General features: G+C 46.6%; 1 protein-coding gene across 2 annotated transcripts; it reads right to left on the bottom strand.

The window, feature by feature from the left end:
• Positions 1-54,224: 54,224 nt before the first annotated feature.
• On the bottom strand, positions 54,225-57,105 carry LOC109755937 (uncharacterized). Of its 2 annotated transcripts, none has more exons than XM_040399665.2 (13): positions 56,836-57,105; positions 56,548-56,723; positions 56,308-56,421; positions 56,150-56,218; positions 56,012-56,068; positions 55,878-55,931; positions 55,733-55,795; positions 55,567-55,629; positions 55,335-55,487; positions 55,084-55,227; positions 54,890-54,983; positions 54,730-54,791; positions 54,225-54,636 (listed from the first exon to the last, which is right to left on the bottom strand). In XM_040399665.2, the coding sequence occupies exons 1-13, from the start codon at positions 56,978-56,980 to the stop codon at positions 54,481-54,483; spliced, it is 1,350 nt and encodes a 449-aa protein (XP_040255599.1). In that variant the 5' UTR covers positions 56,981-57,105; the 3' UTR covers positions 54,225-54,480. The 2 variants fall into 2 exon arrangements, with proteins under 2 accessions (XP_040255599.1, XP_040255600.1); XM_040399666.2 differs by having other exon boundaries at positions 54,903-54,983.
• Positions 57,106-72,089: the final 14,984 nt, after the last annotated feature.

Raw genomic sequence — 72,089 nt, 5'->3', positions numbered from 1 at the left:
AACTTTTTCAAGACGCTGCGCTTGGGAAAAGGCCATGCTTGTTGGTCTTCCATGCGTCCTCGAGGAGAAGGTTCTTCTATGGGACAATCCTTTGAATAGTCCACCGCTCCCTGGCCATGGTTGCACGTTGACTCCGCTAGAGTTGCCGACGTTGAGAGGTAGTCGGATTTTGTCCGATGAGCAGGTCAGTAATGGAGTTTGATCATGTAGTACTTAGTTATTCCATTTCCATCCCGTAATTTCTCCGCTGCCCACCTTCTTATATATAGGTCTGGGTCGGTGCCAACGAAGATTGGCTTGCATACCTCCGGCCGGATACCAACATAATTTTGCACAACATCCACAGCAGTGCGGCCGTTCCGGTAGACCCCTTCTCCACCATTGGGATCAGCCTTCCGGACTGGCTGGGTTTGAATACGTATGATGATGCCTACATGAGATTGAAGAAGATAGCAGTTGCGGACCCGCCGACAAAGCGACGCGGCTACGATGATTACTATCTCATCGCGGTGTTCCACATAAGGATTGCCATCAATGCAAGAGGCAGTAACGGCAGAGGCTGGCGCATGTTGGCGGCGGCAGATTTGTACCCCTACACGTTCGAAGACGCCGTGCGCCATCTAGGCCGCATCTTCGCGGTGACAAGCCAGGGGACTTGTTTCATCTGGTTGCCATCCTACGGTACGGGATATTACAAACGGAATGCAGAAACCATCATTTGCATCCCTAACGGTACTCCATTATTTTGCAGGGACCAGTCATCCCCCGATCAAAATAAGATCGCCGATCCTGGATGTGCATTTGCATCCACGATTGGGTCTAACCTGGAACCTTGTAGCTGACTTTGGCATATTGGGATCAACAATCTTAGCAGTCGTTACCCATGGTACCACTGATGTGCAACATGGTCACACAATCTACCACGATCGGGCCGTCACCATCTACCCAGGTATTCCATTTTTTAACCCTCTCGCCTTCTCTTTCATTGTTGTACTAGTAGTATACTTTGTAGTACTAGTAGGAGTACTTTTTACCTTGGAGGACACTATAGCTAGCTAGGCCCTTGAAGACTTGAACCCACTAGCTGCCACCATTTTTGTTTTTCCATGTCTTACTATCTCATCCATGTAGCCAAGAGTGGTTATATATAATAAGCCGGTTATTTTACTTCCTCTATACCGGAGTAGTACTATTTGCTGCACAGTATTACTGACCGCCATATTTGAGCACAACATTATTATGCATGGACCTTGACTATGTATGTCACCATGTGTCCAGATCTAGGATGCCGCGTGTACCAGATGAACGGCGCCGAGTTCGACCCCCGTGATGCTACGTGGGTGCCGAGGAACACTCTTGGAGAGTACTCGCTTTTCATCGGGGACAGCTACCCCATTGTGAAGCGGATGCCACCTTCCGTGCACGACACGGAAGGCCTGCCGTTCATGAAGCATGGTTGTGTCTTCAGTGCGCACCGCCGGATGAACGTCATGCTGGGACACGCTATCCTTGATTTATGCCGCTTCAGCTTGGATGAGTCTCCATCGTGTGGAATCGGACTAGAAAGCTGCGACAATGATTCCTGTTGCCCACCGCTATGGATCGTGCCATCCATGAAGAACACCTGGGACTGGAACCTGGAGGAGGACATGTAGCCCATCTATAACGTGTAAGTGGAGTACGGTAATTGTGAACGGTAGCGCTGTGAATATATGTAGACTAGTCATGCACAAATTTATCACATGAATTGGAGATGAACTTGTGTGGCATACTGGCATTTGTCCTTTAGAATTTATTACTAGTAAATGTGTTATGTGTACGTGCAACTTGTGTGGTTTTTGCATGGGCTCCAACACGCTCTTTGAGAAAAAAAGGTGGCACAGCTTTGGATATACGTGACGTGGCGGCATCATACAGTAGCATCGTTTGCTATAGTTGTAGTACACTCCTACTAGGACGACAACTCCTATAAAACCTTGCGCTTGGCTCTTTGCCTCTTCGGGAGGTTCAACAGTACGTACTCGGGTGAACCTTGCACTTGGCTCTTCGCCTCTTCGGAAGGTCCAACAATGATGATACTACAGTACAATATGCTTCTGGCAATCTGACACCGATTGAACTGCTGCACGTCCACCGCGAGGGCGAGGGCAAGGGAGAGGGAGAGGGCGCTGTAGTCAAAATCCTCTCCTCGTCCTGCGAACCACCGCGCGCGTGGGCGAGGGAGAGGCGTAGTAAGCAAGCTTCTCCTCGTTCGGCGAGTTGACGGGACACATCAAAGCAGTACTAGTACTAGTAGTAGTAGTCCATACTGCGTCCTTTCCGATTAATATGGCTTAATTTGAAACGAGAAAAATACACTGGCGGTCAACATATGTAACAATACGCTCTTTACGGTCACTACATATAGTTTTGCGGCGATTATACGATCACTAGCTCATCGTAGAGCACCGTATTGCACCCTACTGACCGGCCACATAGTCGACGTGGCACTTTGTTGACTGGTTAAATTTTCACCTGGTTTCTGGGTCCCACCTGTCAGTTGGCAGAGCAAAGAAATCAGTTAAACAAAACTTTACGCAGGCGCGACACGAGTCCAACCCTTGCGCGCGAACCGCCCTGGCTGTGTATGTGAGTGCATGCACGTGTCCTCCCTCGGTCTTCCAACAAAGAGTGTACATCGGCTATAAAACAAAGAGTGTAGTACATGATGTACATCTACACTTCCAATGCATTTAGCCTTTAATCTAAATCGATATTGATTGACTAATGCACCAACTTGTGCTGTCGGTATAGGCTACATGTCTATCCTTAATTACAGCATGCAACGGCCTTCATTTAATCTTCTTATCTCAATGGTCGCATGCACACATAAGTCTGCTACTTTTGGGCGTTAATTATGCCCTGGTCAATGTGTAAATCTCTAAATGTACAGTCTTTCACGGACGTAGGGAGTAGGTTGAGCACTTGAGCGTGAGCGTGTGTGTTCCGTCGTGTGTTGTGTGCCGCATGGGTGCGTGAGTGTTGCGTGCGTCCATGTGTACGTGTGAGTGTTGCATGTTGCATGCATGGGGCTTACTCCCTCCCATTAACATGTTCATATTTCAAGCTTCCTCTGTTCCCTCCATATGGTGATACTCCCTCTGTTCCCAAATAGTACGGAGTAAAAGCCTCCCTCTGTTCCCAAATACGGAGTATTTGTCTTTCTACAGATTTCAACAAGTGACTAGGTACGGAGCAAAATGAGTGAAGTAAGCGTAGAGGCATAGGGATACTGTAGAAAGGAAGTCCTCGCGATCCATTATTCCCCATCTCGGTCAGAGAGAACTATTCAACTACTCTTCGCAGTGAAGTGACAATACACGCAGCAGCAGATGGGACACGTAATTAATAAGCTGAACCAGCGTGTTGGTGTTACTAAATCAGCCTTACCCAGTACTGCCATCATGTTTGCCAGTAGAGCACGCTTCCGCAAATACGCCTACGCACCTCTGTCCTCCATTAACTGACATATGGGCCCTGTTGTGGTAGACCCACATGTCATCGGTGTAACTATTTACACTCCGAAGGACAGTATATCCTGGTAGTAGTACTAGTAGAATTGAGATTGAATGCACTTTCTTCCCCGTCTTCCACTCTTCTTCCTCCTCTCTTCTTCTTCCTCCTCTCTTCCCCATCGTCGGCCGCACACCATTTACCCCCGCTCACTGCTCGCCCGCCCGCGCCATCTTCCTTGGTAGCTCGCGCGTACCATATCCCCCTGCGTACTGCTCAGCCACACGAGGAGAAGCTTCTTCGCTCGCCCGCCCGAATCCACTTCCCCGCTGGCTCGCAGGCACCGAAAACCCCAATGGCAGAACCGACTGACACGCAGAGCCGCGATTGGAATTCCCTCCCCGGTGTTCTCTTGGAGCAGATCTGTAGTCGTATGGACCTACTCAGCACCGTCCATCTGGCCGCATGCTCGGTGTCTTTGTACCGTCTACTCGTCTGCAACCGGCCGGCTCTTTTCAAGACACCCTGCTTGCTGATGCCTGATCCTCGCAGGTGGCCCAGACACCGACTTTACGATCCTATGGAGGTTTCCATGGTTCCCCTCGACATGCTACCACTACCCGTCCACCTGTCCTTCATGCGCGACCACTACTGGGCGGGCATGAAGGCCAACTGGATCGTCCTCATCCACCACACCGGTAGTCCGTGGTGTCTCGTGGATATCTACACCCAGCGAGAGATCACCCTTCCATCGTTGGATACCGCCGCCATCGAGCCTCGCGGCCCACCGGACACTCCTGCCTACTACGCACGAGACGCGTCAAGCTTTTGGCTCGACCTCTGTTTGCAGAAAGTTGTAATCTGCGAAGTGCCCACACCATCAGAAGACTACATGGATTACAAGCTCATTGCCTTGTTCAACATGGGATTAGTCTATCTGGAATCCGGTCGCCATACATGGTTATGGCTCATCATCAATCCTGTTGAGGCAACATTTCTGTCTGATGCTATAGTGCACGATGGCATCGTTTACGCGGTCGACGCACAGATTGGCTGCCTATACTGGTGGAATCTATCGTCGTGTAATTGTTCTATCTTATCTCATCTTTACCTTATGAATATGACTGCCTGTTCATTTGTTAGAAAATTTAGAATGCATAGCATGTCTATAACCACATCGTTGCTATATGTTCCTCTCATTTCCTAGATTTTTATGACCACAGATGTTATTGTTAGAGTTGATATGAGAACAATTGGCATCTAATGATTGTTAGAATACATATTATGAGCATAACATCATGATTGCTATATGTTACTCTCGTTTACAAGATTTTTATAACAACGCATGTTATTGCTTAGAGATGATATGAGAACAGTAGTAGTAAGTTCTATGGTAGAATATGAGTAGGCGCTGTCATAGCTGTTTTCCTCTCATTGTTACATGATGTTTGAACCATGACATATTGCTAGAATATGAAAGCCATTGGCTTATTTTTTTTAACTTGGGGTATGATTATGACCACGACATTGCAATTCTCTGTCTATGATATGTGTCACTGTTATAATAATCTTAATTCCACACATACTCTGAACATGATTGTTTATTTTTTTCCTTTTGGTCTCCAATTTGAATTGTTACAGCAGACGCAAATGCGCTGGCCTTCATGATTCCAGGACCTGGAATCATACCAGCCGATGGGTGGTGGTTTATCGCTCATTCAGCTGACGGCGGTCATTTGATGCTCATTCGCACGTACCAAATTGACCAAACCATTATATCAAACCACATGCAGTACAATGCGTGGGACGTTCGTGACATTGATGGCTATGGCTGCTTCGTGTTCGAGAAAGATCCCAGCTCCGTTGGGCCATGCGTATTCAACTGGAGGCGGGTTTACAGCCTCGGCAACCACTCTTTGTTCCTCGGGCTCAATTATCCGATCATCCAACCAATCATCGATCATATCACCGGCGATGATTACTGTGCTATGCAACTTCCATTCGCGAGGGGGGGCTGTGTTTACACACCATACCATGGGTTTCATGAATCACCATATCCAGAGATTCGTCGACACAGCTTGTTGCCAGATAATCTTCAGTGTGTGAAAGGCATCAAGCTTCCATGCGATGGATGGCTTTTGCAAACCCGACATGCGGCCATGTGGTTCATGCCAACAGCAAATATGCACAACTTGATTCGTGCTGATATCTAGACTGAGCCATGTATTCTGCTGTTGTAGCATGACCCTCTTTTGTTGGATATTATGTACTGTTGTTAGTTTGAAGCACTCCTCTGGTTTGAAGGATAGATACCTTCCTGGGATCAAGTGCATCCTAACTCACCTGCGTAGGATGTACTGATAATGATGATGGAGATGCTGTGCAGAAGCCATATATATATATATATATATATATATATATATATATATATATATATATATATATATATATATATATATATCAGTTTGGCTTCAAGTGCGTACTTGTTAGTTAAACCTATGTATAAATTGTGACACTAAATACAACTAGTAAGTAGTACAGTACCAGTACCAGTATACGTCGGTCAAATTATTCATCATGTCCACACATTGAATTGACGTGACAACACGCTGCGCGTGAGGTGACACAAGAATCCCGACGGCGTGTTCGGGTATTCTGGACATCAGATTTGGAGTACCACTTATCTGTCGAAATCTTTCATCATTCACTTAAAACAGTCGATTGATCATACATTGAGTACCATATAACTGGAATTACCGATGCAAGTCGAAGAAGGATTGGCCGGTGCTGCCGGCTGGCGTCAAGTTCGATCCCACGGATCAGGAGCTGATCGAGCACCTTGAGGCCAAAGTGAGTGCTGACAGCGCGAGATTTCAGTCTCTCATCGATTTGTTCATACCAACCATCGACAGCGAGCACGGCATATGCTACACCCAACCTGAGAAACTTCCAGGTAAGACACCGATCAGCCGTCTACTTGCACAAACATATTCCTTTGTTTATAGCTCTATTTTTCTTTTTAGACGCAGACCTGGTGAAGCAATTACAATTTGACAGTTAATAAAAATTGAAACAAGTGACTGCAACATGCCAAAGATGTTATGAAAATGCCAACTAGGTACACTAAAACCTGTATTCCACAATACTGCAGGTATCACACTGAGTGGCCTAAGGAAGTATTTCTTCCAGCGCAATTCCAGGGCGTTCAAAAGGGGCACGTGGACGCGTCGCAAGATACAGTCGGAGTGCGGCATGCATGCGATGTGGCACAAGACCGGCAATACCTTGCCGGTGATGGTCAACGGCCGGCAAGACGGGCAGCAAAAAAGGTTCTGGTGCTGCACACCAACAAGAACATCAACCAGCAGAGGACCAACTGGGTGATGCACCAGTACCACCTCGGGGACCTGGAGCAAGAGAAGGAGCGGGAGCTGGTCCTCTACAAGATTTTCTACCAGACGAACACTAGGGCCAGGAGTAAAAAGATTATAAGTTAGTTTGGTATTGGTAGTTGTACTACCTTGTCGTCCGCAAGTTGGTATTGTTGTTAACGATCTTTTGGTATGAACTTGCATTTTCTTCCAACCATCATGCCGAGGGTCGACGTGGATATAAAGCTGAATCATTTGTTTCAAAACGAATTTTCAGGCACCTGATTTTTATTTGATGGGTAGCATAAGCACTCGCCGTTCGAATTCCCAGTTCTCCAATTTTTTTGAAACAAGTGCATGCACTTATTATCACGATAAAAAAACAATATCCATGCTGCATCCCAGTTATCAGTCTGTACTTGCAGAATTGTCTCATTTATTGAGCACATATATTGTTTTTTCAGGTCGAGCAAGTTTCAACTGGGCTGTAGACTGCCCAGGGTTGGTTTTGTTTTTAACAGGCCCAGCCCATGACGACAACGGGGCACAAAGATCCAGCAGGTATCTACTGACCTCTGGCCCGCCAGCGTTAGTTATATTTTGTCTTACAACATCCGCAGGCCGTTTTTTTTACTGAATCAAACACACAGCCCAGTTCTATTTTCCTCTTGAAATGCATGTCCTACATCCGTTTTCTAATCTCTACCTATAGTTTTACTAGTTCATATACACGTATCATTATATTGAAAACACATAAAATTCCCTTTTCATATTTACATCCTTATTTTTGTTGTTTTTTCCCACCCAGCGCTGATTTTTTTACCACTGGTTTTCCCTTAAACCAACTCAATTGTCCCACGTCTTATTTGCTTACAAAAACAAAACGATTTTTTTGGCAAATCAATAAGTTCTTAAAAAAATGTTTATCATTTCGGGATTACAACAGTTCATATTCCACCAAAATATGCAAAATAAGGTTGAACTTTTTGACCGTGGTCCTGGGCAGAAAATGGGCTGTAATAAATTACTTAAGAATTAACAAATGGGCTTTATGTTGTCTGCCACAGATTTGGAGGCTGACTTGTGGGCCTACTAAGTGCATGCGTACACAAGGTTTCTCAAAAAAGAAACTTAGTCAACAATCGACTCTACCAGCGTCAGACCGTTAGATGTCAATCTAACGGCAATCGTGCTTCCTCAGTCTCTGATCTTCCTGCCCCAGCCGCCCAAACCGGCGCCGTCGGAACCGCCTGCTCCCGCCTCCCGTGGCCGGCAGTGCTGCCGGGCAGGCCTCACGGCCCCATCATACTCGCATCCCTGGCCTGTGTATCCCTCTACTCACCCACACCTCCTGTTATTTTCCGGCGACGGCAGCCGAACCAGTCAACCGTCGTACTCTCCACCGCGTGGGCAGCCACTGTCGTGTCTTCCCCGGCTCCGTGTCGTTCCCTTCGTAGTCCTCGCCATCGTCCACCGCCCTGGTGCTCTCGGCGCGGCGTGGTCAACGATGTCCATCCAACGGCCGTAGTGCTTCTTCAACCTCTGGTCTTCTTGCCCCAGCCGCCCAAAGCAGTGCCGGTCGTGCCGCATGCTCCTGCCTCCCGTGGCCGGCTGTGCTGCCGCGGAGGCCTCACCATCCCCATACTACTCCCACCGCTGGCCAGGCCATCCCTCCACTCACCCACTCCCCTTGTTATTCTGCGGCGATGGCAGCCTCACACCGCAGCCGAACCACTGAACCCTCGTACTCCTCTCCGCGTGGGCATCCACTGCCGCGTCTTCCCCGGCTCCGCGTCGTCCCCTTCCTAGGCCTCGCCGTCGTCCACCGTCGTGGTGCTCTCGGCGCGGCGTGGTCAATGTGGTCAACGACCGACTTCCATCGGAAGAGTATTGTACGTGGAGAGGCTGACAGCTGGGTCCACGGCAGCCGCAAGGAAGTGCCTCCTTATTACGCGCAAAATAATTATTCCTCCACCTGACAGCAGGGACCCACCGGACGGGCCACCAGTATTTCGCGGAAAAAAGGTTTCCCCCCTGACTGCTGGGACCCACCGGACGGGCCACCGTATTTCGCGAAAAAAACGTTTGCCCCTTACTGCTGGGACCCACCGGACGGACCACCGTATTTCACGAAAAAACGTTTCCCCCGCCGTCAGCTCGGACCCACCGGAAGTGCCTCCTTATTACGCACAGAAAAATGAATACTCCCCCTGCTAGCTGGGACCCACCATGGTGGGATGCTGACTTGTGGGCCTACTAAGTTGACGGGGACGGAGGGCTTTGTCAACTTAGTCAATATGAACGATTCTAGCTCCAGTGACCGTACGATGTCCATCCAACGGCCGTAGTGCTTCTTCAACCTCTGGTCTTCTTGCTCTAGCCGCCCAAAGTAGCGCCGGTCGTGCCGCATGCTCCTGCCTCCCGTGGCCGGCTGTGCTGCCCCGAAGGCCTCACCGCCCCCTACTATTCCCACCGCTGGCCGGGCCCTGCGGCGACGGCAGCCTCACACCGCAGCCGAACCAGTGAACCCTCGTACTCCTCTCCGCGCGGGCTTCCACTGCCGCGTCTTCCCCGGCTCCGCGTCGTCCCCTTCCTAGGCCTCGCCGTCGTCCATCGCCGTGGTGCTCTCCGCGCGGCGTGGTCAACGTGGTCAAGGAACGACTTCCATCAGAAGAGTACTGTACGTGGAGAGGCTGACAGCTGGGTCCACGGCCACAGCCCAGTTTTTTTGTGATTTGCCAAGTAAGTCGCTTTGTCAGGCCTGTTGGGCTGCAAATCTTTCAAGATGAGGAGAGCTTTCATTCGGCTGGCCGAGAAAATGGCCCATCAGTAATGAGAAATGGGCTGTACATTTTTAAAACACATCAAACCGGCAATTAGTTTCAAATATCTTTTTTTTTCATTTCGAGATTTTAAATTACATTAATTTTTATGCGTGGAGAATTTGTTGGATTTTATATTGATATACATTTATTTTTAAAATCAGTTTGAATGTGGGTCGAAATTTCGGGATTAAAAACAGTTCGGACCACACCGAAATATGCAAAATTTCGTTAACCGTGGCCACAATATGGGCTGTAATGCTAACAAAAAGAATATGGGCTCCAAAAAAAACCTTAATAATTAGCAAATGGGCTGTAAATTATTAGAAATAATGCAGATGGGTTGTATGCTGTTTTCCACAGATTTGAGGCTTTCCTAAAAAAAGTTGACGCACAAGCAATGACTATTGGATGGCCATCCAATGGCCGTCGTGCTTCTTCAATCTCTGCTCTTCCTGCTCCAGCTGCTTAAACAAGCGCCGGCGGGACTGCCTGCTCCCTCCTCCCCGCGGCCGGCTCTGCTGCCGCGCAGGCCTCACCGCCCCACCGTACTCCCATCGCTAGCCTAGCCATCCCTCTACTCACCCACACCTGCTGTTATTCTCCGGCGATGGCAGACGAACCAGTAAACCCTCGTACAGTCGTACTCCCCTCAGCATGGGAAACAACTGCCGAGTCTTCCCTGCCTCCGTGCCGTTCCCTTCCTAGGCCTCGCCGTCGTCCACCGCCCTGCTGCTCTCGGCGCGGCCTGGTCAACGTGGTCAACGACCGACATGCATCTGAAGTGGACTGTACGTGGAGAGGCCGACAGCTGGGTCCACGGCCGCATGCAAGGAAATGCCTCCTTATTACGCGCAAAATAATGATTCCTCCACCTGACATCAGGGACCCACCGAAAGGGCCTCTGTATTTCGCGAAAAAAACGTTACCGCCACTGACAGCTCGGACCCACCAGCTATATCTTCGCACGCAAGGAAGTGCCTCCTTATTACGCACAAAAAAATGAATACTCCCCCTGTTAGCTGGGACCCAGTATAGTGGCAGGCTGACTTGTGGGCCTACTAAGTTGACGGGGACGGAGGGCTTTGTCAACTTAGTCAATATGCACGATTCTAGCTCCAGTGACCGTACGATGTCCATCCAACGGCTGTAGTGCTTCTTCAACCTCTGGTCTTCTTGCTCCAGCCGCCCAAACCAACGCCGGTCGTGCCTCGTGCTCCTGCCTCCCGTGGCTGGCTGCGATGCGGCGGAGGCCTCACCGCCCCCTACTACTCCCACCGCTGGCCAGGCCATCCCTCTACTCACCCACACCCCCTGTTATTCTGCGGCGACGACAGCCTCACACCGCAGCGAACCAGTGAACCCTCGTACTCCTCTACGTGTGGGCATCCACTGCCGCGTCTTCCCCGGCTCCGCGTCGTCCCCTTCCTAGGCCTCGCCATCGTCCACCGCCCTGGTGCTCTCGGCGCGGCGTGGTCAACGTGGTCAAGGAACGGCTTCCATCGGACGTGGACTGTACGTGGAGAGGCTGACAACTGGGTCCACGGCCGCAGCAAGGAAGTGCCTCCTTATTACGTGCAAAATAATTATTCCTCCACCTGACAGCGGGGACCCACCGGACGGGCCACCGTATTTCGCGAAAAAAACGTTTCCCCCCTGACTGCTAGGACCCACCAGCTACACCTTTGCACGCAAGGAAGTGCGTCCGGGCAAAAAAAAACGATTCGCCCCCTGACTGCTGGGACCCACTAGCTACATCTTCGCACGCAAGGAAGTGCCTGACAGTCAGGACCCACCTGGTCAAAGCGTACGTAGCATTGTCATTCTGGTCGCGAACGTGTACGTACATATATACTGGTGGATGTAGAGGCGCGCACGTGTCGTAGTAGAGGCGCGTACGTGTCATAGTAGAGGCGCGCACGTAGCATGTACACGTACGTACAGCGGCCAGGGTGCAAGAAAGAAAATACGGCCACGTATGTGTACATACGGGCGGGGTCTCGAACGCCTACTCGCGCATACGTACGGCCAGGGCTCGTGTACATGGCTGGGTCGGAACGGAGAAATAGTGTCGTCGTCGTGTTCATGGGGAGGCAACGGAATGCGTCGTGTTCATGGGGAGGCAACAGAATGCGTCGTGTTCATGGGGAGGCAACGGAATGCGTCGTGTTCATCGGGAGGCAACGGAACGCGTGGGAGCCAACCGGCTGGGTCGGAACGGAATGCGTGGTCGTGTTCATCGGGAGGGCTTGGACGGAACAGGCGATGGAAACGAGGCCTGGCGTACCGCAGAACAGAGGAAACGGACCTCCTACGGTCGAAACGGGGGTCCTGTTGATCGAGAGGGGTGTGGCGTACCGCAAAACGGAGGAAACGGACCTCCTACGGTCGAAACAGGGGTCCTGTTGATCGGGAGGGGTGTGGCGTACCGCAAAACGGACGAAACGGACCTCCTACGGTCGAAACGGGGGTCCTGTTCATCGGGAGGGGTGTGGCGTACCGAAAACGGGACTCCACGGGATACTGTTCATCTCCACCGTCGACCTCCTCCAGCCTCCATGGGCTCCTGTTCATCCAACCTCCACCGCGCGCTACTCCACCGGCTACTGTTCAACCACCCCTCCACCGTCGACTGTTCACCCAGCCCTCCACACCATGGGGTCCTGTTCAACCACGCCTCCACGGGCACCCCTCCACCGTCTACTGTTCATCCAGCCCTCCACACCACTGGGTCCTGTTCAACCACCCCTCCACGGGCACCCCTCCACCGTCTACTGTTCATCCAGCCCTCCACCACACCACGGGGTCCTGTTCATCCAGAGGCAATGCCACCGCTCACTGTTCATCCAACCCCCCCCTCAACGCTCACTGTTCATCCCAGAGGCAGCATCAATCGGCTTCAGTTAGCAGCAGTAGCGAAGGAATCGCTCGATCGGGTTCAGTTAACAGCCATCGATCGATCACTCGGGTTCAGTAACGCGTAGCCTGCAGTGCGATCGCTCGGGTTCAGTTAGAGCCCAACGCCTCGCTCGGGTTCAGTTAGAGCCAACGCCTCGCACACACGCGCGTACGTGTATGAGAGAAACGCGCATCGCTCGGCCCCCGACCTCCCACCGTAACCGGGAACTCCCCGAAATTTTCCTCGCCCTTGCTTCTACCACGGTTTTTTCCGTCATGGACGGCCCAAAGAATGTCATGCAGTTGCGTCTCCGGCCCGCCCAGGACGAAAAGCCCATTTTCTGTCATGATTTTTTGTCATAGAAGTAGGAGCCCACCACATCTATGATGACACCAGGTTTTGTCACAATTATCATCATAGAAGTGTCATATGTATGACAGAAAAAATTCGTTCGGCCCAAAATGTCACGGATGTGTCTTTTTTTTGTAGTGTTTTCTCCCTCTTTTCCCCCTTTCCTTTCCTCTCGGTTGTCGCAACCAGATGCTGGAGCCTAGGAGCCAGACGCCACCGTCAACGACGACTCCTACTACACCGAGGGTGCCTACTACTGCGATCAGGCCGCCGACGACCATGAGTAGTTTAGGAGGATCCCAGGCAGGAGGCCTGCGCCTCTTTCGATCTGTTTCCCAGTTTGTGCTAGCCATCTTATGGCAACTTGTTTAACTTATGTTTGTACTCAGATATTGTTGCTTCCGCTGACTCGTCTATGATCGAGCACTTGTATTCGAGCCCTCGAGGCCCCTGGCTTGTATTATGATGCTTGTATGACTTACTTATGTTTTTAGAGTTGTGTTGTGATATCTTCCCGTGAGTCCCTGATCTTGATCGTACACGTTTGCATGCATGATTAGTGTATGATTGAATCGGGGGCGTCACAAGTTGGTATCAGAGCCGACTGCCTGTAGGAATCCCCCTTTCCAACTCCTTGGCCGAAGTCGAGTCTAGTCATTGCAAAACTTTTACTAACATGGCTGTGTGGCTTACGGGCCCACGTCGCCATTTGGGTGGTATTAGGATCTTTTATTCCTCGTCTATACTCTGGGACTCTGATCTCTCTTCTATTCGGGTTAAATGATTTTACTAACTCTGACTCTAGGTTCTTGTAATTACTTCCTCCCGGAGAGCCCCTCACTCCAGATGATTGCTTGGTGCACCAGAAGATTCCGAAGATACTCTTCGATGTTCTCTTGAGACTTTGTGCCCGTCGCTTTTGCAGTTCCCTACCACCGAAATATCCCTATGGATAAATACATACACCTGTCGTCCTTGCTCTTATTCCCAGTTGATCTTGTTATTACAAGATACCCCCAAAATTCTCTCTATTGTGCCGAGAATACTTTGTTCCTACTGCCCTGCAGTTCTTTGCCACCTGAATACCCCTACGGATAATTTCTCACACTTATCGAGTATCCGTTCATTCCCAGTTGATTCATGTTTTTCACAAAAGTCTTTGAAATACTATTCGATCCTTCGAAAATCCTTAGCAGCTTATTGCTCTGCAAATACTTGTCTGCTTGCATTATGGATGCTTCCCATATGTGTGGCAATATCCAATAGTCTCCTTTTGACACCGTCATTTTGAACCTATTGATTCAACATGAGTGCGAGTGCACGCAATCATCGGTTGATTCTTTTAAAATATCTTTCCGGCTCAGATGTCATTTTGAAAATGAGCTGGTTATCGACTCATCAAATTGCCATCGATTGTACCCCTAAGTCTATTCAACTTATCCATTCTTAATCAGACCGTTGGCTTCTAATCCCTTGATTTGAAAATAATAATTACTTTGCAGATGAGCTTCGAATTAGTCAGTTGTTTCTATAATCCAATGCCTTTGGATGCTCACATCAGCTCCATTATGGACCAGCAGATCCTTTGTTGGATTTTATCCAACATCGTCCTTCATATTCAATAACCTTGTGAGCCTTCCCTCGGATACATAATGCCTTTGGTAGATTGTATCCTCTGCTTTCTCAACCATGCTCTGCTTTCGAGCTGGTATAAATTACTCCTGAAGTTTGTGGTATATGTTCCTAAGAGGCCCTGATGGGTTGAACCTATGCCTTTTCTAATCTGTGTGAACCCGGAAACTTCTACGGGTCATACTCTACTAGTGTTATGCCAGTTAAATTTCTACACTACAACTTCGTCGAAGGCGAGGTGTGATTGAAAGGTTGTACATTGGAGAAGTGGGAGTCGACCTTGAACTTTGTGTTCATGCCCATGGATACGATGTACATCTTCTCATCGAAGCTTCTTTTAAAATTAATTATTCCCTTGGTATAAGTTCATCTTATATCTGGGATCTAGCCTTTTGCAATCGTGGTTCCGACCATTTGTTCTTTTCTGATCCCATTTCTTGGGCAAGTTTAAGCACTTGTCTTCTGTGGATCAATACACCTGTCCAACCTCTACTTTGATTTGTCGTCGAGTATTACCCCCCTGGTATCTCAAGATTATCACGGAACTGCATAACTTCTTATGAGTTCTTCATCAAGTGCTACATTCTCACTGATTCCATTTTTTCACGGGCTCTGAGTCATTAAACACTCAAGGACACCGATAACTGAATCGAGTCTGCATCGCGATTAAGCAACTATTGGTAATCTTCTTTACTTACGAGTTTGTACTCGATCACGTCATTTCTAGCCTGATTGGCTATATCATTATCGTGCTAAATTTTAACTGTGCTACATGGTCCTTCCCGGAGCACAATTTTTGACGATGAGCTAAGCTTACGTCGATCTTCCTTGTCTTATCGTTTCACCTCGAACAGCAAGCTTGATTCCGAGTTGGTGTAGTATCCGTGGTTCCAATAATCTTTCTCTGCATTAGTCATGTTGTTTGATGTAGCCGCTGTTCAATTGCTTCTTCGTGGAGCCTCTCGACAAAATTTGTCATGATCATCATCAGCATTCTAAGCTCTTCCAGGATATCAATTGAATTCATGGTGAGGAATACCATCCTTGCCCTCGATGATTTGTGTTATCATCGACCACTTTATTGCCTTCCGTTCAACACAAACTTGTTCATGTTTCGTGTTATACCTTGAGATCCTTGCTATCCAACATTTGTTCTTTACCTTGGAGTATTACCATCTTTTATGTCAAGGATGTTGTGAGAATTTCACCACCTCTTGAGAATTCTTGATACAGTGATGCTTCTTGCCATCACCATTCTTCTTGGTCCCCATGTTGCTTCCAACCGGAATACCAATAGGTGAACGGTTTGGATTCTGCCCTTCTAGCAACCCTATTGCTACGAAGTTAATGGTTGAACGTTCATTCTTAGGCTAATGGTTATCGAATCACCATTCTAACGTTGATCATGCTACCTAAGCCCATATTACGGGTGCACCTTTCAACCAATGGGTAATTGCGTATGTTTCCCTCGAGCATACCTCATTATATCATTTGGTCAGACAAATGATATCACCTTGTTCACATAATTGTGGAAATCCATCTTTTGGGATTCTTGATGAATTGTCGCTGAGTTCATCAGACATCCCCTCATCCTCTCCTTGCTTTAATGATGAACTCATGGTTCGGAACTTGCTTCCATAGTTCATTTCCCGAGGATCTTGCAACGCCATCTTGTCAAATTGTGTTGCACCCCTTCCTTGTCAGGCATCCTGAGTCTGAGGTATCCTGACACCAATCAGTTCTGAATCTCGGTCAGATATGATGGTTGGAACATATTTCCAAGAGTTATAACATTGGTCTTTATATGACCCCGGTAAGATGATGACATGCCTAGCACACCTGGCCGGAGGACCTGTTGTTGTAGTTTCCATTTTAGCAAGGTTAACTATTCTTCCATGAGGAAATTGTAAGACTTATTCTATAAGATGTTCCTGATGGATCCTCTGTGTATCCAAAGTCCAACCTTTGCTTGAAGACCATGTCAATGCTATCTCGAAGCATGTCTGTGGAACTCCGAATTTCGATAAAAACATTTGTAGCACAATGCTAAATTTTCTTTATCAATTATCCAAACACCGTTGTATGGGTAATGGCATGAAATTTCTCTCCCCTTTCCTAAAGGGTTTTCTACGTTATATCCCGTCATGGATATCATGCTCTGCTTGCCCTTGGGAAGGATATACCCTTGGGAAGGATATACCCTTGAAATTTGTGTTTAAACACATTTTCCTTTCCATTGTTCCGTTTAATCTGATGATCACCTTTTCCTTTCCATTATTTTGTTTAATCTTTCTTGTGATCTATATGATCTAACCAATAATAATTCACTGCTTATGTAAACACCTTGGTGTACTACTCCGTCACTAAGACCCTATTACTATTGTTGATGAGAACCTTGGTACCTACGTTGTTGCCAATTGGTCCGCCTCATTCAACGAGCAGGAAAATGGTTCTCTTCGTCCCTCGCCCTTGGTACCTACGTTGTTGCCAACATAACTGGCACACTACCCTCTGATTTGCCTTGCTATCATCACCGTGCAAGATGTCAGCCCCCTTTCTACTTTTAACCCACATGGTGGGCCCATAACCCACAGGTCCCAGGATCGAAACCAGACTCTCCTACACACCCCTGTTGCCAAAGTTATTCCTCGTGCTTGACTTCGTATGTAATTCACGGGGTCACTTTCCCAGTAATCTATTCTGGTATCAGACGCAATACTTATTCCCATTGCTCTGAACCCCTTTCACATTTCATATCAGGAAACGAACGATTGCCTATGCGCTTGAAACTTCTACTTTGCACGTTCTTACTTTGCTCTCGATAATTTCGTAAGTTTCAATTCGAGAGTTACTTTTTGCCACCTTCCCTAATGTTATCTACCGGATAAGCAATCGTGCATAGTTCCATTCTTTTGAGTTACCCCTTATCCTTTTATGTAAGTACGATGGAGTTCCCGAAGAAAGGACGACAACTTCATCATGATGCATTGGAATAGAGAATTGAAGACATCAACGAAAGGTATTAACTTCTTCGAGAACAGCAGCTAAGACAAGAAGACTCGTTAGAATTTCGTAACCAGAACTCTTCCCCTTAGCCCACCTCTTTAAATCTCGGGACGAGATTTCTTGTAGTGGAGGAGAATTGTGACGCCCGGATAATTAAGCTACAGTAAACCTCTGCTAATGATGCCACGTCACCTCGGTTAATGTTGATAACCTCGCATTAGTTCAAAACGATTCAAATTCAAATTTAAAGTATAGGCAAACAACAAAAGTTTTTAAACAATAGAACTAAAATTTTCAGGTCGTGCCAAATAATGCGTAGGTAATTATGGTGGAGAAACCACATTTTTATAAAGTATTTAATTGCACTGAGGTAAATAAAACAGTAACAAAAACAAATAAATAAATGCCTTTTTGAGTTAATAAAATATTAAGCTAATTTATTTATTTGCCCAAAACTATTGGGGCAGTGGCATATTTATTAAAACTAAATTAGGAACTAGTTTTGTATTTCATTTAAACTACAAAAGGGTGAAACTAAGAGAAAACAGAAACAATAAAATAAATAAAAGGAAATAAAAATAAAACAAACAAAGTTAACAGACAAACCCCCTCCTCTCGGTCCGTTTGGCCCATTTGGCCAACAGCCAGCTGGCCCAATTCCCCTGGCCTATATGGGCTGCCCCACCACCTAACCCTAATCCCCTCCCTCACAACCCCCCCGATCCAGTCCCCTCCCCACTCGCGCCCCCACTCTCCCTCTCCCCCGATCCAATCTGGATCGGGCTCAGACGCTGCCCCGCCGCCACTCCCCCAGAGGCCGCCGCCGGCGCCGAGCACCGCCACCACCGGCCTCCTCCGTGCCTCTCCTCTCCCTCGCGTGACGCCCGCCTGAAGCCGCGGCCTCGCCTCATCGCCGACCCGACTCCGTCACCGGCGCTCCCCGTCCCCGTCGCTCGTCTCCGACCTCCTCCCTGAGCACCGCTGCCCGAAACCCCTACAGCCCCAATGAGCGCCCCCTCGGTCCCGTCCCCCTCTCTCTCTCTGCACGCAATCGCCGACGCCGCTCGCTCATCGCCCCGTGCTCGCTGGCCACTGCACCTACTGCCGCTGCCCAGCAGCTCATGCCCGGCCGCCTCGCGCGCGCGCACGCGCCCCGCCTCGTCCCGGCTCGCCTGCACCCCTGTGCGTGCCCGTCGCTGAGCCCACGCTGGCCGCTCGCCGCGTCCGCCCCTGACCTCGTTGGTCGCGCCCGCATCCACTCACCGCGGCCGCCGCCCCACCTCTCCACCCGTGCCTTGCCCTTCGCGCTGCTGCACGCCCCCGCGCTGCTTCGTCCCGCTGTCGCTGCTGTGCTTCTCGTCGCCCGTGCCGCTGGCGCCTCGCCGCCGCGCCCGGCGCCGGCTGCCGCGCGCTGACCCCCCTGCCCCGCACGGTTTCACCAAACGGGCGACGCCCGGATCCCCGAAGCCCGTAACCGCGCGCCCGTTAAGTCCCTGGCCAATGACATGCGGGGTCCACCCGAAAATGAAAAATAAATAAATGAAAAGATATAATAATTAAAATAATTAGTTAATTAATTAACTAAATTAATTAATTAATCTAATTAGTCCATTTAATTAACATGTTAACTACCTAATTAGTTTAACTAAAACTATTAGTTAACTAGGCAGCCAATGACACGGGGCCCCACCCCTGTTGACCAGTCAAACTTTGACTGGTCAACTGGGTCCCCCTGGCCCACATGTCAGCCTCTATGTACATTCTGTGTACACAGGGCTGGGTACCCATAGCATTTTGTCTATTAATTTCAAATTAATAATAATTTCAGAAAATAAATAAAACTTTGAACAATCATATAAAATAAACCGTAACTCGGATGAAAATACTTTATACATGAAAGTTGCTCAGAACAACGAGACGAACCCGGATACGCAGCGCGTTCGTCCGCCACACATCCCTAGCATAGCAAACACGCAACTTTCCCCCTCCGGTTCATCTGTCCGAAAACGCGAAACACCGGGAATACTTTCCCAGATGTTTCTCCCCTTTGTCGGTATCACCTCCTACCGCGTTAGGGCACACCTAGCACCGCGCATTGTCATGTCATGCTTCGTCACGCATATGTTTGCATTATATTTATTTTTTCTTCCCCCTTCTCTCGCTAGACACCGAGACCGACGCCGCTGCTAGCCAGTACAACTACGGTGTTGACGACCCCTCCTTCTCGGCTGAGCTTCCAGGCAAGCCCCCCCTTGATCACCAGATATCGCCTATTCCTTCTCTCTACTGCTTGCATTAGAGTAGTGTAGCATGTTACTGCTTTCGGTTAATCCTATTCTGCTGCATAGCCTGTCCTTGCTACTACTGTTGTTACCTTTACCTGCACTCCTACATGCTTAGTATAGGATGCTAGTATTCCAACTGTGGCCCTACATTCTTGTCCGTTTGCCATGCTATATTATCGGGCCGTGATCACTAGGGAGGTGATCACGGGTATATACTACATACTTTATACATGATACATGTGGTGACTAAAGTCGGGTCGACTCGTTGAGTACCCGCGGTTGATTCACGGATTGGGGGCTGAAAGGACATACTTTCCCGACGGCCCTCCGTGTGGATCTTTGTGGCGAAGCGACAGGGCAGGTTGAGACCGCCTAGGAGAGAGGTCGGCCTGGCCCTGGTCGGCGTTCGCGGTTACTTTAATAACACGCTTAACAAGATCTTGGTATTTGATCTGAGTTGGGTCGTTGACCTTATACGCACTAACCGCCACGTGGGACAAGATATGGGCAACCGGCGTCGTGGTATCAGCCGAAGCTCTTTTTGACGTCAGCGACTGAGCGGCGCATGCCGGATTGGACTGGAACGCTTACTCTTGTATAAGGGAGGCTAGGTCTGCTTCCGGCCGCGTACACAACGTGCAGGTGTGCAATGGGTGATGCGCCCAGACCCCTGCGCGCATAGGATTTAGACCGGCGTGCTGACCTCTCTGTTGAGCCTAGGTGGGGCTGCGACATGTTGATCTCCCGAGGCCGGACATGACCCAGGAAAGTGTGCCCGACCAGAGGGATCGAGCGTGTCGGGTAATGTGGTGCACCCCTGCAGGGAAGTTTATATATTCGAATAGCCGTGATCTTCGGTAACAGGACGACTTGGAGTTGTACCTTGACCTTATGACAACTAGAACCGGATACTTAATAAAACATACCCTTCCAAGTGCCAGATACAACCCGGTGATCGCTCTCACACAGGGCGACGGGGGGAGGATCACCGGGTAGGATTATGATATGCGATGCTACTTGGTGAACTTACCATCTACTCTCTTCCACATGCTGCAAGATGGAGGCTGCCAGAAGCGTAATCTTCGACAGGACTAGCTATCCCCCTCTTATTCTGGCATTCTGCAGTTCAGTCCACCGATATTGCCCCTTTACACAGATACCCGTGCATATGTAGTGTAGATCCTTGCTTGCGAGTACTTCGGATGAGTACTCACGGTTGCTTTTCTCCCTCTTTTCCCCCTTTCCTTTCCTCTCGGTTGTCGCAACCAGATGCTGGAGCCCAGGAGCCAGACGCCACCGTCGACAACGACTCCTACTACACCGAGGGTGCCTACTACTGCGATCAGGCCGCCGCCGACCAGGAGTAGTTTAGGAGGATCCCAGGCAGGAGGCCTGCGCCTCTTTCGATCTGTTTCCTAGTTTGTGCTAGCCATCTTATGGAAACTTGTTTAACTTATGTCTGTACTCAGATATTGTTGCTTCCGCTGACTCGTCTATGATCGAGCACTTGTATTCGAGCCCTCGAGGCCCCTGGCTTGTATTATGATGCTTGTATGACTTACTTATGTTTTTAGAGTTGTGTTGTGATATCTTCCCGTGAGTCCCTGATCTTGATCGTACACGTTTGCGTGCATGATTAGTGTACGATTGAATCGGGGGCGTCACAGGTGCACTAAACTATCAAATAGTCATCATACCGAGCTTGTCAAACGTTCATAACGTCTACATCTGCTCCTGCAATAGGTCTGTCACCTAGCGGTGCATCAAGGACATAATTCTTCTGTGCAACAATCAGGATAATCCTCAGATCACGGACCAAGTCCGCATCATTGCTACTATCATCCTTCAACTTATTTTTCTGTAGGAACATATGAAAAATAAACGGGGAGCTACATCGCGAGCTATTGATCTACAACATAGTTATTCAAATACTATCAGGACTAAGTTCATGATAAATTAAAGTTCAATTAATCATATTAATTAAGAACTCCCACTTAGATAGACATCCCTCTAGTCATCTAAATGATCACGTGATCCATATCAACTAAACCATGTCCGATCATCACGTGAGATGGAGTAGTTTTCAATGGTGAACTTCACTATGTTGATCATATCTACTATATGATTCACGTTCGACCTTTCGGTCTCAGTGTTCCGGGGCCATATCTGCATATGCTAGGCTCGTCAAGTTTAACCCGAGTATTATGCGTGTGCAAAACTGGCTTGCACCCGTTGTATGTGAACGTAGAGCTTATCACACCCGATCATCACGTGGTGTCTCGGCACGACGAACTGTCGCAACGGCGCATACTCAGGGAGAACACTTATACCTTGGAATTTAGTGAGGGATCATCTTATAATGCTACCGCCATACTAAGCAAAATAAGATGCATAAAGGATAAACATCACATGCAATCAAAATATGTGACATGATATGGCCATCATCATCTTGTGCTTTTGATCTCCATCTCCAAAGCACCGTCATGATCTCCATCGTCACCGGCTTGACACCTTGATCTCCATCGTAGCATCGTTCTCGTCTCGCCAACTATTGCTTCTACGACTATCGCTACCGCTTAGTGATAAAGTAAAGTAATTACATGGTGATTGCATTTCATACAATAAAGCGACAACCATAAGGCTCCTGCCAGTTGCCGATAACTTTTACAAAACATGATCATCTCATACAACAATTTATATCTCATCACGTCTTGACCATATCACATCACAACATGCCCTGCAAAAACAAGTTAGACGTCTTCTACTTTGTTGTTGCAAGTTTTACGTGGCTGCTACGGGCTTCTAGAAAGAACCATTCTTACCTACGCATCAAAACCACAATGATTTTTCGTTAAGTGTGTTGTTTTAACCTTCAACAAGGACCGGCCGTAGTCAAACTCAATTCAAGTAAAGTTGGAGAAACTAACACCCGCTAGCCGCCTGTGTGCGAAGCACGTCGGTAGAACCTGCCTCATGAACGTGATCATGTAATGTCGGTCCGGGCCGCTTCATCCAACAATACCGCCAAATCAAAGTAAGACGTTGGTGGTAAGCAGTATGACTATTATTGCCCACAACTCTTTGTGTTCTACTCGTGCATATAACATCTACGCATAGACCTGGCTCGGATGCCACTGTTGTGGAACGTAGTATTTCAAAAATTTCCTACGATCACGCAAGATCTATCTAGGAGAAGCATAGCAACGAGCGGGGAGAGTGTGTCCACGTACCCTCGTAGACCGAAAGCGGAAGCGTTTAGTAACGCGGTCTATGGCATATTTCCTTCAACCCCGATGGCTCCGAACCACACAAAAGAGACACAAAGAGATCAGAAACTCCACCAAAACCAATAAACCTAGCCCGTGGAAGGGCTCCGGAGGGGAGGGGGGGAGGATAGAAGGGATCCGCTACGCCATCAACCCGGTCAAGAAGACTTCAACGTCAACCACTATCATCATCATTGCCCCCCTATTCACCCCTTTGTAATACCAAACCCTAGGTAGATCCCGACATGTATTACATTGATCTATCATCCATTATTACCATGATTACCCCTTCTATGCTTATTGTCTCTATGTCTGAGTAAAACTTGTAGTCCTCGGGGATAATGAGGGACGCTAGCATGTTTAGGTGTTGAACGCCGATAGGATTTGACATCATCTTTGTCTGTTTATCTTAATAATCTTTCTGGTGTTGGATGAAGTTGACCACTCAACAATTGCCCTGAACTATCGTTGCAATGGTGGGATGCAGCGGTGAAGGGATGACAATAATATCCTCCCTTCCTTCCCGAAGCAACTGATAGAGGAATAACGGAAAACCGATCATTGACCATAATCATCGTTAATGTAACCTGCATGTGGGGAGGAACGATGGTGGCGTGTGTCATACTGAGCTGCACATGCAACACGTATGTTGTACCAGGCTCCGTCCACTTATAGAAGCATACATGTGAGGACTCATTTTTTTCCTTTTTTGATTTGAAAAGGAAAATTTTACTCCCTCTTTTCTGGTTTAAAGGCCTACGTGTATCTCTAAATTGCTAACTTAATCAATCTAATAAAAGTTGTATATCACCAAAATTATAGCATTAGAAGTAGAACATTTGGAGTTTCTAATAATAGAACTTTTGTGATATAGAACTATCATTACGTTGGTTAAATCGAAATCGTCAACGTGAGATACACGTGAAACCTTCTAAACTGGAAAGGAGTAATATATAAAAGACATCCATTGTTACAAGTTTGAATAAGGATGAAAACAGAGCAGGCCAACGGCTAACATCCGCCGCCAATTCCATTTATCCGCACGACTTTTTATTCCCACACAAAGCCTTCCACGCACGCACATCGTTCAATCTTGATAAGTAGGCCATCAAGGAAACGTGTTACCTGCGAAATCAAAAAAGCTGGATTGAGCATCATATTGCCCACAGTTTCAGAACACTATTCAGCTCCAAGAAAGAAAAGGTAGGCATTATTTATAGCACACATATTACTCGTTGAGAAGTACGTATATACTACTAGCATACACCTACGCATCGTACGCAGTACTACGTACGTACCTCCGCAGTCGGCAATGCCACAGCGCTTGGGGATTGCGATTGCGACTTCAGGCTTCACTCCGGCGAGTTTGAAGACGTCGGACTGGAAGAAGGCGCACACGCAACCGGGGCTCCTCATACCGATGTTGCGCACCCCCACGCAGCAGCCGCTCGTCGGCGCGGACTGCGAGTTGCGCAACGCCGGGAGGCACAGAGCCAGTTGCTGGACCATGGCGGAGGTCCTCACGCACTCTCCAGCAGTCCAGCTCCCTCAGCGCCGCCCGTACCGGCGGCGAGTACGGCGGCCAGGGCAAGAAGGACGAGCGGCCTCATTGTCATCGACCTCTCTGTGTTGCTCTGATGGCCACACTGGCTTCCTCTGTACTAATACTGGTTAGTGCAGATCGCTTGTAGCTAGCTGCTTGCCGTGGGTCTTCTACACATGTGTGGTGGTTCTTATATAGCCGTACTGCCGTTGTGGCAAGTAGGAGGAAGCACTGCAGGCGCTCTCTGATTGCATGCTGACTGTGCTAATGGTTTCTCCGTTTTCCACGATGCAGAAGAACACGTTTGCAAGTTATGTATTATTTCGGCGCCCCCCTTACCCGTCAATGATCGACTGAAAGCATCGTTTCCTCATTTATTTTCGCTTTGTTTAGGTAAATCAATCATGCTCATGTAATCCCCATTGGGTCTGACCCTCTGATTTTATTCTTTCGTAATCTTTAGCGAACCCACATTTGATTTGATGATCTGTCGCATTGGACACATTGTCATTGCTCCACGGGTTTGTTCTGATCCGTGCTCTGCGGGGACATGGCAGGATTTTGAAGAACTTTGCAGAGGAGAAATTGCTCTGATATGTGCACTCAACTGGAATAAATGTGTATGGGAGTAAAATTACCTGAAGCAGGACTCTTGCTTCTGGTTAGCAGGAGCATCTACAGCCATGGTAGACAAATATGGCCCCTCAAATGCCCGCAGACGTGTCCGGGCACTTCGCAGACACTGACCGGACACTCCACAAATAACTCTCTCTGCATCCGAACATCTTATATATAAAATCTTGAAACCATATAAACCATGCAAAGGAAACATCTATATAGTACCTAGATCAACTAATCCTCACTGCGTTACTCATTGTCATCGGAGATGTTCACTATCTCCATGCCGTGCTCCGAGTAAATGGGCGGTGATACGTTCATTTTGCATCATGTTTTCCTACCATTATTTACATTGTTTTATTGCATAATAATGCTTTTGGAGTAATTCTAATGCCTTTTCTCTCTTAATATGCAAGGAACACACAAAGAGGGAGAATTCCGGCAGCTGAAAATCTGGACCTGAAAAAGCTACGCCAGACTACCTGTTCTGCACAACTCCAAATGAGCTGAAACTTCACGGAGAATCTTTATGGAATATATGATGAATATTGGAGCAAATAAGTACCAGAGGGGCCCACCAGGTGGGCACAACCCACCTGGGCGCGTCAGGGAGCCCAGACGCGCCCTGGTGGGATGTGCTCACCAAGCCCACCTCCGGTGCCCATCTTCTGGTATATAAGTCATTTTGACCTAGAAATAAATAAGGAGAGGACTTTCGGGACGGAGTGCTGCCGTCTCGAGGCGGAACTTGGGCAGGAGCACTTTTGCCCTCCGGCGGAGCGATTCCACCGAGGGAAGTTCCATCCCGGAGGGGGAAATCATCGTCATCGTCATCACCAACCACTCTCCCATCTTGGGGAGGGCAATCTCCATCAACATCTTCAACAGCACCAACTCCTCTCAAACCCTAGTTCATCTCTTGTGTTCAATCTTGTTACCGGAACTATAGATTGGTGCTTGTGGGTGAGTAGTAGTGTTGATACATCTTGTACTTGATTACTATATGGTTTATTTTTAGAAGATTATATGTTCAGATCCAATATGCTATTTAATACCCCTCTGATTTTGAGCATGTTTATCATTTATGAGTAGTTACTTTTGTTCTTGAGGTCTCGGGAGAAATCATGTTGCAAGTAATCATGTGAACTTGATATGTGTTCGATATTTTGATAGTATGTATGTTGTGATTCCCTTAGTGGTGTCATGTGAACGTCGACTACATGACTGAAAGGATCGATATAGTTGACTAGAGGGGGGGTGAATAGGCAGCTAACAATTTTTAGCTTTTCTTTACCAATTTAAACTTTGCATCAAAGTAGGTTGTCTAGATATGCAACTAGGTGAGCAACCTATATGATGCAACAACAATATGCATACACGCAAGCAAGAGATAAAGCACAAATAAGCTTGCACAAGTAAAGGCACGAGATAACCAAGAGTGGAGCCGGTGAAGACGAGGATGTGTTACCGAAGTTCCTTCCCTTTGAGAGGAAGTACGTCTCCGTTGGAGCGGTGTGGAGGCACAATGCTCCCCAAGAAGCCACTAGGGGCCACCGTATTCCCCTCACGCCCTCACACAATGCGAGATGCCGTGAATCCACTATTAGTTCCCTTGGAGGCGGCGACCGAGCCTTTACAAACAAGGTTGGGGCAATCTCCACAACTTAATTGGAGGCTCCCAACGATACCACGAAGCTTCACCACAATGGACTATGGCTCCGCGGTGACCTCAACCGTCTAGGGTGCTCAAACACCCAAGAGTAACAAGATCCACAAGGGATTAGTGGGGGATTCAAATTTCTCTTGGTGGAAGTGTAGATCGGGGCCTTCTCAACCAATCCCTAGAGAATCAACAAGTTTGGTTGGCTAGGGAAGGAGATCGGGCGAAAATGGAGCTTGGAGCAACAATGGAGCTTAGAGGTGAAAGAGGTAGTCAACTAGAGGAGGAAGACACCCCTTATATAGTGGAAGAACAAATCCAACCGTTATCCACCAACTCAGCCTGCACAGCGCGGTACTACCGCACTTGAGGCGCGGTACTACCGCAGGGGCACGCGGTACTACCACACCTGAGGCGCGGTACTACCGCAGGGGCACGCGGTACTACCGCAGAGCCCCGCGGTACTACCACCCACGCAGCAGAGACCAGAACAGCCACACATGCACTAAGGCAGAGGGCGGTAGTACTGCTGGCGCGGTACTACCGCTCCCCCTTGCGGTACTACCGCAAGGCAGGGGCTGTCCAGGGATGGGAAGGCACGGATATAAAAAATTACATCCGTGGCTACTTCCGCAGAGTTGGAGTCGATGCAAAAACCCGACGCGGTAGTACCGTAAGCCAGCCGCGGTACTACCGCGCGAGGCGCGGATGTAAAAAATTACATCCGCCCCTTACTGCCGCGTACCTGCGGAACTAAGCAGGGACCACGGTACTATCGCTTACTAGAAGCGGTACTACCGTGGGTCCTTGCGGTACTACCGCACGAGCTGGCGGTACTACCGCAAGGTCCTGCGGTACTACCGCTCTAACGAGCAGTACTACCGCACCCCCTAGTTCGGCAAACAAGAGCAATATTTGCATAGACAAGGAAAACATAGGATGCTCCAAAGGCTAGAGGAAAGGAGGTGCAAAGGAAGATGTGTACGTGATGAATCCACCCAACCTTTCCAACGCGGACCCTCTCTTAATAATACGGCTTCCCTATGACTCAATACCACCGAAAAGAACCGAAGAGAAACGCCGTCTTCTATAGCCTTCGAGGGGAACCCAATCATCTTGTGCCTAGTCAATATATCTGAAATATTCGATGCACATGATTAGTCCACAAAAGCATTGTCATCAATCACCAAAACCAACTAAGGGATAAAAATGCCCTTACAATCTCCCCCTTTTTGGTGGATTGATGACAACACGGGATTTGCACGAGGGTATAACGCAAAGAGCAAGGGCAAACCCCAAGTCTCTAAAATATAGACGGACTCCCCCTAGATGTGTGCTATCTCGATGAGTGCTTTGGACTATACGGCACACATACTAGGATCAACACTCCCCCTATATTTTATAGACATGGCAAATCTTGCAATAAGGCTAAAGCTAAGCAAGATAGACAGGAGCATAATGTAATAAGCACAAGATAGAATAAGCTCACTACGGTACGATAGAGTGCATATGTCTTACACCATATGATAGAAGGTCTCACGAGCATAAACCAAAGCAAACCAAAGCAAACGAAATATACGAAGTTCAACTGACCCAAACACGACACAACTCGCAAATCCTACACTCTCTCCCCCTTTGGCATCGAGACGCCAAAAAGGCAGAGAGGACACCTACAGCAATAGTGGTGGCTCAAGCGGAGTAGTCACTTGCACGCTCCTCGTCAGACTCTGCAGCTGGGACGGACTCCTCCTCAGACTCGGTCCACCGATAACCCTGCTTGTGCAACCATTCTGCCTCTGGGGTGATGTTCACCTCTGACCCGCTAGAAATGTTCTCGCCAAAGGTCCTGAAAATCCGCTTGTCGCGGCGGCGAGTCTCCTTGGAAGCCACATGGGTCTGGTACTGCCCCTTTGCTTGCATACAGAATAGCATCTTTATCTTGTTCTTCAGTCGCTTAGCCCAAGAAGGCTCAGAGGTGGGAGGGATGTAACCCTCAGAGCTGTCCTCGTCTGCTGCCTCCTCCTCATCCTCATCTGCATCCACGTCCATGGCAGCCACAGTATCAGCACGATAGGTAGTGTTGGCCCACTGAGGCTTGATATGGAGGTTGATGGGCTCATGCCGGATCCAACCAGGGGCCTCAAACTCATCCTGAGGGTAGACCCGCTCCCAGGTAGCCGAGATCAACTGAAACAGATAAGGTCCATAGATGGGGACCTTGCGGTTGTAGACCGCAAAGCGAAGCTCATGCCACATGATATGAGAGACATCAAGTGGTGGTGTCTGAGAGTTGCGAGCATCTTCACACAGGAGCATCATATCCACAAGATAGGCATGCACCTTGTCCTTGTCCCCAATGCGTGGGAAGAGAGTGTTGCGGAAGATCCGGTGCATGATGTCAAGAAAGGAGTTGAGTACCCAAGATGACTTGCCATTGGAGAGCCTCTTCTCCACATAGTAGGGCATAAGCTTGCTCTTGTTGGCAGACTCGGGATTGGCATGAGGGCGAACACCTTGGGGTGTGGCGAGCCCCTCATCCGGAACCCCAAGCAAGGTCATGAATTCTTTCCAAGTAGCAGTCAGCTGCCGACCATTGGTCATCCAAGTCATGGTCCTTTCCTCATTGGGATGAAAATGCACCGAGGCAAAGAACTGAGCAAGGATCTCAGGATCATAGTCTTTGTGGAATGAGATGATATGCTCAATGCCAAATTTCTCCACTAGGTCCAAAGCCTCACCAAAGTATTCCCGATGCGCCTCTTTGCGCATGTGATGCATGTTGATCCACTTCACCTCCACATGGATATTTTGCTTGGCCTTGATGACATCCAGATAAATGAGATTCTGCTGCTTGGTCCAGAATAGATTATTCCCTCGAAAGTTAGCACGAGGGTTTCCATATGGATTGATCTTCCTCCGAGAGATGAACTCAGCAAGCGGTATCTCATCCATACCCTTGGCGGGTTCCTTCTCTTTGGTGGCAGTGGTCTTGGTTCTGCGTTGGGGGGCATTGGAGCCCTCTGCTTCCTCTATGTTGCGCATACGCTTGGACCCCGTGTCACGGCTTGGATTGGAGCGGCGAGCTGGAGCACCTGAGCCACCACCTAAAACACACACCACAAAACAAACATGCACGAAACACGAGAAGGATCAATGCAAAGACCACAGCAAAGCAGGTGAAACAAGTAGACATGGCACGTGAGAAGTGCCACAAGAGGGATTTGAGACAATGGTAATATCGTGTGTTGCGCCACATGCGGTAGTACAGCTCCAAGGAGCGGTAGTACCGGACGTGCGGTAGTACCGCACCAGCAGGGCAGTAGTACCGGACGTGCGGTAGTACCGCACCTGGAGAGTGGTAGTACCGCACGGTGCAGATCTGAAACAGCCATGGAGATCTGAGCACAACCGTGTCAACACGTGGTACTACGGTCGATGAAATCCATCACGGGACAACTATAGCAAGTACCATCACTACAAAAAACTGCTCTCCTACATCCTACTCTTGCATAGATTTGGCCTAAAATCTTAAGAACAACTTGCATCTTCCCAAAACCTAAAAACAACAAGACGAACAAGAAAAAGGGAGGGATTGGGGAGAAACCTTGTTCCATGGCAAGAGGGAGTGGTGGGGAACGATCCCACCGGTCGGAATCCGAGGAGAGCGGCCGGAGACGGAGATCCGGCGAGGACCTCCGGCGCCGTTCTTGAGAGAGAGAGAGAGAGAGAGAGAGAGAGAGAGAGAGAGAGACGGAGTGGGGAGAGAGACGAATGGGTATGGGGGAGTTAGAACTCCCCCTGCCCGTGTTTAACCCCCACACGCGCTCGACCGCACGGTAGTACCGCACCGTGACTATAGTACCGCTCCCCCAGGCGGCAGTAAAAAATTACTGCCGCGCTGGGTGCGGTAGTACCGTGCGCTCCTCACGCGGTAGTACCGCACGTCATTGCGGTAGTACCGCCCCGGGCGGAAGTACCGCACCAAGGCCGTAGTACCGCTCTTCCAGGCGGCAGTAAAAAAATTACTGCCGCGCTGGGTGCGGAAGTACCGCGCGCCCCCCTTGCGGTAGTACCGTGGCAGGCCGCGGTAGTACCGTGAGCTCAAGAAAAGATAGTTTCAACCAAAATAGAGGACACCGAAGCATGGAACCTTCAAGCGAGAGACCACACCAAAGAGCTAACACACTGGACACCACAAGCACAAGCTCGGCACGAAGGAAGAGAGGCAAGAGACAACACAGACCAAAAACGAGACACAAACTCTCCAAGGAGAGGGTGGTGGCCGGAGCCACCTATGTTTGAGTCAATTGATATGGCACCGCGAAGAATTATCCTTGGGCCCATGACCAAAACTCGTCTTTGAAGCACAAGTACCATAAAAAATGGCTAATGTGAAAGAGTTGATCACTTTATGCATAATGGGGGAGGGAGAGTTCATTGAGAGAACAACACTCCCCCTATGTCCATGCCTACACCTAGATTAGATAACAAGTTGAGTGTGGTGGGGTGTGCAAGGGTTCAAGCAACATTGCTCGAATCAATGATATTTAGCTCATGCCTTAACTCGCGAAATCTTGCTTCATCCAAAGGCTTCGTGAAAATATCTGCAAGGTTATCATGGGTGGTGACGTAGTTGAGCTCGATCTTCGCTCGCCTGATGTGATCTCGGATAAAGTGATACCGAATCTCAATATGCTTTGTCTTGAAGTGTTGCACGGGGTTGAGAGAAATCGTGATGGCACTTTCATTATCACACCAAAGAGGCACTTTGTCACAAATGACACCGTAATCCTTTAAAGTTTGCCTCATCCATAAGAGTTGTGCACAACAACTCCCGGCCGCCACATACTCCGCTTCGGTGGACGAGAGAGACACACAACTTTGCTTTTTCAAAGACCAACTTACCAAAGAGCAACCAAGGAATTGGCACCCTCCGGAAGTGGACTTCCTATCCACTTTGTCTCCCGCCCAGTCGGAGTCCGAATATCCTACAAGCTTGAAGTTTGCTCCTCTTGGGTACCATAAGCCAAAGTTTGGGGTATGAGCCAAATATCTAAAGATTCGCTTGACCGCCACAAAGTGGATTTCCTTAGGTGTGGCTTGAAACCATGCACAAATTCCCACACTCAACATGATATCCGGTCTAGATGCACAAAGGTAAAGCCAGGAACCAATCATGGAGCGATATACCTTTTGATCCACCGCTTTACCATTGGGATCGATGTCAAGTTGGCACTTGGTGGGCATTGGAGTGGACGCCGGCTTGACATCACTTAGCTTGAATCTCTTGAGCATGTCTTGAGTGTATTTGGCTTGGTTGATGAAGGTTCCTTCTCTTCTTTGCTTTACTTCAAAACCGAGAAAGAACTTCAACTCTCCCATGGAAGACATCTTGAACTTTGAGGTCATGAGTGCGGCAAATTCCTCATTGAAAGCTTTGTTAGGAGAACCAAAGAATGTCATCAACATATAGTTGGCATACAAACAACTCCCCTTTGACCTTCTTAGTAAAAAGAGTGGGGTCGATTAGCCCAACTTCAAACCCACGATCTTGTAACAACTCGGTAAGGTGGTCATACCACGCACGTGGGGCTTGTTTAAGGCCATAGAGTGCCTTATCGAGTTGATACACATGATCGGAAAAGTAGGGATCCTCGAACCCGGGGGGGTTGCTTGACATAAACCAACTCATTAATAGGACCATTAAGAAAAGCACTCTTCACATCCATTTGTTGCAACTTAAAGTTGTGATGAGAAGCATAAGCAATCAACAAACGAATAGATTCAAGGCGAGCAACGGGAGCAAAGGTTTCACCGTAGTCGATACCCTCGACTTGGGAGTAGCCTTGTGCCACCAATCGTGCCTTGTTGCGGATGATGGTCCCATGAGCATCTTGTTTGTTCTTGAATATCCACTTGGTTCCAATGACATTGTGGTTCCCCGTTGGCCTTGGCACTAATCTCCACACCTTGTTGTACTCGAAGTTGTTGAGTTCTTCATGCATGGCATTAAGCCAATCCGGATCTTCGAGTGCTTCATATACCTTTTGGGGTTCAACACAAGAGACAAACGCGTGATGTTCACAATAGTTTGCCAATTGTCTACTAGTGCTTAGCCCCTTTTGAATGCTTCCAAGCACATTCTTCATGAGATGACCCTTGGTGGAGAGCTTGGATGCAATCTTGGCGGCACGACGCTCCAATTCCTCCTCAGTGGTGAGTTGAGGAGCGGTCACTTGATCATCTTGAGCGCCGTCTTGAGCTTGTTCTTGATCTTGAACTTGCTCGGGGGAGAGAACTTGACCTTGGGCATCACTTGGTGTGTCAAGCATGATCTTGCCCTTGGTCTTGTTCATGAGGTTGAGGGCCTTCACTTTGTTCTTCGGAAGCGTGTGGGCCTTGGGTTGGTGATGGCTCCACTTGAGTGGAGCATTGTCCTTCTCCTTCGGCCACAAGGGGTTCCTCAATGGGTAGGATAAAACCAACATCCATTCTTCTTATGGCTTGAGGAGGAATTTCATCACCTACATCACAAGTGCCACTTTGCTCCACTTGGGAGCCGTTATTCTCATCAAACCCCACGTTACACGTCTCCTCAATAAGTCCCGTGGATTTATTGAGGACACGGTAAGCATGAGAGTTTGTAGCATAACCAACAAATATGCCCTCATAAGCTCTAGCCTCAAATTTAGACAACCGAACACCTTTCTTGAGAATGAAGCACTTACACCCGAACACCCGAAAATACTTGAGGTTGGGCTTGTTACCGGTGAGAATCTCATATGGAGTCTTGTTCAAGCCCTTGCGGAGGTAGAGCCGATTGGATGCATGACACGCGGTGTTGATGGCTTCGGCCCAAAAGTTGTATGGAGACTTGAACTCCGCCATCATGGTCCTTGCCGCATCCATCAACGTCCGGTTCTTCCTCTCCGCAACATCGTTTTGTTGAGGGGTGTAAGGTGCGGAATATTGATGCTTGATCCCCTCATCACTAAGAAACTCATCCAAGGTGTAGTTCCTGAACTCGGTGCCGTTGTCACTTCTTATTGTCAAGATCTTTGCATTGTGTTGACGTTGGGCTTCATTTGCAAAGTCAATGACGGTTTGTTGGGTCTCGCTCTTCCTCTTGAAGAAATACACCCAAGTGTATCTTGAATAGTCATCCACAATCACCAAGCAATAATTCCTACCCCCAAGACTATCAAAAGATGGAGGCCCAAAGAGATCCAAATGAAGGAGCTCCAAAGGCCTCTTCGAGTAAATGATAGTCGTGGGAGGGTGAGCCTTCTCATGTAGCTTTCCTTCGATACAAGCACTGCAAGCACGATCTTTAGCAAAACTAACATTCGTTAGTCCACGGACATGGTCCCCCTTGAGAAGACTTTGCAAAGATCTCATATTGACATGGGCTAAACGGCGATGCCAAAGCCATCCCACGTCAACTTTAGCCATTAGGCATGTCGCGGTCTTAGTGGGTCGCTCCGAAAAGTTAATCACATAGAGACCGTTCTCGACATGCCCAACAAAGGCTACTTTAAGAGTCTTGCTCCACAAGAGGGCCACGGTATCAATATCAAAGAAAGTGGCAAAGCCCATGATTGCAAGTTGACGAACGGAAAGTAAATTGTATGCAAGGGACTCAACAAGCATGACCTTCTCGATCGTGAGACCATGAGAAATGACAACTTTGCCGAGTCCCAATACCTTAGAAGACGAGGCATCACCCCACTCGACATTGGTGGGCATAGATGGAATCTTGTGCACGTCCACCACCAAGTCCTTGCTTCCGGTCATATGATTTGTAGCTCCACTATCGAGCAACCATGATCCCCCACCGGAAGCAAACACCTACAAGAGATCAATGCTTGGTTTTAGGTACCCATTTTGTAATGGGTCCTTTGATGTTAGTAACAAGGGTCTTAGGAACCCAAATAGACCATTCAATATAGTCATGAGTTCTACCAACAAATTTGGCATAAACATGCCCATCACTAGCACGGCATAACACATAAGAAGGATTAAAGTCGCAGGCTTTGTTGGAAGGGGTGGCATTGCCCTTCTTGACACCACCACCCTTCGCATTGTTCTTCTTCTCCTTGGAAGCACCCTCTCCCTCCTTCACAAAAGTTTGCTTGAGAGGAGGAGGTCGTTTGGTCTTGTCATTCTTCTTCTTGTTCTTGGGATTGGGTGCGAACCCAATCCCCTCCTTGGCCACAACTTCCTTTTGATTGCTCAAAAGGTCGTTGAGGTTCTTCTCACCTTGTATGCATGACACAAGGCCTTTCTCAAGTTGCTCCTTCAACTTAGCATTCTCCTCAACAAGATGCACATGCTCACAACAAGGGTTAGTAGCATTTGCATTATCAATTAACACCATATGAGGAAAGGTGGCTTTCTCCTTAGTTAGCTTCACTTGGAGTTGATCATGAGACTCCTTGAGGCTAGCATGAACACCCTTCAAGACTTTGTGAGCCTTGTCGAGAATGTCAAACTCCTCTTTGAGTCTAGAAAGATCAACCCCAAGCTTTGCCTTCTCGGAGTTTAGCACACGAGACACAACAAGAGCATGATCAAGATCTTTCTTTAACTTAGCATGATCATCATTGTGTGACTCCTCAAGAGCCAAACGAAGACCACACTCTTCGTCAAGAGCATTGGAAAGATCCGAAATCTCATCGGCATATCACGACTATGCCCCTCCATCTTAGAGATGGTATCTTCGTGAGCCTCGATCATGTCATTGGCTTCACCAAGTTGTTCCAAGAGAGCAACGAAGTGCTTCTTGGATTTACCCTTGAGTTTACCCATAAAGGTCTGAAACTCATTCTCCTCCACATTTGTCCCCTCATATTCATCAATGCTATCCGTCGAAGAAGGATGATTAATGATGGTAGTTTTGATGTTGGGGGTTACCTTGTTGGTGGCTTTAGCCATGAGGCACTTGGCGGTGATGTTCTTATTGGGTGAGTCGAAGAGAGACATCCGTGGAGTCATCGCAATGGCAACGAAGGCCATGGCAACCGACTCACCATCTTCATCATCGTCACCATCCTAATTGTACTCTTCTTGCACCACCAATGCCTTGGGAGGAGTCTTCTTGGTGAAGTTGCTCTTGTTGGGGAACGACTTGGCCTTGTCCTTTCGGATGAGCTTGCCACCATTATCTTCCCTCTTCTCGTAAGGGCACTCCACAACAAAGTGGCTCACATTTCCACAATTGAAGCAAGTCCTCACTCGTTGCTTGCCCTTTGCGCCACTTGAATTGTTCTTGTTGAGGTTTGGCCTTGAGTTCTTCTTGCTCCAAAATTGCCTTGAAGCAAGAGCCATGTGTTCAGATAGGCATACTTCGTATCTTTGAGGTTGCTCTCCTCTTATTCCTCTTCATCCTCTTCCTCCATACTCACCTTGGCCTTTAGCGCAATGTTGGGCTTCTTTACTCTTTGAGAGCGAAGAACCGCGTTGTCAGCGGTCTTGTCCAAGATGCTCATAGCAACGAACTCATCCAACACTTCACTTGAGGACAAGGTGTGGAAGTCCGGCCTTTGACGAATGACGGAGGACATGGCTTTGTGGTAGGGCATCATTGCCTTGAGGAATTTGCGCTTGATCCAATTTTCATCCGTGTCCTTACTTCCATGATCTCGGAGAGAGACCGCCGAGTTTGGTTACTCTCCGATAAAGCTCACGAGGTTCTTCATCTTCTTTCATTGCAAACTCATCGGCTTCATCTTGCACCACTTCATAGTTGGAGCGTTGAATGCTTGCGCTTCCCCGATAGAGGGAAATCACTTGTTGCCAAGCATCTTTGGCAATGGTGTAGGGCCGGAGATGAGGAAGATCTTCGGGTGGGATTGCTTCTTGGATGATGAAGAGAGCATTCTCATTTAATTGATGGTCCACGACTTCTCTAGGAGTGAAGTTGCTTTGGTCATGCGGATAGAAACCTTCTTCAATGATTCTCCAAAGGTTAGTGTTCACATGATTTAAATGACACTTAAAACGATAGACCCAAGAATCAAATTCTACATTCTTCTCAATCTTAGGGGCCGGGCCGGCATGATTCAAATGAGTGGAAGGAAGCGGTCCACCATAGACAAGTGGAGGTTCCACATGGGCAAAGATGCCGGTGCCATTTTTACCACTAGAAGAAGGAGCTTTCTCGCTAGTAGCTTCCCCCTTGTCGGAGGTAGCATCCGTCACCTTGTTAGCGGGATCACCCACTTTCAATGGTGCGGTGGAAAGTTTAAGCCCTTCTAAGAATTTATTAAACATGCTTTCAACCTCGGTCATCATGGAGGTTTTCAATGTGTCCAACGCCACATTGAATTCCTCACGAGAGACCGCGGTTCCCCCATCTCCCGTAGACGAGACCGGATTCACACCGGAGTGCTCCTCGACACCGTCTACGACGTCAACCATACTCTTCGGACGGTGAAGTCCTTAATAAAGAGACGAGGCTCTGATACCAATTGAAAGGATCGGTATAGTTGACTCGAGGGGGGGTGAATAGGCAACTAACAATTTTTAGCTTTTCTTTACCAATTTAAACTTTGCATCAAAGTAGGTTGTCTAGATATGCAACTAGGTGAGCAACCTATATGATGCAACAACAATAAGCATACACACAAGCAAGAGATAAAGCACAAATAAGCTTGCACAAGTAAGGCACGAGGTAACCAAGAGTGGAGCCGGTGAAGACGAGGATGTGTTACCGAAGTTCCTTCCCTTTGAGAGGAAGTACGTCTCCGTTGGAGCGGTGTGGAGGCACAATGCTCCCCAAGAAGCCACTAGGGCCACCGTATTCTCCTCACGCCCTCACACAATGCGAGATGCCATGAATCCACTATTGGTGCCCTTGGAGGCGGCGACCGAACCTTTACAAACAAGGTTGGGGCAATCTCCACAACTTAATTGGAGGCTCCCAACGATACCACGAAGCTTCACCACAATGGACTATGGCTCCGCGGTGACCTCAACCGTCTAGGGTGCTCAAACACCCAAGAGTAACAAGATCCACAAGGGATTAGTGGGGGATTCAAATTTCTCTTGGTGGAAGTGTAGATCGGGGCCTTCTCAACCAATCCCTAGAGAATCAACAAGTTTGGTTGGCTAGGGAAGGAGATCGGGCGAAAATGGAGCTTGGAGCAACAATGGAGCTTAGAGGTGAAAGAGGTAGTCAACTAGAGGAGGAAGACACCCCTTATATAGTGGAAGAACAAATCCAACCGTTATCCACCAACTCAGCCTGCGCAGCGCGGTACTACCGCACCTGAGGCGCGGTAGTACCGCAGGGGCACGCGGTACTACCACACCTGAGGCGCGGTACTAACGCAGGGGCACGCGGTACTACCGCAGAGCCCCGCGGTACTACCGCCCACGCAGCAGAGACTAGAACAGCCACACATGCACTAAGGCAGAGGGCGGTAGTACTGCTGGCGCGGTACTACCACTCCCCCTTGCGGTACTACCGCAAGGCAGGGGCTGTCCAGGGATGGGAAGGCACGGATATAAAAAATTACATCTGTGGCTACTTCCGCAGAGTTGGAGTCGATGCAAAAACCCGGCGCGGTAGTACCGTAAGCCAGCCGCGGTACTACCGCGCGAGGCGCGGATGTAAAAAATTACATCCGCCCCTTACTACCGCGTACCTGCGCAACTAAGCAGGGACCACGGTACTACCGCTTACTAGAAGCGGTACTACCGTGGGTCCTTGCGGTACTACCGCAACAGCGGGCGGTACTACCGCTCTAACAAGCAGTACTACCGCACCCCCTAGTTCGGCAAACAAGAGCAATATTTGCATAGACAAGGAAAACATAGGATGCTCCAAAGGCTAGAGGAAAGGAGGTCCAAAGGAAGATGTGTACGTGATGAATCCACCCAACCTTTCCAACGTGGACCCCCTCTTAATAGTACGGCTTCCCTACGACTCAATACCACCGAAAAGAACCGAAGAGAAACGCCGTCTTCTATAGCCTTCGAGGGGAACCCAATCATCTTGTGCCTAGTCAATATATCTGAAATATTCAATGCACATGATTAGTCCGCAAAAGCATTGTCATCAATCACCAAAACCAACTAAGGGATAAAAATGCCCTTACAATGACACTTCACCATATTTGGGCCTAAGGGAATGCATTGTGGAGTAGCAATTAGATGATAGGTTGCGAGAGTGACAGAAGCTTAAACCCCAGTTTATGCGCTATTTCGTAAGGTACCGATTGGATCCAAAAGTTTAATGCTATGGTTAGAATTTATTCTTAATACTTTTCTCGTGGTTGCGGATGCTTGCGGGAGGGTTAATCATAAGTAGGAGGTTTGTTCAAGTAAGAACAACACCTAAGCACCGGTCCACCCACATATCAAATTATCAAAGTAGCGAACACAAATCGAACCAACATGATAAAAGTGACTAGATAAAAATCCCGTGTACCCTCAAGAACGCTTTGCTTACTATAAGTGTCGGAGTAATTGGACACGGGTATCCCGAAGACGGCAAGACAATATTTCAAGACATCGGGGCTAGCAAAGCCCCTCAGTCCGACTGCCCGGCCGCTCCTGCCGGCTCCCCGTCCGACTGCTCCACCCGGCCGGCTGCCAGCTGACCGACTGCGCCGACTAGCCGGCTGCCGACTGCAGTCCGACCCGGCATCGACAAGACCCCGACGAGACGGCCATACCGCGGACAAGACAACCGTACCGCGACACCATCATGTATAGTGTCACTTGTCCCCTGGCACTATTCATGAAGTGACCTAGGGGACAAGCATGACATGCACCATGCCTTGCTCCCATACCTCCACATAGCTTAGATATTAAGCTACCCTCTCCTATAAAAGGAGACACACATCCATCCATCCATGGATGGACTCACGTACACACTCACACAAGCAAGCTAGCTAGCAAGAGAGCTAGCTAGCCATCCATCCATCCATTCCCACGGGCAAGCATGCCCAAGCACCACATGCGGCCATGCTCATGGCCGGCCACTAAAGCATGCTTTGTGCATGCATGTATGGAACCAGATGCCCATGGCACTGACCCCAGATACAGCTCTAGGAGCACTTTGTACTGCCCGATGTACACCCTAGATATATATGCTCAGACATGCAGGAGTAGGGGTATTATCTCTCCGGAGAGCCCCGAACCTGGGTAAACTAGCGCGTGCTACTCGCTTACCCGCTCCCGGTCCTATCAGCAGCAGTCTTACCCTCACACAAAGCCCTTGTGGCATCTGTCGCCTCACACCCCCCCCCCCCGTGAGAATACCACGACAGTTGGCGCCCACCGTGGGGCGGTACTATCTATGTTACCACGCTGCTGCTGGTTTCGCAGTCCGGGCGGGACCATCTTCGCCGTCACCACCGCGGCGTCGCGCCGTCCCTCCGATAGCGGTCGAGGGCTCGATATCGACACGCCCTCGGAATGGCCGCGAGGGGCGGCGCGTCCTCGCCGCGGGGACCATCTTCGTCGTCACCGCCGCGGCGTCGCGCCGTCTCTCCGGTAGCGCTCGGGGGCTCGACTTCGACCCGCCCCCGGAGCGGCCGCGCGGGACGGCGCGTCCTCGTCATCGGCCTCGCCGCCTTCTTCACTACCACCGCAACGCCGACCGTCCGTCCGTGCTGTTGCCGTCTGCACGCGTGCCCGTCTCCTCTCGCACGACGCCCTGCCTTGGTGGTGCCTCGCCCTCCCGGGCCCCTTCTCGCGCACCCGCGGCTCAGGACGGCCTCCGACTGGATCTCCTCCCCCTGCCGCAACAGCCGACGCGCCGATGCAGGCCCCGACCATGTTGCCATGGCCATATGTCTCCTCTGCTCGTGGCCTCGACGGCTTCGGCCGGCTCCGGCCGCAGCCACACGCCCTGGCTCCCCCTGACGCCGCTCCCGTGGGCCGGATCGTAGCCCCATCATCTGCGCCCCCCGCGCGCCCGCCGGCTCGCCGTCGCCGCACCTGTCCGGCTCGCTGCGGGCCGGGTCCTCTGCTGCGTGCCGTCCCGCGGCCTGGAATCCGCACTGCAGCGGGCCAACCTCGTGCCCGAGCCGCACCCGCCCACGGCGCAGGCCCCGTCGCCCTCCGGCTCCGGCCGCCCCGACGGCCGTGCTGCTCCTCCTCGCACCGGCCTCCCACGCGCTCGAGGCTCCGGCCGGCCTCGCCGCGCCCAGCTCGCCTCCCGCGTGCATCTCCGCTCATGGCCCGGCCGCCTGCGTCGCTGCGGTGTCGGCTTCCCATGTGCGCGGCTCCCGCGCGCCCACCAACCGGGTTGCCACCCCCTGCCGGCGTCCGCCTCCGCACCCGGCCGCCTTCGCGCGCCCGCGGCTGCCCTGCCTCCGCCGGGTTCTCAAGCCGCCGGCCTCCGCCTCCTCTGTGCACCCGGCCAGGGTCGGCCGCAAGCCTCCCACGCCGGCTACAGCCTCGCCTCCTCCGGCCGGCTCCTGCATCCCCTCCGCCTGGCCCCGCCGTCCGGTTCCCCGGCGGGCTCCTCCTCTGGCCGGCTTCGCCCGCCCGCCTGCTGGCACGTCTGCGCCCCCGTCGCCGATTTCCCGCGACGCCGGCCTCCCGCGTCGCCGCCGCCTTCGTCCTCTCACGCCACGCACGCGCATCCCTCCGCCGCCTTGTGCCGGCCCGACCGCCTGCCGCCCGCGCCGGCTCCCCTCGCTCACCGCCTGACGCCCGCGCCGGCTCCCCTCGCTCACCGCCTGACGCCCGCGCCGGCTCCCCTCGCTCACCGCCTGCCGGTTCCCCCCCCCCCCACACGGACGACCGGCTCCGCCGCCTGCCGTCTCTGCCGCAACCCGGCCGCCGGCTTCGCCGCGACCCGGCCGCCGACTGCCGCCGTCCCGCTCCTGCCGACTGGAGAAAAAGAAAGGGCCGACTGCCCCACACGAGAAACAAAAAAAAGGGAGGGGGCGGGTGAGAGAAGTCGGGGGCCGGCTGCCCAGGCCGGCTGAGAAAAAAAAGGAGAGAGAGAAGGGAAGAAAGAGGTCGGCTGGGACAAAGAAAAGGAAAAACTCCGTCTATCCGTCTGCCTGCTTCGTCACTCGGACGGCTGGACACGATCTGGCCTGCCTGTCCGCCTCGACGCCTGGCTGGTCGAGCCTCGGCCCGAATCTCGGGGGCTACAGCCAGCGGGTACGCTGACGCGCCCCCGCGAGGAGAGAAGACAAAGTAGTCGCCGGGAGATCCGGCCCGACTGCTCAGCAGTCGGCCCGAATCTCGGGGGCTACAGCCAGCGGGTGCGCTGACGCGCCCCCGCGAGGCGAGAAGACAAAGTAGTCGCCGGGAGATCCGGCCCGACTGCTCAGCAGTCGGCCCGGATCTCGGGGGCTACACCCAGCGGGTGCGCTGACGCGCCCCCGCGAGGAGAGAAGACAAAGTAGTCGGCGGGAGATCCGGCCCGACTGCTCAGCAGTCGGCCCGAATCTCGGGGGCTACACCCAGCGGGTGCGCTGACGCGCCCCCGCGAGGAGAGAAGACAAAGTAGCTGCCGGAAGATCCGGCCCGACTGCTCAGCAGTCGGCCCGAATCTCGGGGGCTACACCCAGTGGGTGCACTGGCGCGCCCCCACGGAAGATTGCAGACAAGAGAAGAATTTTGTCCGGTTGCCAGCAGCCGGCAGAAGAAGAAAAAGGGTGCTGTAAGATGCCTCGCCGCCTGACCAGCCGGGACCCTCCTTCGAGCCATCAGGGGTCCGAAGGCTACACCCAGCGGGTGCGCCGGCTCTCTTCGGCAAACTCCGCCTCGGCTACACGAAAACCAATGTGAGCTCCTCACCCGCAGATTTTTTCACCGCGAGAGCACGGATAACCTCGAGCGATGCTCGGGGGCTATCTCCGCATTTCATTACAGTTGCATCACTGTTCGCCCCGGCGCCAGCCAGAGTTGGCCCGGGGGCTGGCCGCTTGGCCTGAGACGCTAGTTCCCGCAGACGGCTTAGTAGCGTGCGCGGTATGAAAAGCCCACTCTTAGTCACAGACCGCAGAGCGGCTGTCCGACTGGCAAGAGTGAACGCTGAAGGCCACCCACACGAAAAACGTCCGGGAAGAAAAACGCTTCGGGCGACCCGACCGTTTTCTTTATGAGTATCTACTCGGTTAAATTTGCTCCCAGAGTCTGAGTATTGTACACTCCACTCCGCGGCCCACTCTCAGCCACAGACCGCAGAGCGGCTGTCCGGCAAGCGAGAGCACAAGCCAAAGAGCGGAGGGAACATGAAAAAGATTGAAGGGGGCTCGGACGAAACCGAGTCGGCACCCTCCGCATAAAACTTGTAGTGCTAAAAAGCAATCATTTGATATATCTGCATGGACTAACTTTGTCTTTTTGCATGATCATTTCCATGAGCACTCGCGAAAAAACCTCCGCTCAACTTTGCCAAGTTGACCGGAGGCTTGGGGGCTACTGTCGGAGTAATTGGACACGGGTATCCCGAAGACGGCAAGACAATATTTCAAGACATCGGGGCTAGCAAAGCCCCTCAGTCCGACTGCCCGGCCGCTCCTGCCGGCTCCCCGTCCGACTGCTCCACCCGACTAGCCGGCTGCCGACTGCAGTCCGACCCGGCATCGACAAGACCCCGACGAGACGGCCATACCGCGGACAAGACAACCGTACCGCGACACCATCATGTATAGTGTCACTTGTCCCCTGGCACTATTCATGAAGTGACCTAGGGGACAAGCATGACATGCACCATGCCTTGCTCCCATACCTCCACATAGCTTAGATATTAAGCTACCCTCTCCTATAAAAGGAGACACACATCCATCCATCCATGGATGGACTCACGTACACACTCACACAAGCAAGCTAGCTAGCAAGAGAGCTAGCTAGCCATCCATCCATCCATTCCCACGGGCAAGCATGCCCAAGCACCACATGCGGCCATGCTCATGGCCGGCCACTAAAGCATGCTTTGTGCATGCATGTATGGAGCCAGATGCCCATGGCACTGACCCCAGATACAGCTCTAGGAGCACTTTGTACTGCCCGATGTACACCCCAGATATATATGCTCAGACATGCAGGAGTAGGGGTATTATCTCTCCGGAGAGCCCCGAACCTGGGTAAACTAGCGCGTGCTACTCGCTTACCCGCTCCCGGTCCTATCAGCAGCAGTCTTACCCTCACACAAAGCCCTTGTGGCATCTGTCGCCTCACACCCCCCCCCCCCCCGTGAGAATACCACGACAATAAGAGATCGTTTTGGCCTGTCCTTTGCCTCGAAAGGATCGGGCTACCTTGCTGCACTTTTGTTACCGTTACTTGCTCGTTACAAATTATCTTGCTATCAAACTACTTGCTACTTACAATTTCAGCACCTGCAGATATTACCTTATTGAAAACTACTTCTCATTTCCTTCTGCTCCTCGTTGGGTTCGACACTCTTACTTATCGAAAAGAGCTACAATTGATCCCCTATACTTGTGGGTCATCAGGCGGCAGACGCAACTCTGGCTCCTCTGGCTCCTCCTCTGGCATCGCCCGGGCCTCTGTCTCCATCTCCGCTTCTACTTCGTCGAAAAGCGCATCGGTCTCCGTCTGTTCTTGTCTGATGAAGCGCCGGTTGGACTACACATACGCCTCATCTTGGATGGACTCTAGGATGGCTGTAAGCTCTGCCATCTCCGCCGCTTGGGCGACCGCGAACTCTGTAATGACCACTGATGTCTACTACGCAACCTTCTTCTTGTAGACGTTGTTGGGCCTCCAAGTGCAGAGGTTTGTAGGACAGTAGCAAGTTTCCCTCAAGTGGATGACCTAAGGTTTATCAATTCGTGGGAGGCGTAGGATGAAGATGGTCTCTCTCAAGCAACCCTGCAACCAAATAACAAAGAGTCTCTTGTGTCCCCAACAAACCCAATACAATGGTAAATTGTATAGGTGCACTAGTTCGGCGAAGAGAGGGTGATACAAGTGCAATATGGATGGTAGATATAGGTTTTTGTAATCTGAAAATATAAAAACAGCAAGGTAACTAATGATAAAAGTGGGCGTAAACGGTATTGCAATGCTAGGAAACAAGGCCTAGGGTTCATACTTTCACTAGTGCAAGTTCTCTCAACAATAATAACATAATTGGATCATATAACTATCCCTCAACATGCAACAAAGAGTCACTCCAAAGTTACTAATAGCGGAGAACAAACGAAGAGATTATGGTAGGGTACGAAACCACCTCAAAGTTATTCTTTCCAATCAATCCGTTGGGCTATTCCTATAAGTGCCACATACAGCCCTAGAGTTCGTACTAGAATAACACCTTAAGACACAAATCAACTAAAACCCTAATGTCACCTAGATACTCCAATGTCACCTCAAGTATCCGTGGGTATGATTATACGATATGCATCACACAATCTCAGATTCATCTATTCAACCAACACATAGAACCTCAAAGAGTGCCCCAAAGTTTCTACCGGAGAATCAAGACGAAAACGTGTGCCAACCCCTATGCATAGGTTCATGGGCGGAACCCGCAAGTTCATCACCAAAACATACATCAAGTGAATCACGTGATATCCCATTGTCACCACAGATACGCACAGCAAGACATACATCAAGTGTTCTCAAATCATTAAAGACTCAATCCGATAAGATAACTTCAAAGGGAAAACTCAATCCATTACAAGAGAGTACAGGGGGAGAAACATCATAAGATCCAACTATAATAGCAAAGCTCGCGATACATCAAGATCGTGCCAAATCAAGAACACGAGAGAGAGAGATCAAACACATAGCTACTGGTACATACCCTCAGCCCCGAGGGTGAACTACTCCCTCCTCATCATGGAGAGCGCCGGGATGATGAAGATGGCCACCGGTGAGGGATCCCCCTCCGGCAGGGTGCCGGAACAGGGTCCCGATTGGTTTTTGGTGGCTACAGAGGCTTGCGGCGGCGGAACTCCCGATCTATTCTGTTCCCCGATCGTTTTAGGGTATATGGGTATATATAGGTGAAAGAAGTACGTCAGGGGAGCCACGAGGGGCCCACGAGGGTGGAGGGCGCGCCCAGGGGGGTGGGCGCGCCCCCTGCCTCGTGCCTTCCTCGTTGCTTTCTTGACGTGGACTCCAAGTCTCCTGGGTTGCTTTCCTTCCAAAAATAACTTCTCCAGAAGGTTTCATTCCGTTTCGACTCCGTTTGATATTCCTTTTCTTCGAAACACTGAAACAAGGGAAAAAACAGAAACTGGCACTGGGCTCTGGGTCAATAGGTTAGTCCCAAAAATAATATAAAAGTGCATAGTAAACCCATTAAACATCCAAGATGGATAATATAATTGCATGAATACTTCATAAATTATAGATACGTTGGAGACGTATCAACCACCTCATGTTGGAATTTTAGTCTATTTTGGGCCAGCCCAAAATAGATTTCAGAAATTCCTAATGAATCCTAGAGGCCCACTTAGGCCATTCGTGCAAGACAAGAGGTGGAACTAAAGTTTAGTCCCACATTGCTAGTTGCTACCTCTTGAGCACTGCGTTGGTTTTCCCTTGAAGAGGAAAGGGTGATGCAGCAAAGTAGCGTAAGTATTTCCCTCAGTTTTTGAGAACCAAGGTATCAATCCAGTAGGAGGCTACGCGCGAGTCCCTCGTACCTACACAAAACAAATAACTCCTCGCAACCAACGCGATAAGGGGTTGTCAATCCCTACACGGCCACTTAGGAGAGTGAGATCTGATAGATATGATAGGATAATATTTTTGGTATTTTTGTGATAAGGATGCAAAGTAAAATAAAAGCAAAGTAAAAAAGCAAAGGAAATAACTAAGTGTTGGAAGATTAATATGATGAAGATAGACCAGGGGGACATAGGTTTCACTAGTGGCTTCTCTCAAGAGCATAAGTATTTTACGGTGGGTGAACGAATAACTGTTGAGCAATTGACAGAATTGAGCATAGTTATGAGAATATATAGGTATGATCATGTATATAGGCATCACGTCCGAGACAAGTAGACCGACTCCTGCCTGCATCTACTACTATTACTCCACTCATCGACCGCTATCCAGCATGCATCTAGAGTATTAAGTTCATGAAAACAGAGTAACGCCTTAAGCAAGATGACATGATGTAGAGGGATAAATTCATGCAATATGATAAAAACCCCATCTTGTTATCCTCGATGGCAACAATACAATACGTGCCTTGCTGCCCCTACTGTCACTGGGAAAGGACACCGCAAGATTGAACCCAAAGCTAAGCACTTCTCCCATTGCAAGAAAGATCAATCTAGTAGGCCAAACCAAACTGATAATTCGAAGAGACTTGCAAAGATAACCAATCATACATAAAAGAATTCAGAAAAGATTCAAATATTGTTCATAGATAATCTTCATCATAAACCCACAATTCATCGGTCTCAACAAACACACCGCAAAAAGAAGATTACATTGAATAGATCTCCACGAGAGAGGGGGAGAACATTGTATTGAGATCCAAAAAGAGAGAAGAAGCCATCTAGCTAATAACTATGGACCCGGAGGTCTGAGGTAAACTACTCACACTTCATCGGAGAGGCTATGGTGTTGATGTAGAAGCCCTCCGTGCTGGATGCCCCCTCCGGCGGAGCTCCGGAACAGGCCCCAAGATGGGATCTCGTGGGTACAGAAGGTTGCAGCGGTGGAATTAGGTTTTTGGCTCCGTATCTGATCGTTTGGGGGTACGTAGGTATATATAGGAGGAAGAAGTACGTCGGTGGAGCAACATGGGGCCCACGAGGGTGGAGGGCGCGTCCTGGGGGGGTGGGCGCGCCGCCCTACCTCGTGGCCTCCTGGAAGCTTCTCTTACGTAGGGTCAAAGTCTCCTGGATCATGTTTGTTCCAAAAATCACGCTCCCGAAGGTTTTATTCCGTTTGGACTCCGTTTGATATTCTTTTTCTGCGAAACTCTGAAATAGGCAAAAAAAACAGCAATTCTGGGCTGGGCCTCCGGTTAATAGGTTAGTCCAAAAAATAATATAAAAGTGGATAATAAAGCCCAATATTGTCCAAAACAGTAGATAATATAGCATGGAGCAATCAAAAATTATAGATACGTTGGAGACGTATCAAGCATCCCCAAGCTTAATTCCTGCTCGTCCTCGAGTAGTTAAATGATAAAAACAGAATTTTTGATGCGGAGTGCTACTTGGCATAATTTCAATGTAATTCTTCTTAATTGTGGTATGAATATTCAGATCTGAAAGATTCAAGATAAAAGTTCATATTGACATAAAAATAATAATACTTCAAGCATACTAACTAAGCAATTATGTCTTCTCAAAATAACATGGCCAAAGAAAGTTCATCCCCACAAAATCATATAGTTTAGTCATGCTCCATTTTCGTCACACAAGAATGCTCTCATCATGCACAACCCCGATGACAAGCCAAGCAATTGTTTCATACTTTAGTAATCTCAAACTTATAAACTTTCACGCAATATATGAGCGCGAGCCATGGACATAGCACTATGGGTGGAATAGAATATGATGATGGGGGTTATGTGGAGAAGACAAAAAGGAGAAAGTCTCACATCAACGAGGCTAATCAATGAGCTATGGAGATGCCCATCGATTGATGTTAATGCAAGGAGTAGGGATTGCCATGCAACGGATGCACTAGAGCTATAAATGTATGAAAGCTCAACCAAAGAAACTAAGTGGGTGTGCATCCAACTTGCTTGCTCACGAAGACCTCGGGCACTTGAGGAGGCCCATTGTTGGAATATACAAGCCAAGTTCTATAATGAAAAATTCCCACTAGTATATGAAAGTGACAAAACAAGAGACTCTCTGTCATGAAGATTATGGTGCTACTTTGAAGCACAAGTGTGGAAAAAAAGGATAGTAGCATTGCCCCTTTTTATTTCTATTTTTTGGGCCTTCCTTTCTTTATTTGGCCTTTTTTGGGACAATGCTCTATTAAATGATGATCATCACACTTCTATTTATTTACAACTCAATGATTACAACTCAATACTAAAACAAAGTATGACTCTATATGAATGCCTCCGGCGGTGTACCGGGATATGCAATGAATCAAGAGTGACATGTATGAAAGAATTATGAACGGTGGCTTTGCCACAAATACGATGTCAACTACATGATCATGCTAAGCAATATGACAATGATGAATGTGTCATGATAAACGGAATGGTGGAAAGTTGCATGGCAATATATCTCGAAATGGCTATGGAAATGCCATAATAGGTAGGTATGGTGGCTGTTTTGAGGAAGATGTAAGGAGGTTTATGTGTGAAAGAGCGTATCATATCACGGGGTTTGGATGCACCGGCGAAGTTTGCACCAACTCTCAATGTGAGAAAGGGCAATGCACGGTACCGAAGAGGCTAGCAATGATGGAAGGGTGAGAGTGCATATAATCCATGGACTCAACATTAGTCATAAAGAACTCACATACTTATTGCAAAAATCTACAAGTCATCAAAAACCAAGCACTACGCGCATGCTCCTATGGGGATAGATTGGTAGGAAAAGACCATCGCTCGTCCCCGACTGCCACTCATAAGGAGGACAATCAAAGAACACCTCATGTTTCAAATTTGTTACATAACGTTTACCATACGTGCATGATACGGGACTTGCAAACTTCAACACAAGCATTTCTCAAATTCATAACTACTCAACTAGCACAACTTTAATATCACTACCTCCATATCTCAAAACAATCATCAAGCATCAAACTTCTCTTAGTATTCAACACACTCATAAGAAAGTTTTTACTAATCTCGAATACCTAGCATACTAGGATTATTTAAGAAAATTACCATGCTATTTAAGACTCTCAAAATAATCTAAGTGAAGCATGAGAGATCAATAGTTTCTATAAAACAAATCCACCACCGTGCTCTAAAAGATATAAGTGAAGTACTAGAGCAAAACTATATAACTCAAAAGATATAAGTGAAGCAAATAGAGTATTCTAACAAATTCCAAATCATGTATGGCTCTCTCAAATGGTGTGTGCAGCAAGGATGATTGTGGTAAACTAAAAAGCAAAGACTCAAATCATACAAGATGCTCCAAGCAAAACACATATCATGTGGTGAATAAAAATATAGCTCCAAGTAAAGTTACCGATGGAAGTAAACGAAAGAGGGGATGCCTTCCGGGGCATCCCCAAGCTTTGGCTTTTTGGTGTCCTTAGTTTATCTTGGGGGTGCCATGGGTTCTCTCCACAATGCCTCAACTTTTGGGCGCCCCTATATCTCACGTTCAGCGAGAGCGAGGAACCCTCGTTGAACGGGAGGCCGAGATGGGCTGGCCAAGAAGCGCGGGAGGCCACAACCTTCTTTTTATGTTTTTTGTTTTCGTTCTTTGCTTGATTTTTGTACTTTTGTTGATACTTTAAAACATTATAAAAATATATATTACAAAATACACCCTACAATATTTGAAAAATGTTGAACAAGTATTTGAAAAATATTGATCAACCATTTGGAAAATGTTGAACAAGTATTTGAAAAATATTGAACAAGTATTGGAAGAAAGTTAATCAAGCATTTGAAAAATGTTGAACAAGTATTTGAAAAATATTACTCTAGCATTCAGAAAATATTTAACGCGTATAGAAAAGTTGCTAATCACGTATTGAAAAGATGATGCTTTTTTTATCATCCATATAAAAATATTAATCAAGAATTTGAAAAAAGAAGTTGAACAAGTATTAGAAAAATGTTAATCAAGCATTTGGAAAATGTTAAATGTGTATAGAAAAATATTGACCATGTATTAAAAATGATTTTTTATCATATATATATATATATATATAAATATTAATCAAACATTTGAAAATAGTTGAACAAGTGTCTAAATAAAGTTAATCAAACATTTGAAAATTGTTGAATAAGTGTCTGAATAAAGATAATCAAGCATTTGGAAAATGTTAAATGTATATAAATAATGTTGACCATGTATTGAAAAAGTTAATATTTTTATTTGAATTTTTTAATCAAGCATTTGAAAATGTTTAAAAGTGTGCATAGAAAAATGTTGACCAAGTATTCAAAAAATATTAATCTTGTACTTGAAAAATATTAATCAAACATCTGAAAATTGTTCAAAATGTTTATTAGAATTTTTTTTGACCATGTATTTAGAAAATGATAAATTTATATTTTAAAAATATTAAACATGTATTCAAAAATGTTGTTGGCATATACAAGAAATGTAGAATGAAAGCCAAAATAAACAAAGAAAGCCAAAAAAAGAAACTAGATAAACCAAAGAAAATAAAAAAACTAAGAAACAAATGAATGAAGAATGAAAAAATCCAATGAAATCCAAGAAAGAAACAAATAAACATCAAAGAAAGAAAGAAACAAAATAAAAAACAAATAACCCGATGAAAATCGAGAAAAAAAAGGAAGAAAATAGACGAAAACCATGGAAAATAAATAAAAACCCAAGAAAGAAAGAAAAACAAAAAACATTAAAAAAAGAAAGGAAACAAATAACAACAAAGAAAAAACAACAAAAATCGGTGAAAACGGGGAAAGAAAGGAAGAAAATCGATCTAAAAGCAAAGAAAACAATGGAAAAAAGTGATAGAAAAAAGAAAAAGAAACAAAAAAATATAAAAAACGAAAAAACACGATGTGAGCGAACTAGCGAAGGAAAAAAAGAATCGGACGAAAACGGCTGGCCCAGGTTCTACAGTGCATCAGGAAAGCTTCATCCAAGGGAAGAATCGCTTGCTTAATGAGAGATATAGTCCTCGTGTCAACTTTTGGGGTGGGATTAAACGGCATTTCATATTTGGCTCCTTCAGCATCCATTAACGTGCAATTCGTTAATTGGCGCTGAAGGCGTCTTAACTGGCCGGTCCATCTATGGGAGCCACGGGAGAGACCTCTTCCCGTTTTTGTGAAGCTCTAGCCATTTTTTTGTTTCCTTTTGGATTTTCTTGGACCGGTCTGCTTTTGTTTTTATTTCATTTTTATTTTTCTATTTTCTATTTTTTCCCTTTTTCTATATTCTGTATTATTGTCCTCTTATTTTTATTTTTTATTATTTTTTAAAACACAAGAATTGTTTTCAAATTCGATGAAACATTTAAGAAAATAAATTTATGAACTTTTATTAAAGTTCATGATATTTAAAAAAAATTATGAACCTTTTTTCAAATCTATGAACTATTTTTAAAAGTTTGTGTTTTTTTTAAATCATAGAATTGCTTTGAAAGGTGATGATTTTTTTTAAATCAATGAACTTTTTGCAAAATTGACAAACTCTTCAAATTTGTGATCTTTTTTCAAATCGATGGTATTTTTTAAAGTTATTGAATATTTTTTCAAAATTGTGTTTTTTTTAATTTGGGAACTTTCTTGCATATTTGTGATTTTTTTTTCAAAAGCATGAACTATTTTTGAATTCGTGAACTTCTTTTAATTTTTCTCAGATGCATGAAATTTTCTGAATGTTTACGTTTTTTTTTGGGTTTTTCTGCTTTTTTTTCAAGCGAGCGACTAGTCTTTCAGCAGTAGTGACAGTTTGGTGTTATTTATTTGGAGCGAGCAAGCCCGGTAGTCGGCCGGCCCATGCAAGTGGCCGAGTGTGAGCGCCAGCTCATCATCGGTGGCGCGGAACATGCCAATTAGAAGTTTCCGGACTAAACTTCAGAACCACCACTTGTTGTTTTATTTATGGGCCTCTTTTAGATTTTAGAAACTGTACATGGCCTAGTCCATTATTTCTAACCGTTAGAAACACAATTCTATCGTGCATGAATCCCCGTCCGTGGTTGCATTAATATTCATGCTATTTGGTCTTGTTTCAAAGCGTTAACTTGGTCTTTTCTTGTGATTTTTTCTCAATCCAAAATGTATTGTAATGCTTTATTGTGTATAGCGTATCTTAATGTCTCATTGTGTGTAGCCTATCTTTAATGTGTCAAGTGCATTCTGTCTTATTGTTACAACAAAACAGCAAAGCTGATGTAAAACAAGTGTATTCTTGTTGATTGGTACTCACAATGAAACATGATGACGCTGAGAAAAAACTGGTACTATTGTTTTCATTTTTATAAAAAATTGAGTTGGTGATGATGATGTGTCTGCCATCTTACAATATAGACCATCAGATCTATATCTGATGAGTAGAAATCAGCCTATGACAATTTTGTAAAAAGATACTCGCACCTCTATTCACATTTGCAGATTAAAAAGGAAAGCCTCTGAAACAATCTGGTATGATGGCCACTGCCGGCGTCGTCCATCCCATGCCTCCGCTTAGTCCAACCATCAATCACCACCACGCTCCACCCTTCCTCACCTTATCTCTCATTTTTCTCGAGTTATCATTAGTTTTTATCACTGTTTTAAATAGCACGCTATAGCTCCGCTATAGCACGCTATAGAGTTTACAAAAATTCTTGCGCTAAGAGACTTTGGTCCAAATAAATAAATAAACATTTTAAATAGCGCGCTATAGCTCCGCTATAGTGCGCTATAGCATTTGAAAAGGGTCCGCCGCTAAGATGCTTAGCGCGCTATTTAAAACTATGGTTTTTACACATGGATTACTCCCACATGGGTCAATCACAACAAATATTTGTAAAAAAAATGCTTAATGATCCGTGCAATGCACAGGCATCTTGCTAGTAAACATTTTAAAAACAAGATGAATTTTGACAACCATGAACGGTGGAACCACGCTCATGTGCACAAGTAATTTCCATGATGATCAACTCGTTACCCCACACAAGTAATTTCCATTTTATACACCGTGTACATATACCGCATATCAACAGCATGAACCTTACAAGGTGTTTGGTTCCAGATTGGTAACGCAAACTAAACGTAATGAGTTTACGGTGTTAATGTAAACGGAATGGACAAAACTTGAAATTTGTTTGGTTACCTACTGTAACGTCAATCAATACTGGGGTTGTTCAAGAATTCACGCCAGTGAACATGGATAGGCAGGCCGGGAACGGCAGTGGCGAGCCACCGTTGGATATGGCGGCGGAGTACAAGGGCCTGGACGGTAAGAGCACGAGTGAGCGACGCGGCGGCCACTTCCGCCGCCGGCCGGCGAGCGGCGACCTGCCGTCAAGGCTGAAGGCCGAGGCGAGGCGCCGCAGGCATGCTGAGGAGCGACGCGCTGGCGTCGATGCCGCCGTCAGCTAGACACGACCATGACCGGCGCTACAAGCACGTATTCAACGCCGAAGCTTCCTTGCGGCGCATGAGGAAGGAGGAAGGAGGCCGCATAGCTCGTGGGATCGCATCTCGTGCGGAGAAGATATGGCTGTAGCGTTTTCTATTACAGCAGATTTCCAGCAGTATCGGTTTTGTATTAGGCTGGGATTTGATACCATGTTATCAGATTACAGAGCAAGGGAAACAAACACGATTTAGCGGGACCTGTTAACGGTGTAATCAGATTACGTTACAGTAGCGCAAACCAAACACCTCCTTAGAGTTTACTGGGAGCTACATACACGCGCATATGCTCGGCCGCTATATCATACCTATCCCCTGCCTAGTGCCTACACTTTACACTGCTGCCGTAGCGTCTGCGATGTCTGGTCAGAGTTGTACATTCCGCCGTTCAGCATGCATCACCAGGGGAGGATCAGCTCGTGGGTAACAGCGACCCGCGCCCTCTACTCCTCGACCCTGCGCGCGTGCTTGCGGCTCGAAGATGTGCCTCCACCTCTGTCCGCTCTCGCCTGAATTTTTTTGCTGCAGACAAGCATACAGGAACAGACAAGTGACGTGGATTATTCAGGAAAGAAAAGTCGACAATGTGTAACACGGATCCTTTGATAAGTTTACCGGACTGTAGCCGAGAATATCTTGTAGGTGTACAACATCGGCAGCGCGAACATGGCGGACGCCTGCGCATGACGAAGCAAATAGGTGTGAGTTCAGTAAGCATGGTGAAATTGTGCTGTGGTTTTTTTGTGATACCAACGATGTTATGGAAACAAAGTACTTATTTTAGTTACCATCCACCACGCCAATCTATGAGCTGAAAGTGGGTCCAGCAGCTCGCTCTCCTCCAGGAAGCCACTGATTCCTTTCTGAACCTGCATTTCAACAGCGATTTTTTTTTTCACGCCCAGTGTATACGGCCAGTGCCAAGTGCGAGAAAGAAAAAGCTACGTAATATGTTACTGAAGGCTGCACCTGACTATGGTAGAAGCTCGTCGCCATAACGAGCTGTCTCCAAACAGACTTGACAGGCCTCGTGTAAGGTTCAATAGCCGAAAGGTGAGGTTCAGACGCTGCCGCGATCCGTGCGACGTGTGTCTCCGAGAACTTCCTGCATTTCTACTAGAGTGAAACCGTTCGTGCTCAGGATCAGACTTCAGTAGCTCAACCATGCATACAATGAGATGAAAAGGTTGCTATGATGTTACTATATGCATCAGCGTCACCTGCCAGTAGTGATCTGCAAACTCTTGAGCCTTGGCCACACATGGCTGGATGGCATCCTTGCGAGCTCTGTAGGCTGTGACGATCCTGGCAGCTACCGGCTTAGTGCTGTTCTTCAGTGAGTTGAAATGAAATTTGGCAACAGGCAACAGTTTCTTCATGAAGCAAGAGATGGCGTGTCAGAGCGTTTCACAAAGAGGTGAGGGGGAGTGTTGGTTGAGAACACTAGCCTACATTTTTTGTTGCCTGCAAGTGTGGTTCCACTAGTCTTTGTGCATGTGCCAACGTCTCAGCAACCTGTCAACTCGGCATTGTGAAACGGTGGTGGTTGCATTTATAAATACTAGGAGTAGGAGCAAGTAACACTTGATATTTAACAAAAAATCCATATGAAACAAACCTTCTCCATCAGAGCATCAAGCACAGGCTTCCCGTGGAGATGCCATTTGGCAGATGCTAGTTCCTGCAAATGCATCAAATAAACCTAAACCCAAGTCTCGGAAGCTACGAAAAGCTCCATACCACTGGATGAATTCCACATATACCTGGCAATGTACAGAGCGTGATGCGAACCAATACGGAAGCCACATGCCATGAACCTGAAAAATGAACCATCTCTGCGTTAAGTTCTCTGCAGATTTCCCTCAAAAAGTAATATCGGACTTCCAGTTACCCATACATTTGCCAACTCTTCAGCCTTCAATTTTGCTCGTCTTTGCACTTCAGAGACTTTGTCCTGAACAGTCACATAAAGCACAGAATTAGCACCTCGAGGATTCTTCTCAATTACAGTTCTACATCTTCCTTGTGTACCAACTTTTGAATGCTCAAGATCTTGCTCCAGCTCCTCAATTTTCTTCCTCTGCTCAGCGTTGATCTTCTCAACCTGAAGACGACGCGAATCACATCAGAATTCTGCCAGCCACTACGACATATCCCAAACCTAGTACAATTATACAGCATGTATGTACTTACACGGTCCAACTTCTGACCGAGCTCAAGCAGGCTTTTCTCTGCCTCGCTGGCCCGGGCTTCTAATAACTCCCCTTTCTTAACCTGATCTTCCAAATCACTGCCCAGCCTCTCAATCTGTTCTCCTTTTGTATCCTTTGTCAGTTCGTTTGCCATATGAATTTGGGAGTGATTGCAACTGCAACATCGATCACTACCTAGCTACTTGCTGAAACTGGAGCCTGGAATTGTCCGTTTCCTTACCTGCTTCTCGATCATCGCACTGTTGGTGCTCGCCTTCACCACGGATTCATCGTCAGCCACATTCCTCACCTGCATAGCCTCTAGTCCGCCGACCAACGCCGCGATCTGCGCCGTCCTCTCCCTGACGACGCTCTCCAGCTGCGAGGTCTCCTCCTTCCTCCAGCCGACCTCGTCCTCTGAACCCAGCCAGTTAAGCTCAGCTGTCAATTCTTTCTTCGCCCAGCAAAGCAGGAACACAATACGATTACAGTTCATATCTTGTGCTCAAGAAACCGGCAGGCAGCTCACCTAGGGACGCGACCTTGGACCTGAGCCTCTGAATCTCCTGCTCCTGCTGCTCCTGCTCGTCGCCGCACCGCACCCGAGCAAAGCACGAGCAGAGGAGAATCGCGCCGGCGACCAGACACAGAGCCCGGCGATCTCCCGCCGCCATGGCCCGCGCAGATGGGTCGACCTTGTCCTGCGCGCCAATTCTCACGAATGTTCAGGCAGGCTCGTTCGCGGCATGGGCCAGGGAGTATCTATGTCGTAGGGTCGCGCTCTCAGCTCGCTCGCTCGCCCGCCGAACACCGGGCGAAAGGTTTTAGCGGGAGCGCGCACGCGTCATCATGCCGCCCGGATTTGCGCTCGGGCGCTTCACTTTTTGCGTATTTGGAGCTCGCGCGCGATCCCTGCTCTGGAGCGGAGGAATGTTTGACTGTCGAGACCGGGAAGGGTGGAGGCGCGAATAAGTGAAGGTGGGAGGGGGTGGTTTAAAGTGGGACCCGTTTGAGTGCGTGGCTGTGCACGTGGCGAGGCGGCCCCGCACACGTGGTCTTCGCGGCGCGGCCGGGTAGGCGAGGTGCGTGGACACGTTGGCCCCATCGGGGAGCTTCATCGTGTACCAGGTTCGGCAGCGGCTCTCTCTGTCCGCCCTAGGCCCTAGCCGATCGATTCTGCGTCCGTCAGAACGCTCAAGAGAAATTTCTGGAAAGGCATGGCCTTTTCGAACGTAAACTGTTTCGACGCCGGCCATCGGCTGACTGAAGCCCGTTTCTGTTCCTGTATGGATATTCAAATTATACTTTAATCATAAAAAAAATTGAACTAAATGTAGGCTATATAAGTATGGCAACAATTATTTTTCTTGCGACGAATATATGACAACAATTACATTGTTGATTTCGTACAAAACAAGTTGTCAATAATATAAACTTTTTTGGAATCCATGTGCATATTTTTCATTGGAATGGAGAGGGACAACAAATTGTAGCACGCAGGGGCGGGGGCATGCATGCAGCGCCAAGTTTTATTTTTTTAATAAAGGACGGTTTTTATTATCTCAAAATGTAGCATCAAACGGATACAAAGCATTATTAGTAACACCCGGCCTTTGTATAATTAGGATGCACACGGCCAAACATCTAAAGTCTGACAACAATAAAGGAAAAAACCGACAAATCAGCGACAGTAGGTCATATAGACCGACACTATGCCTATGTCGAAAGGGGTGATGGACCGATCCGGAGATTATGCTGCCATCCATGTTGGGTAAAACCTCCGTAGCCACCTGCTCCAACCGCGTACACACCGCCTTGAACAGCAGTTGGTACTCCGCTCGTTGTAGCGTAGACCACGTACGAAGCGAGTGCGTACAATGGAAAATAACCTACAAAGGAGAAACATTTTTGTCATTGAAAACTAAATCATTTCTACATAGCCAAAGCGACCATAGTAAGACATACGCTCCCACCCTTATTAGCGTTCTGAACCTATTTGGAATACCGTCCAACCAATGACCAAAAATATTGGCGACACTTGTGGGCGGATATAAATTTGACGCTATTTGGATGACTGACCACGTAAAACGTGCAAACTTGCATTGAAAAAAGAGGTGTTTGATTGTCTCTTCACGAGTACAAAAACAACACTTCTTACTCCCTGGCCAGTTGCGCCGTGCGAGGTTGTTTTTGTTAGAACAACTCCCCTACGAAGATATCAGATAAAGGTTTTTACTTTCAGTGGAATCTTTGACTTCCTAATTTTCTTGTTATTACTCACCGATACCTCAAAATGCGTGAGCGCGCGGTACATAGAGTCTACTGTGAAAGACCCAGACATAATATGGTTCCAACGAAACACATCCCGACCTTGTGTCAAATTGATCGAATCCAGACGAGATAAAAAGATTATGCCATGACGTAATAAGTCGGGGGGGGGGGGGGCAGTCAAATCCCGCCTAAACGAATTATTGGGTGGGGATGAGCTGAGCACCTACGCAATAGTTTTATTCTTATCGCGAGTAATGTTGTACAAGGCTAGAGACTCGCATTGCCTAGCCAGATGTCTTCCCAGAGACGAATCTCCGTCCCGTCCTTTATCGCGAAAGACCCAAAGCGAAAGAGATGTTTCTTTGCTTCCATTAGGCCAGCCCAAAAGTGCGAGTCACCAGGTTTTCAATATGCCTGAGACACCGCCTTTTGGCCTAAATACTTGTAACGTGGTATGGTTTGCCAAACACCATCCTCAGTAAGAAGTTTAAACAACCACTTACTAAGTAGGGCCTTGCTACTTCTTGAGCTTGTGTTGGTTTTTCCCTTGAAGAGGAAAGGGTGATGCAGCAAAGTAGAGATAAGTATTTCCCTCAGTTTGAGAACCAAGGTATCAATCCAGTAGGAGACAACGCACAAATCACCGAATACCTGCACAAACAATCAAACAAGTTGCACCCAACGCGATAAAGGGGTTGTCGATCCGTTCATGGTTACTTGCAAAAGTGAGATCTGATAGAGATAGATAAATGATAAAGTGCATATTTTTGGTATTTTTGGTTTATAGATTGGAAAGTAAAAGATTGCAAAATAGTAGATCAGAAGCTAATATGATAGATCGGAAAATTGTATGATGGAAAATAGACCCGGGGAACATAGGTTTCACTAGAGACTTCTCTCAAGATAGCAAATAATATGGTGGGTGAACAAATTACTGCCGCACAATTGATAGAAAAGCACAAAGTTATGACGATATCTAAGGCAATGATCATGAATATAGGCATCACATCCGTGTCAAGTAGACCGAAATGATTCTGCATCTACTATTATTACTCCACACATCGACCGCTATCCAGCATGCATCTAGAGTATTAAGTTCATAAAGAACGGAGTAACGCATTAAGCAAGATGACATGATGTAGAGGAATTAACTCAAGCAATATGATGAAAGCCCCATCTTTTTATCCTCGATGGCAATAATACAATACGTCCCTTGCTGCCCCTACTGTCATTGGAAAAGGACACCGCAAGATTGAATCCAAAACTAAGCACTTCTCCAATTGCAAGAAAAACCAATCTAGTTGGCCAAACCAAACCGATAGTTCGAAGAGAATTACAGAGATATCAAGAGAAGATTCAAATAATATTCATAGATAAGCTGATCATAAATCCACAATTCATCGGATCTCGGCAAACACACCGCAAAAAGAATTACATCGAATAGATCTCCCAGAACATCGAGGAGAACATGGTATTGAGAATCAAAGAGAGAGAAAAAGCCATCTAGCTACTAGCTATGGACCCATAGGTCTATGATAAACTACTCACGTTTCATCGGAAGGGCAATAGAGTTGATGTAGAAGCCCTCCGTGATCGAATCCCCCTTCGGCAGGGTGCCGAAAAAGGTCCCTAGATGGCATCTCACAGGTACATAAGGTTGCGGCGGTGGAAAAATGTTTTCGTGGATGCCTCTGGTGGTTTGGGGATATATGGGAATATATAGGCGAAAGAATTAGGTCAGGAGGTGCACGAGGGGCCCACAAGGGCGGGGGCGCGCCCTCCGTCCTTGTGGCTTCTCCGACTTCATCTCCAAGTCTCCTGGTTGTCTTCTGGTCCAAGAAAAATCATTGTGAAGGATTTATTCCTTCTGGACTCCGTTTGGTATTCCTTTTCTGTGAAACTCTAAAACAGGGGAAAACAGGAACTGGCACTGGGCTCTAGGTTAATAGGTTAGTCCCAAAAATAATATAAAATAGCATATTAATGCATATAAAACATCCAAAACAGATAATATAATAGCATGGAATAATAAAAAATTATAGATACATTGGAGATGTATCAAGCATCCTCAAGCTTAATTCCTGCTCGTCCTCGAGTAGGTAAATGGTAAAAAACAGAATTTTTGATGTGGAGTACTACCTAACATATTTATCCATGTAATTTTCTTTATCGTGGCGTGAATGTTCAGATCCGTAATATTCAAAACAAAATCTTAATATTGACATAAAAACAATAATACTTCAAGCATACTAACAAGGCAATTATGTCTTCTCAAAATAACATGGCCAAAGAAAGCTTATCCCTACAAAATCAAATATTCTGGCTATGCTCCATCTTCATCATACAAAATATTCAAATCATGCAAAACCCCGATGACAAGCCAAGCAATTGTTTCATACTTTTGATGTTATCAAACTTTTTCAACTTTCACGCAATACATGAGCGTGAGCTATGGACATAGCACTATAGGTGGAATAGAAGGTGGTTGTGGAGAAGACAAAAAGAAGGAGATAGTCTCACATCAACTAGGCGTATCAACGGGCTATGGAGATGCTCATCAATAGATATCAATTTGAGTGAGTAGGGATTGCCATGCAACGGATGCACTAGAGCTATAAGTTTATGAAAGCTCAAAAAGAAACTAAGTGGGTGTGCATCCAACTCGCTTGCTCAAGAAGACCTAGGGCAATTTGAGGAAGCCCATCATTGGAATATACAAGCCAAGTTCTATAATGAAAAATTTCCCACTAGTATATGAAAGTGATAACATAGGAGACTCTCTATCATGAAGATCATGGTGCTACTTTGAAGCATAAGTGTGGTAAAAGGATAGTAGCATTGCCCCTTCTCTCTTTTCTCTTTTTTTTTATTTGGGCCTTCTCTCATTTTTTTTGGCCTCTTTTTTTCGTCCGGAGTCTCATCCCGACTTGTGGGGGAATCATAGTCTCCATCATCCTTTCCTCACATGGGACAATGCTCTGATAATGAAGATCATCACACTTTTATTTACTTACAACTCAAGAATTACAACTCAATACTTAGAATAAAATATGACTCTATATGAATGCCTCCGGCGGTGTACCGGGATGTGCAATGAATTAAGAGTGACATGTATGAAAGAACTATGAATGGTGGCTTTGCCACAAATACGATGTCAACTACATGATCATGCAAAGCAATATGACAATGATGGAGCGTGTCATAATAAACGGAACGATGGAAAGTTGCATGGCAATATATCTCGGAATGGCTATGGAAATGCCATAATAGGTAGGTATGGTGGCTGTTTAGAGGAAGGTATATGGTGGGTTTATGGTACCGGCGAAAGTTGCGCAACACTAGAGAGGCTAGCAATGGTGGAAGGGTGAGAGTGCGTATAATCCATGGACTCAACATTAGTCATAAAGAACTCACATACTTATTGCAAATCTATTAGTTATCGAAACGAAGTAATATGCGCATGCTCCTAGGGGGATAGATTAGTACGAAAAGACCGTCGCTCGTCCCCAACCGCCACTCATAAGTAAGACAATCAATAAATAAATCATGCTCCAACTTCATCACATAACGGTTCACCATACGTGCATGCTACGGGAATCACAAACTTTAACATAAGTTTTTCTACAATCCACAATTACTTACTAGCATGACCCTAATATCACCATCTTTATATCTCAAAACAATCATAAGGAATCAAACTTCTCATAGTATTCAATGCACTTTATATGAAAGTTTTTATTATATCCCTCTTGGATGCCTATCATATTAGGACTAAATTTATAACCAAAGAAAATTACCATGCTGTTTAAAGACTCTAAAAATAATATAAGTGAAGCATGAGAGTTCATCAATTTCTATAAAATAAAACCACCGTCGTGCTCTAAAAAGATATAAGTGAAGCACTAGAGCAAAATTGCCTAGCTCACAAGATATAAGTGAAGCACATAGAGTATTCTAATAAATCAGGATTCATGCGTGTCCCTCTCAAAAGGTGTGTACAACAAGGATAATTGTGGCAAACTAAAAAGCAAAGACTAAAATCATACAAGACGCTCCAAGAAAAACGCATATCATGTCGTGAATAAAAATATGCCTCAAGTAAAGTTACCGATAGACGAAGACGAAAGAGGGGATGCCTTCCGGGGCATTCCCAAGCTTAGGCTCTTAGTTGTCCTTGAATATTACCTTGGGGTGCCTTGGGCATCCCCAAGCTTAGACTCTTGCCACTCCTTATTCCATAGCCCATCAAATCCTTACCCAAAACTTGAAAACTTCACAACACAAAACTCAACAGAAAATCTCATAAGCTCCGTTAGTACAAGAAAATAAATCACCACTTTTGGTACTGTTTTAAACTCATTTTTTATTTATATTGGTGTAATATATACTGTATTCCAACTTATTCATGGTTCATACACCCCGATACTACCCATAGAATCATCAAAATAAGCAAACAACACATAGAAAACAGAATCTGTCAAAAACAGAACAGTTTGTAGTAATCTTGATAGTTCGAATACTTCTATAACTCCAAATATTATGAAAAAAATAGGAAAACATGGGAAATTTGTATATCAATCTTGTGTAAACAATGCAGAATTTTATCACGCTTCTGTGATTTTTGAAAATTCTGGGACTGAGCGCAAAAGTTTCTGTTTTTCAGCAAGATCAAGTCAACTATCACCGTAAGCTACCCAAAGGTCTTACTTGGCACAAACACTAACAAAACCACAAAACCACATCTAACCAGAGGCTAGATGAATTATTTATTGCAAAACAGAACATGAAAAGCAAAAACAAAAATAAAATTGGGTTGCCTCCCAACAAGCGCTATTGTTTAACGCCCTTAGCTAGGCATGAGAATTCAACGATGCTCACATAAAATATAACAATTGAAACACGTAGAGAGCATCATAAAAAATGTGACAAACATATTTAAGTCTAACATGCTTCCTATGCGTAGGGATTTTATAAGCAAACAAATTATCAAGATAAGCAAAAACCACCATATGCAAGGAAGAAGAAAGAAACAATAGCAATCTCAACATAACGAGAGGTAGTTTTGTAACATGAAAATTTCTACAATCATATTTTCCTCTCTCATAATAGTTATATGTAGGATCATAATCAAATTCAACAATATAACTTTCACATAAATTTTTCTCTTCGTGATCCACATGCATGCAAAGTTGACACTCTTCCGAAATAGTGGGATTATCATAAAATAAAGTCATGACCTCTGCGAACCCACTTTTATCAAAACTTCATAAGATTGAACATTAGCCAAATATGTGGGATCTAAAGTTGACACTCTTCCAAACCCACTTTCAGTATTATTGCAAACATTATTATCAACCTCATATTCATCATGGGGCTTAAATAAATTTTCAAGATTATAAGAAGAATCACCCCAATCATGATCATTGCAACAAGTAGTGGACATAGCAAAACTAGCATTCCCAAGCTTAGGATTTTGCATATTATTAGCACAATTGACATTAGTAGAATTTATAATAACATCATTGCAATCATGATTTTTATTTAAGGATCTATCGTGAATCATTTCATAAAGCACTTCATCACAATTTTCAGATTCACGAATTTCAAGCAAAACTTCATAAAGATAGTCTAGTGCACTCAACTCACTAGCAATAGGTTCATCATAATTGGATCTTTTAAAAAGATTAGCAAGTGGACGAGGATCCATAAACTTTTAGCAAGCGAAGATGCAAGCAAAAAGAAGGCACATGGTAACACAAGCAAACAAAAGATCGAACGGAAAAAGGGCGAAGAAAAAGGCAAATCTTTTCGAAAATTGTTTTAGAAGTGGGAGAGGAAAAAGAGAGGCGAATGGCGAATAATGTAATGCAAGGGATGAGAGTTTATGATGGGTACTTGGTATGTCTTGAGTTGGTGTAGATCTCCCCGGCAACGGCGCCAGAAATTCTTCCTGCTACTTATTGAGCTTGCGTTGGTTTTTCCCTTGAAGAGGAAAGGGTGATGCAGCAAAGTAGAGATAAGTATTTCCCTCAGTTTGCGGACCAAGGTATCAATCCAGTAGGAGACAACGCACAAATCACCGAATACGTGCACAAACAATCAAACAACTTGCACCCAATGCGATAAAGGGGTTGTCAATCCCTTCACGGTTACTTGCAAAAGTGAGATCTGATAGAGATAGATAAACAATAAAGTAAATATTTTTGGTTTATAGATTGGAAAGTAAAATAATGCAAAATAGTAGACCGGAAACAAATATGATAGATCGGAAACTTGTATGATGGAAAATAGACCCGGGGACCATAGGTTTCACTAGAGGCTTCTCTCAAGATAGAAAATAATACGGTGGGTCAACAAATTACTGCCGAGCAATTGATAGAAAAGCGCAAAGTTATGACGATATCTAAGGCAATGATCATGAATATAGGCATCACATCCGTGTCAAGTAGACCAAAACGATTCTGCATCTACTACTATTACTCCACACATCGACCTCTATCCAGCATGCATCTAGAGTATTAAGTTCATAAAGAACGGAGTAATGCATTAAGCAAGATGACATGATGTAGAGGAATTAACTCAAGCAATATGATGAAAACCCCATCTTTTTATCCTCGATGGCAACAATGCCTTGCTGCCCCTACTGTCACTGGGAAAGGACACCGCAAGATTGAACCCAAAGCTAAGCACTTCTCCCATTGCAAGAAAACCAATCTAGTTGGCCAAACCAAACCGATAGTTCAAAGAGAATTACAAAGATATCAAATCATGCATATAAGAATTCAGAGACGATTCAAATAATATTCGTAGATAAGCTGATGATAAATCCACAATTCATCGGATCTCGGCAAACACACCGCAAAAAAGTATTACATCGAATAGATCTCCAAGAACATCAAGGAGAACATGGTATTGAGAATCAAAGAGAGAGAAGAAGCCATCTAGCTACTAGCTATGGACTCGTAGGTCTATGGTAAACTACTCACGCTTCATCGGAAGGGCAATAGAGTTGATGTAGAAGCCCTCCGTGATCGAATCCCCCTTCGACAGGGTGCCGGAAAAGGTCCCTAGATGGGATCTCACGGGTACAGAAGGTTGCGGTGGTAGAAAAGTGTTTTTGTGGATGCCTGTGGTGGTTTGTGGATATATGGGAATATATAGGCGAAAGAATTAGGTCAGGAGGTGTACGAGGGGCCCACAAGGGTGGGGGGCGCACCCTCCGTCCTTGTGGCTGCCTCGTGGCTCCTCCGACTTCATCTCTAAGTCTCCTGGTTGTCTTTTGGTCCAAGAAAAATCACTGCGAAGGCTTTATTCCATTTGGACTCCGTTTGGTATTCCTTTTCTACGAAACTCTAAAACAGGGAAAAAACAGGAACTGGCATTGGGCACTAGGTTAATAGGTTAGTCCCAAAAATAATATAAAATAGCATATTAATGCATATAAAACATCCAAAACAGATAATATAATAGCATGGAACAATAAAAAATTATAGATACGTTGGAGACGTATCAGGCCTCATTCTTGACTTGCAGGTCATGAATTCCAAGGCCACCTTGGTCTTTTGGCCTACAAACCACACTCCATTTGGCCAGCCTATATTTTTCCTTTTCACCGTCTCCTTGCCAAAAGAATCTGGATCTAAAATAGTCCAGTCTTTGCAAGACCCCTTTTGGAAGTTGGAAGAAAGAGAGCATATAGAGAACCATATTTGTGAGGACAGAGTTGATCAAAACCAGTCGTCCTCCAACTGAGAGCAACTTGCCTTTCCAACTGTTCAAACATTTCTCTAGCCGCTCCTCTACATGCTTCCACTCTGCAACGGTGAGACGCCGATAATGAATCGGTATTCCCAGATATTTAATCGGGAATTGGCCATGTGCACAACCAAACAGGTCGGCTTAATCGGCCTCCGCCTCAACGGCTTCTCCAAAGTAGAATAGTTCACTTTTATGGAAGTTAATTTTAAGACCTGACATTTCCTCAAACACTGACAACAAGAGTTTCAGGTTTCGAGCCTTATCTAGGTCACGTTCCATAAAGAGAATTGTGTCATCGGCGTATTGCAGAATAGAGAGGCCACCATCCACAAGGTGTGGCACTACTCCTGCAATCTGGTCGTCTTGCTTGGCACGCTCAATGAGAATAGCCAACATGTCAATGACAATGTTAAATAACATCGGTGACATGGGGTCACCCTGTCATAGTCCTTTTTTTTGTCTAAAAGTAATGGCCTACGTCATCATTGACTTTAATGGCCACACTATCCCTAGTTACAAATTTATGGATCCACTGGCGCCATTTATCGGAGAAACCTTTCATCCTTTGGGCCTGCTGGAGGAAAGACCATTTGATCTTGTCATAGGCCTTTTCAAAGTCGATTTTGAATACGACTCCGCTCATGTTTTTCCAGTGCATCTCATGGACGGTCTCATGCAGGATTACTACACCATCAAGTATATTTCTTCCTTGCATGAAAGTCGTTTGAGATGGCCGGACAATATGGTCAGCTGTTGAGTTTAACCTATTCGTAGCCACTTTGGTGAAATTTTTGAAGATGACATTAAGGAGGCATATGGGTCTGAATTGTTGGATCCATTCGACCTCCTCAATCTTCAGCAACAAGACAATCTCACCTAAATTAAGTCTGAATAGGTCAAGTCTGTCGGCATGAAGACAATTGAACAACTCCAAAAGGCCAGACTTGACGATATCCAAGAAATTCTGATAGAATTCTACGAGGAAACCATCTTGCCTAGAGCTTTGTCATGTTCCATTTGGAACACCGCATCCCTCACCTCCTCTTTGGAGAACGGTGTCGTAAGGATATCATTTTCTTCTACCGTGACTTGTGGAATATTGTCTGTTTGGGTCTCGTCAAGAGTGAAATTCCCTTCAATCACCGCCCCGAACAGAGATTTGTAGTAGTTGGTGATATACTTTGTGAGCTCCTCCTAACCTTCGACCCGTCCCTCATCTTGTTGGAGACTGTAAATACATTTCTTCCTATGCAGCCCATTGGCGACCAACTAGAAGTATCTTGTATTACTATCACCCATCAAAATGAAATCGGCTTTGGATCTTTGGTAGTATTTGATATCCTCTTCTCGCAAAATACGTGCAACCTTCTCATTAGATTGGTTTTTCAATTCAATCTCTTGTTAAGATAAGGTGCGCGTCTCAGCGATTTTGTCGAGGTCGTCAGTGATGGTACAAAGCCGTTGTTTTTCTTTTTTGTATATCCCGTTGGTATGTTTCGCCCATCCAGTGAGGTGTTGCCTCATGGCCCTTATTTTAAAGTTCCATCTCTGACTAGTTGTATGACCAACAGCGGGCCTCTCCCAGACATTCTTGATTATGTCTACAAATCCTTCCTGATGCAGCCATCCCAATTCAAATTTGAAAGGGCGCCGGGCAGCCGGGTTTGTAGAGTTAGAATCTAGAATGATGGGTGCATGATCCGATAACACCTCAATACGCTCCAGGGCTCGTACAGTTACCAGAGGAAATTTTAGTTCCCATTCAGTATCCGTGAGTACCCTATTGAGCTTCTCGTATGTCGGCACAGATCGTTTATTAGCCCTGGTGAACTGCCGCCGCGACATACTGGCCTCCCGAAGATCCAAACTGTCTATCACAACGTTGAATAGAAAAGGCCAATGAGTGTCAAAGCGGTCATTATTTTTCTCTTCCTGGTACCTAAGGATATTGAAGTCCCCTCCAATAAGCATTGGTTACGGGTTATCCTTAGCCAAGTTTACCAATTCCCGAAAGAAAGCCGGTTTATGCTCATCTTGGGCCGCCCCATAGACAGCGACGAGAGTCCATGTAAAATTGTCGGCCCTATTTCTTAGGTGAAATTTTATATGAAATTCACCAATCGAAAAGGCCAACAAGTCCATGAACGTGGCCAGAATCCCAAGAAGAATTCCTCCGGACCTTCCGCGAGTTCGTAGACTATGCCATGCATAGTCGAAACCACCTGCCAGGTGATCAAGGACAAGCGGGCGAAAGTCACACTTACTAGCCTCGGAAATCGCCACAAAATCCAATCCATGTTCCCGTACACAATCACCGATGTGTTTATGTTTAGCCAAGTCTGAGAGACCTCTTCTATTCCAAAACATGCCTTTCATGTGGAAACTTGAATCAGTGTAGAATTCTTCCCCTTCTTGGGAGGGTTTTGTTTCTTCTTGGATGAGTGTGATTTGGATTTTCGCGATGACGCTGTGAAGTCACAAAATATAGACCCAGGTCTTGCGTCATCCAATCCAATGTTGGTAACCTCACCAACCAAGTGGGATATAAGCGGACCATCATATTTGGCATCCGCTTCATCCTCCTCCTCGGTTTCAGGGTTAGGTGTGGAGGCATTACACTTCGAAGAAACCTTTAAACGGTTAATCTCCATATGTGTAAGCACCCCAACCGATAGATTAATTTCATTATCATTCTTTCCCATAGAGCATCCAACACTCTTTAAACTAGAAGAAATACGTGAATCTGAAAAGGAAAGAAAAGATTTCATAAACTTATTTTGCGATTAGGCTTAATTATTTCATGCATGTATGCTTTGCTACAACTTTTGGCCGAGAGTGCATGCCCCACCCACCCTAACCTCTTATGTTTTTTCTTTTCATTTCTAAATTTGAATTTATTCTATTTTTTGAACCGAAAGACCAACTATATTCGTTTGCGTATTCGTGTTCCTTATGACGAAGGCTTTTGAATGAAACTATTTTTAAAATATGTTTTCACATGTTATAAGAAAAAATTCACAAAATCTAAAACTTAAATCCTAAAGCCTAAGGCCTAGACCCTAAACCCTAAAAGAAAATGAAACTTGGTTAAGCTTAGCAAGGACTTAATATTACAACTATCAAATTTAAATATTTGAAACTTGGTAAAATTATAAAAGTTGTCAAAATGTATTCAAAATTGGTCTCGCTTGAAAGAACTCGTTGCGACAAACACAAATATGCAAACGGAACTCAATTTAGACTTTTGGTTCAAAGGATATAATTGATTTAAATTTGCAAAAGAAATGAAAAAGCATGGGAGATGAGGTGGATGGAGCTGCCAAAAGCTGCGAAAATTTGGCATGTATGAACACTACAACAATTAAGGACTAATGGCATAAATGAGTTCACCAACATTAAAGAAAATGGGTTGATGCATGCATGCATGCCCCTATAAATTTCTAGAATGGTGAGAGTATGTCTATACCACTACTATATAAGTATATGAGTAACTTTGAATATTGACCATCGAATGAAGCTAATTCTAAAGTAAAGGGGTGATAAATCCAAGTATTATTGGTCACTGGATATCATTCAATCCATGGGATTCTGCCACATGTACTAATAACTTTGGTTTGTTAGTTGAGCTTAAGCACAAAGTATAAATCTCAAAACACAAGCACTTCTTCTTTGTTGTAGATCTTTCATACCTTAAATAACAAACTTTTTATTCTGAATAAATTGCAATTCCCTTTTGCTTTTTGATTTACAAGGCACAATATGTACAAACCTCAAAATACAAACACTTCTTCTTTGTTCCAATCTTGTATAGTTTAATTATTGAAACAATTTTTTTGAATGAATTAAAATAATGTCTTCTATACTCCTATATAGTAGGAGGCATTCATGATCTTCAGGTCAAGAATGATGCCTTACTTAGTATAAATGGTTATTCAAAGGGCCATTTGTATTTCTGTCCCTAACTCGAACGACCTACTCAGATTTGCCCCTAATTTCGAAGCCTGCTCAAATTTGTCCCTCCGCCGTTGGGTGCTTGATATGTCTCCAACGTATCTATAATTTTTGATTGTTCCATGATGTTTTATTATCAATCTTGGATGTTTTATAGTCATTTTATATCATTCTTTGGTACTAACCTATTCACATAGTGCCAAGTGCCAGTTGCTGTTTTTTCCATGTTTTTTACATCGCAGGAAATCAATATCAAACAGAGTCCAAATGCCACAAAACTCCACGGAGATTTTTATGGACCAGATGGAAGCTATTGGGCCCTGGTTGCACCTAGGGGGAGTCCCGAGGAGGGGACAACCCACTAGGGCGCGCCAGGAGGCCCAGGCACGCCCTGGTGGGTTGTGCCCACCTCGGGTGCCCCCCGAACCGCCTCTTTGCTCTATAAACACCCCAATATTCCAGAAACCCTAGGGGAGTCGATGAAATATTCATCCAGCCGCCGTAGAGTCCAGAACCACCAGATCCAATCTGGACACCATCTCGGATGGGGTTCACCACCTCCATTGGTGCCTCTTCGATGATGCGTGAGTAGTTCTTTGTAGACCTTCGGGTCCGTAGTTAGTAGCTAGATGGCTTTCTCTCTCTCGCTGAATTCTCAATACAATGGTCTCTTGGAGATCCATATGATGTAACTCTTTTGTGGTGTGTTTGTTGGGATCTGATGAACTTTGAGTTTATGACCAGTCATATTTTTGTATATCCATGAAAGTTATTTGAGTTTCTTTGATCTGTTATATGCATGATCACTTATAGCCTCGTATTTCTTCTCCGATATTTGGGCTTTGTTTGGCCAACTTGATCTATTTATCTTGCAATGTGAAGAGGTGCCCGGTAGTGGGTTCGATCTTACGCTGCTTGATCCATGTGACAGAAAGGGAAACGACACGTATGTATCATTGCTACTAAGGATAAAAAGATGGGATCTATATCTACGCAATAGATAAACGGATCTTGTCTACATCATGTCATCGTTCTTATTGCATTACTCCATTTTCCATGAACTTAATACACTAGATGCATGCTGGATAGCGGTCGATTTGTGGAGTAATAGTAGTAGATGCCGGCAGGAGTCGGTCTACTAATCTTGGACGTGATGCCTATGTAATGATCATTGTCTGGATATCGTCATAATTATTTGAGGTTCTATCAATTGCCCAACAGTAATTTGTTTACCCACCGTTTGCTATCTTTCTCGAGAGAAGCCACTAGTGAAACCTACGGCCCCCGGGTCTTCTTTCTCATATATTTGCTTTGCGATCTATTTTATTTGCACTTTTTATTCAGATCTATTAAACCAAAAATACAAAAATACTTTGCTGCACTTTATTTTATTTGTGATCTATTTATTCAATCTATTACAACTTTCTCCCGTCCACGCATTGTTTCTGGCGCCGTTACCCGAAAGGGATTGACAACCCCTTTAACACGTCGGGTTGCGAGGTATTGTTATTTGTGTGCAGGGGTTGTTTACGTTGTGTTGCTTGGTTCTCCTACTGGTTCGATAACCTTGGTTTCATATATGAGGGAAATACCCACCGCCGCTGTGTTGCATCATCCCTTCCTCTTTGGGGAAATACCGACGTAGCTTCAAGTGTCATCAAAAGGAATTTCTGGCACCATTGCCGGGGAGGATCTTCAACATATACCAGGTTCCTAATCACAAATCTTATCTCCTCGCAATTTACATTATTCGCCTTTTGCCTCTCGTTTTCCTCTCCCTCAATTCACAAAAATTTGCCGTTT

This window comes from Aegilops tauschii, chromosome 2, assembly GCF_002575655.3.
Source record: "Aegilops tauschii subsp. strangulata cultivar AL8/78 chromosome 2, Aet v6.0, whole genome shotgun sequence".
In the NCBI taxonomy this organism is placed as follows: domain Eukaryota; kingdom Viridiplantae; phylum Streptophyta; class Magnoliopsida; order Poales; family Poaceae; genus Aegilops; species Aegilops tauschii.
Note: the sequence above shows the minus strand (reverse complement) of the source record. Positions and strands in the feature narration are given on the sequence as shown.

Coding starts and splice junctions, on each gene's coding strand:
- LOC109755937 (XM_040399665.2), bottom strand. CDS start 56,980: ATGGCGGCGGGAGATCGCCGGGCTCTGTGTCTGGTCGCCGGCGCGATT. Junction 55,488..55,566: donor ACTTGCAGGCAACAAAAAAT/GTAGGCTAGTGT, acceptor TGCTTCATGAAG/AAACTGTTGCCTGTTGCCAA. Junction 54,984..55,083: donor CGAGCTTCTACCATAGTCAG/GTGCAGCCTTCA, acceptor GTTGAAATGCAG/GTTCAGAAAGGAATCAGTGG.